This window comes from Phyllobates terribilis, unplaced genomic scaffold, assembly GCF_046119375.1.
Source record: "Phyllobates terribilis strain yellow unplaced genomic scaffold, ASM4611937v1 Scaffold_5__5_contigs__length_657084704, whole genome shotgun sequence".
Taxonomy (NCBI): Eukaryota; Metazoa; Chordata; class Amphibia; order Anura; family Dendrobatidae; genus Phyllobates; species Phyllobates terribilis.
The window spans coordinates 239,415,188-239,487,276 of NW_027362765.1; positions in this window are offsets into that span (position 1 = coordinate 239,415,188).

A 72,089-nucleotide genomic window follows, 5' to 3' on the forward strand; every position below is an offset into this window, starting at 1 on the left:
GGAAATCTCCAGACAGTATTGTGGAAGCTGCAGAGCTTTTCACATGGACTTTAGCAGTGCAGTTTATGCTACCGAGAGCAGGCGGAACCCGCTCATCTATGGACTGAGTTATACTTTGTTTTGTTTTTTTTTCGTTTAACCCAGAGGGGTCATGTTTGTTTTTCCTGTGAAACCTGCATGAGTTTATGGCTGATAATAAACCAGCAGAAAGGAAACCTGAGAACGTGTGTCCTGAGTCTGCCTCCAGGAGAGCCGAGCGAGTCGTCTTGCCACAGTATATTTGAGATGGGTTTTTTTCTACCATTCGCACCAACCTTTGAAGACATCTATTGTCAATTTTTCTCTTTCCCCCATGTCCAGGGAGGTTCTTGACTGTTCCATGCTTGGCAAACTTCTTAATAACATTGCGCACTGTTGAAACTGGGATACCAAGGTCTTTGGAGATGGCCTTATACCCTGTGGAAGTTTCATGTTTGCTAATAATAGCAGTTCTGATGTCCTCAGATGGCTTCTTTGTCTTCACCATTGTGACAAAGGAACACGGCCTACCATGTGGCTTTTTAAAACACTAAAGTCATCATTCATTGGCTAATTCATGTCACATGGGCACCTACAATTAATCACAGATGAACCTATTTTGTGATCTACTACAATTGAATCAAAATGTGTTTCCATACTAAATTAATGTAAAGGGTGCTCATACCAGTGTCTCAGCTATCTTTAGGTTTTTATATTTTTCCCTCCCATTGTTTTTTTTGTTTTAAATAATTGTTTATCATTTGCTTTTTTGTATTTAACACGAGTGCTCTATACAAAAAAAATGTTTCACTTGATTCATTTTTTCAGGAGATATTCCACATTATGTACTTAAGCTTCATGGGTGCCAATAACAATGAGCAGGACTGTAAATGATTAGTAGTTAGTAAATTGTAGAACAACTTACAATGTGATTGGATAAAAATCGGCACATTACATGTAATATGGGGGTATCACACAGATATTTGTTTAGCAGCAGGAAATAGCTTTTGTACTCATAACTTCTCTACAAAACAGTTTTTGTTAGTAGTAATAATAATAATAAAAAAAATAAAAAGAGGTAAATCATAGTATTGTGGCTTCAGCCATTTTAGATTTAGCAAAATAATTTACTCATTTTGTATGTATTTTAAGATACAGAATACAGAGGCTAGGAGGCAAAATGTACATTGAGCAGTAATTTTCATTTTGTCATGCCCATTTCACCACTAATTGCGAGGCCAAGGCATAATCTGGTGATAATCAGGTAATCTGGTCTGTCTGAGGAGGCCCAAAAAGTTTAAGACTCTCTGATGTAAATCCTAGGTCATCAATCTGTAGTACTTTTACCCCAGGGGATTTTTATTATACATTGCTTATATAACACTATCATATTCCACATATCCCCATTGGGATCACAATCTAGATTCCCTATCAGTATGTCTTTGGAGTGTGAGAGGAAACCAGGGAACCCAGAGGAAACCCACACGAACACGAGAAGAACATACAAACTGCTTGCTGATGTTATCTTTGATGGGATTTGAACCCAGGACCCCAGGGCTGCAGTGATAACCACTGAGCCACCATTCCACACTGTCCTAATGCTGTACTTTCTATTACAGGGGTGGGGAATCTCCTTTCTGCCAAGGGCCATTTGGATATTTATACCATCCTTCGTGGGTCATACAAATCGCACGCCATCTCTGCCCACAAAGTACGTCCTGACGATAGCATTGGTGTCAGGACGTAATCTTTCATTGCACACGCCTCGGTGCTGAGTAGTGAGCACTGCGCGCATGTGCTCACAGAGCAAGATTATTATTTATTTATATAGCACCATTGATTCCATGGTGCTGTACATGAGAAGGGGTTAACGTACAAAATACAGATATCACTTACAGTATCAAACTAACAATGATAGAGTAGTGCAGAGGGGAGGGGACCCTGCCCTTGAGGTCTTACATTCTACATCTCATGATGGGGAAAGAGACAGTAGGTTGGGGGGGTTGCAGTAGCTCCAGTGGTGTTGAATTGGCAGTGTGGTTATTGCAGGTTGTAAGCTTTCTTGAAGAGATGGGTTTTCAGGTTTCGTCTGAAGGATCCGAATTACGTGAGGGAAGATATCGGGATATTAGTTTGGAGATGTATGGAGGAGAAAGGTTATGGATGGCTTTGTAAGTCAGTGTAAGTAGTTTGAACTGGATATGCTGGGCAATTGGGAGCCAGTAAAGGGATTTGCAAATGGGGGAAGCAGAGGAGTAGCGAGGAGGGAGACTAACTAGCCTGGCAGCAGAGCTAAGGATGGACTGGAGAGGTGCGAGAGTGTTAGCAGATAGGCCACAGAGGAGGATGTTGCCGTAGTCGTGGCGGGAGATCATGAGGGCATGCACTAACATTTTAGTAGATTGAGGGTTTAGGAAGGGACAGATTCTGAAAATATTTTTAAGCTGTAAGCGACAGGAAGTGGCGAGAGCTTGGATGTGCGGTTTAAAGGTGACGTCTAGGCCAGAGAGGTAGATATGACTGTCATCAGCGTACAGATGGTACTGGAAGCCATGGGAATTTATGAGTTGTCAAGGGTATAGGTGGAGAAGAGCAGGGGTCCTAGGACAGAGCATTGAGGGACTCCAGCAGAGAAAGGGCGGGATAAGGAGGTAGTGTGGGAGTGGGAGACGCTAAATGTGCGGTTGGAAATTTATGAGGCGATCCAGGATAGGGTAAGGTCTTTGATGCCAAAGGAAGAGAGGACCTGTAGAGGGCAGTGGTCAATTGTGTCGAAGGCAGAGGACAGGTCAAGAAGGAGGAGTATAGAGAATTGTCTGTTAGCTTTGGCTGTTAGTAAGTCGTTAGTAGTTTTGGTCAGGGCAGTTTCAGTGGAATGGTGGGGACAGAAGCCAGATTGTAGATTGTCGAAGAGTGAGTTAGAAAAGAGGTGAGATGAAAGTTTAGCATGAATATGCTGTTCAAAGACTTTGGAGGTGGATGGGAGCAGCAATATTGGGCGATAGCTGGACATAGCCATTGGGTCGAGGGATGGCTTTTTGAGGGTAGGCGTGATTGTGCCATGTTTAAAAGCAGAGGGGAAGGTACCAGAAGTTAGTGATAGGTGCTAGAGGTGGGTTAGGGATGGGATAAGTGTGGTGATGTGGTTGGGGAGGAGGTGGGATGGGATGAGGCCAAGTGCACAAGTGGTGAGGTGTGATTTGGAGAGAAGATGAGTAAGCTCTCCTTCAGTGATGTTGGAGAGGGAGGTTATGGGATAAGGGCATTGGTCTGGTATACAAAGGGGTTGTGGTGGTCGAACAATAAAGACTTGCCATGTGTGATCGATCTTATTTTTGAAGTGTGTGGCAAAGTCCTCAGCAGAAATTAGGGAGGTCAGAAGGGGCAGTGGTGGGTGTTGGAGGGAGTTAAAAGTGTTGAATAACTGTTTGTAGTTGTAGAATAAAAAAGATATGAGGAATGTAAAGTAGTCCTGTGTAGCAGAGGTGAGGGCTGATTTGAATGCAAGTGTTGCTTGTTTGAATGCAGTGAAGTCATCTTGTGAATGTGTTTTCTTCCAACACCGCTCCGCAACCCTGTATACTTGCCAAAGTTTTTTAGTGAGGTTACTGTGCCAGGGTTCTGCCAAGATAAAATTAATGTGCCAGCTGCAGTCAAAATACAGCTGCCAGCCCAAGCACTACGGTCCCTAGGAATCTGCCCAGGGGCCAGATTAAGGCTATGTGCCCACGATGCAGAAATGCTCAGGATTTTTTCCTGAGCGTTTCTGCATCTCCCTGGCAGAAAAAAACGCATGCGGATTGTACATACGTTTTCCTGCCAGGGACATTCAAAAGTGAAGCGTTCTTCACTTGCATTTCCGCATGCGGGTTGACAAGCGCTTTCCAAGCGATTTTAGCATCACTTGAAAAGTTCTTGTCAACTTGGTCACACTATATAAATCCATGCAAACAGCATGGATTTATATAGTGTGACCCGAGAGAATGGTAAAAAATAAAAAAATAAATATATACTTATCCTCTGATGGCCCCCGGAGTCTTGCTTCGCTCCGTTCTCCCTTGCCGGCAGCGGTACACTGAAGGACCTGCCGATGTCAGTGTCGCGTGACCCGTCACATGACTATGATGTCAGCGCAGGTCCTTCAGTCCATCGCGAACTGCCGGCATGCAAGGAGGAGCGCATCGGGGGCCGCCAGAAGGTAAGTATATATTTATTTTATTCTCTTTTTCACAGTTTTCTATGGTACCCAGGTCTGGAGGAGAGTCTCCTCTCCTCCACACCTGGGTACCATCCGCACATTAGAACACATGGAATGCGCATCTACATATACTTTGATGCGTAATCCATGCGATCTAATGCAAGTCAATGGCGGCGAAAACGCAGCACTTCCGCAAAATAATTGGTAGTGCTGTGTTTTTTTGCGCAATAATAATCCGCAGCGGAAATTTCCGCAGCATGTGCACAGCACATGCGGATTATCATTGGGGAACATGGCTGGCCTTCTACCATGCGTTTTTTAAGCGTTTCTGCAGCGTCTTTGCCGCTGCGGAAACGCTTAAAAAACACATCGTGGGCACACAGCCTAAAGGTCATCGAGGGCCATAAACGGCCCGCAGGCCTGAGATTCCCCACCTCTCTTCTATAAGAAGCACAGTATATGAGCACAGCCTGGGAGGTACTTGGAGGGCCCTATGTAACAATTTTTTGTAGTGACAGATTTTACTGTGCATACAGTGTCGGTTTAAACAGGGACATCTACTAAATGTGCATAAAAAGATAAATAGTCTCCAAAATACCAATGTAGACAGGGGCCATTATACAGTTGTACTGGTTCAGAGGGCTAAACTCTGTTTCTATATACCTTAATTGGTTGAGGGATTAAAGAGTAAGTAAACCTTTGATACATTTTTTATATATTTTGATCTCTTCATTGCAAGCAGATTATTGGTGTAGGGGTCCTTAGATCCCCACTGATCGCTCAAAAAAAATCCTGTAAAGTGCTCAGCTTTAAGATTCAATATAAATTATAAGCTTCATATTGTATGCTTTCAAGGGCTACCACCAGGATTTACAGGGTTCCATAATGGCAAAATTTTCGGGCCCCCCTTGATTCTCTGCTCCACCCCACCTCCGCCTCCACCCCTCGAACCTTCCACAGTCCCACTGCCCACTATTGGAAAAACTCCACGTCTGCACCACGTCCAGCCACTCCGTTCATTTCAGGGAACTATGAGAGTTACAGGGCCCCTGTTCTCGGGATCAGTGGGGGATTCTACTTCTGGGACCCCAAACTGATAACAAGAACCGGGCCCTCGTAAATCTCATCACTACCTGAAATGAGTGGAACAGCTGCTTGGGCATGCGTGCAGCCGCTCGATTGTAAAGGCCAGCTCACACGGCAGATTTTCAAGCAGAATTTTGGTGCGGACAAGTCCTTCCTCGGCATGGCTGCCACTAAAATCCGCCGTTCCCCATTCCCAATCGCTGTCTTCCATAGAGATAAATGTGAGTCATGAAGGAAGAGGCCGCCATGGACATTCATCAGAATATCGGCATGGCTGTCCGCACCAAACTTCTGCTTGAAGATCTACCATGTGAACTGGCCCTAATAATTATCCCATATGTTGTGTATAGGGTATAAGTATTATGTTACTAGAATATCCCCTTTAAGTCTACGGCCCCACTATCAGTATTTTGTCAGTATTCGGTCAGTATTTTTTCTCAGGAGTGGGAGCCAAAACCAGGTGAGGAACAATCGGAGAAAAGGTGTAATAGAAACAAGTGCACCAATTCTGCATTTTTGACCCACTCCTGGTTTTGGCTTACAAATACTGAGGAAAAGTACTGACCAAATACTAATAGTGGGGCCATGGCCTTAGACAGACAACTGTACCCATAGGTGAATTATAATGAGGGCAATCTTGGCTACCGCCCGGGGCCCCGAGCCTCCAGGGGGGCCGGGGCTCCGGGGTGTCTATGGCAAGATCGCCCTCATTATATGTGCGGCGCCGTGGCACATACCGGCAGACAATGGCGGGGGGCCCCCCGGGCCGCTCCCCCAGCAGCGGCGCATGGCTGCTACTTCTTCTTCGGCCGTGCCAGCACTGCAGCTGTTAACTTCCCTGTGCTGGCCCGGCCGCGTCACTGCTAGGAGACAGGGCCCTGTGCGCGGCCGTGTCTACTAGCTGTGATGTCACGCAGTGCGCGCCCGGCCTGCACTGCTGCACCGAAGAGGAGCAGGACGACTGGAGCCGAGCCTGGGGATGGTGAGAGTGTGTGTGAGTGTGTGTGTGTGTGTGTGTGTGTGTGTGATTGAGTGAGTGAGTGTGTGACGGCAGATATCATTGTGTGATGTCTGTTTTCATGTATTTTTGTGTTTCAAATGTGTTTATGCGTTTATGTATATGTCTGTTTATGTTTGTGTGTGCGTGACTGCGTGTGGCCTCCCGCTGTATCTGGGGAGCGCCATGCGGCCTCCCGCTGTGTATAGATGGCGCCGTGCGGCCCCACACTGTGTATAGATGGCGCCGTGCGGCCTCCTGCTGTGTATAGATGGCTACGTGTGGCCTCCTGCTGTGTATAGATGGCTACGTGTGGCCTCCTGCTGTGTATAGATGGCGCCGTGTGGCCCCCTGCTGTGTATAGATGGCACCGTGCGGCCCCCTGCTGTGTATAGATGGCTACGTGCGGCCTCCTGCTGTGTATAGATGGCACCGCACGGCCTCCTGCTGTCTAGTGTGTGAGTGTGTGTGTGACGGCAGATATCATTGTGTGATGTCTGTTTATATGTATTTTTGTGTTTCAAATGTGTTTATGCATTTATGTATATGTCTGTATATGTTTGTGTGTGCTTGACTGCGTGCAGCCTCCCGCTGTCTCTGGGGGGGCGCCGTGCGGCCTCCCTCTGTGTATAGATGGCGCCGTGCGGCCTCCCGCTGTGTATAGATGGCGCCGTGCGGCCTCCTGCTGTGTATAGATGGCTACGTGTGGCCTCCTGCTGTGTATAGATGGCGCCGTGCAGCCTCCCGCTGTGTATAGATGGCGCCGTGCAGCCTCCCGCTGTGTATAGATGGCGCCGTGTTGCCTCCCCCTGTGTATAGATGGCGCCGTGGAGCCTCCCGCTGTGTATAGATGGCGCCGTGCGGCCTCCTGCTGTGTATAGATGGCGCCATGCCGCCTCCCGTTGTGTATAGATGGCGCCGTGCGGCCTCCTACTGTGTATAGATGGCTACGTGTGGCCTCCTGCTGTTTATAGATGGCGCAGTGCAGCCTCCCGCTGTGTATAGATGGCGCCGTGCAGCCTCCCGCTGTGTATAGATGGCACCGTGGAGCCTCCCGCAGTGTATAGATGGCGCCTTGCGGCCTCCCGCTGTGTATAGATGGTGCCGTGCAGCCTCCTGTTGTGTATAGATGGCTACGTGCGGCCTCCTGCTGTGTATAGATGGCTACGTGCAGCCTCCCGCTGTGTATAGATGGCTATGTGCGGCCTCCCGCTGTGTGTAGATGGCTACGTGTGGCCTCCTGCTGTGTATAGATGGCTATGTGTGGCCTCCTGCTGTGTATACATGGTGCCGTGTGGCCTCCCGCTGTGTATAGATGGCTAAGTGCGGCCCCCTGCTGTGTATAGATGGCTACGTGTGGCCTCCCGCTGTGTATAGATGGCTACGTGTGGCCTCCTGCTGTGTATAGATGGCGCCGTGCAGCCTCCCGCTGTGTATAGATGGCGCCGTGCAGCCTCCCGCTGTTTATAGATGGCGCCATGGAGCCTCCCGCTGTATATAGATGGCGCCGTGCTGCCTTCTGCTGTGTATAGATGGCGCCGTGCAGCCTCCCGTTGTGTATAGATGGCGCCGTGCGGCCTCCTGCTGAGTATAGATGGCTACGTGCAGCCTCCCGCTGTGTATAGATGGCTAAGTGCGGCCCCCTGCTGTGTATAGATGGCTACGTGTGGCCTCCTGCTGTGTATAGATGGCTACGTGTGGCCTCCTGCTGTGTATAGATGGCGTCGTGTGGCCTCCCGCTGTGTATAGATGGCTAAGTGCGCCCCCCTGCTGTGTATAGATGGCTACGTGTGGCCTCCCGCTGTGTATAGATGGCTAAGTGCGCCCCCCTGCTGTGTATAGATGGCTACGTGTGGCCTCCTGCTGTGTATAGATGGCACCGTGCGGCCTCCTGCTGTGTATAGATGGCTACGTGCGACCTCCCCCTGTGTATAGATGACTACGTGTGGCCTCCTGCTGTCTATAGATGGCTACGTGTGGACTCCTGCTGTGTATAGATGGCTACGTGCGACCTCCCCCTGTGTATAGATGACTACGTGCGGCCTCCTGCTGTCTATAGATGGCTACGTGCGGCCTCCTGCTGTGTATTGATGGCGCCGTGCGGCCTCCCGCTGTGTATTGATGGCGCCATGCGGCCTCCCGCTGTGCATAGATGGCGCCGTGCGGCCTCCCGCTGTGTATAGATGGCGCCGTGCAGCCTCCTGCTGTGTATAGATGGCGCCGTGCGGCCTTCCGCCATGTATAGATGGCTACGTGTGCTCAATATTGAGTCATACAATTAATGTAAGGCTATGTGCCCACGATGCAGAAATGCTCCGGATTTTTTTTGAGCGTTTCTGCATCTCCCTGGCAGAAAAAACGCATGCGGATTGTACATGCGTTTTTCCTGCCAGGGACATGCGGATGTGAAGCGTTCTTCACTTGCATTTCTTTTAGGTTGACAAGCGCTTTCCAAGCGATTTTAGCATCACTTGGAAAGTGCTTGACAACTTGGTCACACTATATACATCCATGCAACCAGCATGGATTTATATAGTGTGACCGTAAAAGAATGGTAAAAAATAAATATATAATTACTTTCTGATGGCCTGCCGACGTCAGCGGTTGTATGACCCGTCACATGACTAAATGATGTCACGGCAGGTCTTTTTCAGACCATCGCGAGCTGCCGGCAAGCCAGGACGCATCGGATAAAGACACCGGGGCCATCAGAATGTAAGTATAATATTTATTTTTTATTTTATTCTTTTTTTACAGGTTCTATGGTACCCGGGTCCGGAGGAGAGTCTCCTGTCCTCCACACCCGGGTACCATCCGCACATTGAAACGCATGTAATCCGCATGTACAGATGCAGTGATGCGGATTCCATGCGTTCCAATGCAAGTCAATGGCGGCAAAAGCGCCGCGCTTCCGCAAAATAATTGGTAGTGCTGTGTATTTTTCCGCAGTGATAATCTGCAGCGGAAATTTCCGCAGCATGTGCACAGCACATGCGGATTATCATCGGGGAACATGGCAGGCCTTCTACCAAGCGTTTTTTAAGTGTTTCTACAGCGGAATTGCCGCTGCGGAAACGCTTAAAAAACGCATAGTGGGCACACAGCCTAAAAAAAATGATTATAATTAATATTGTGCCAAATTAATTTCACGTGAACTATCACATGATCTATCACAGGGGATCATGTGACATGTGATACTTCAGGTGTGTGTGTATGTGTGGGGGGGGGCGCCTTCTAAACTGCCTGGGGCCCTTGCTACTCTTAATCCACCCCTGACTGTACCTTATTTCAGTCAGAAAGCCATTAGTCATTAGGGTTAAACTTAGTAGTAGTGATGAGCGAGTATGTTCTGTTAACCCTTTTGGCGAGCATGCTCGGGTGCTCGCCGAGTATCTTCAGCGGTGCTCGGTGTTATATTTTTCGTCACTCAGTGCTCATGATTTGGGACTGTTTGACAGCTTTAATACATGTGAGGAATGCCTAAGAAACAGGCATTCCTCACATGTATTAAAGCTGTCAAACAGTTGCAAATCATGAGCACAAGTGAAGAAAACATAACACCCGAGCTCGCTGAAGATATTCGGAAAACACCCGAGGATGCTCGTAAATCTCGAGTAATGAGCATGCTCGCTCATCACTACTTAGTAGTACTGAGTAGTTTGCATTGAGGCAGCAGACAGACGGCCTCCAACTTTACACTGCATGAACAGGGAGGGGGGCACAAGAAGAGTAGCGGGTGGTTGGGCGAATGGGATGTCGTATGGGGGAATGGGAGGTTAGGCAGGCAAATGGACAGGCAAGTGGGCGGGCACACGCACCTCATCACTTACGGGCCCTCAACTCCTGCGTATAATGTGCCGCAAGGAGCTGGTGCGCGTTGACAGCTTTGGAACAGAGGGAGAGCCGGCAGCAACTGATGTCACTGATGTCAGACGCAGCCAGCCCCCTCTATTGCGGCCATACAATGTAAGTAACTGCTGCTGTGAGTAACAAATATCACGCAGTCTGCCAGTCCGTTTATACAGTGGATCGGCTGTGCTGCCCCAGCGCAGGCTACGCAGTGTGTCTCACCCAGTCTGGGCCCCCCTCTTTGCTTCTGCTCACCGGGCCCCATACACCAGTAATGGTAGCAATGCCCTGATGGTGGCCCTGAGGCTTTCTGCTGTATCCATACTCCACTTTGTGTGTGCGCTGAACCTGTAGCTGTGCTCTCCTGTCTACTGAGCTGCACACTTTACCTGGGTTTTTTGAGTTGTTGTTAGGAGTCTCAGGGCCCAGACTCTACTGATCTTCTTGCAATTAAGAAGAGAAAAAAATCTAAAAAAAGGTTTAGTGACTATTTAAAATGTGCATACACTCTAGGTAAATGTCGGCCAATAGTTAATCATTTTTCCTGATTCCTCCATACACATGAACATGAACACGTTTTGAACTCGTTTTGAACAAGCGTTCAAGTCTTTTTAATAGAGAGAGCGGGGTGAGTGGTTGCCAGAAAGCTCCAGTGGCGGCCTATCTCCCCTGAGAACAAAAGGATAGGGCATTTCAATTCCAACTGCCCAACTCTTCTCTTTCCCAACATCATCTGTCAGGGAGAATCTGGAGGCCCCCATACATCCATCTAATCCTGCCGAAAGTGCAGGGTAGCCTTTAGGCCACATTCACACGTTCAGTATTTGGTCAGTATTTTACTTCAGTATTTGTAAGCCAAAACCAGGAGTGGTGATAAATACAGAAGTGGTGACGTGTTTCTATTATACTTTTCCTCTGATTGTTCCACTCCTGATTTTAGCTTACAAATACTGATGTAAAAAACTGGCCAAATACTCAACGTGTGAATGTGGCCTTAATGGGAGAGTCCAGCTCCAAGTGCACGCAGGTTTAATTTTGGATGTGTTTAAGATCTGTCTCATGACAAATGCTTTTAAAGATGTTTTCCAACTGGAGACATTGATGACATATCCACAGGATCTATCACAAGATTGGTGCATATGTTGTATGTGTTTAAAATGAGAAAATCCTTTTAAGAGAAATGAACTTTTATCATCATCTCACAACCTGTTGAATGGTATTGAACATGTTAATGTTCAGGTGGCAAGACTTCCCGCAGCTGCCCCACACCTCTCTACAAGCTCCCGCTGACCGCATTGTTTGTCGTGGACCTCAGCCAAGGGATAGGTGTGGGCGTAACCACGCGTGTATACGTATTTAGTCTGCCCAGTCCCACTGCCCAGACATGTCTGCCTATCACTCACACTGTACATAGCAAATGTCAGAGACGGTGATATATGAACGTGCTAATTTTTCATTTACCTTATCACTGTTCTGTGAATCGGGCACATGTTGTTATTCTGTCAGGCATTGTCTTTTCCTGGAGGAAGTATACCATTATAAATATTGCAGGCTCTGGTTATGCAGAGAATACCTAGGGTGGATATAGGTATCATGACTGCATTTGCTTTGGACTGATTGATATTTAATCAAGAAAAAATAATATTTTTTCTATTTTTCCATAGTCTTGATCAGGCCCAGGAATTGTCGTGTACTGGTTAGTAAGGCGCCGGGATAAAAAAAAAATCTTGAGATGCCCTACTATACGTGACCCTTAAAAATCACTTTTTACAATTTTTGAGTTAATTTTTTTTTTATTCTTAAACCTAAGAATATTCTGAAACATTAAAATCAATTAAAAGATATATATTCCAATTTGACAACCATTTTACAAATGGATAGATTCAAATTCTCAATCAGTGAGTCATTATTGAAAACAGACTGGTTTCATTGTTAAAGGGGTTATCCAGGATTTTTTTTTTTCTCATGGGACTAAGAACTGACAGGCAGGTAGATGTTAACTACCTGCCTGGTGCTGCAATGATTTGGAAATCTCTTATAACCATAGTTTATTCACAGCAGAACATAGAATACAGATCAGAAGGTGAAAGTTAGACATATATCCATTTCATTTGAAAAAAATAGCTCATTTAGAAATTGATGGTAAAAACACATCTCAAAAGGGTTGGTACAGATCATGTCTACTATTGTGTAGATCCCCTCTCCTTTTTACAACAGTCCATCTGGGAAGCGAAGAGACCAATTGCTGGAGTTCTGGGTTCTTGCTGCCCAACAGTCCTAGGTCTTTGTTACCAGATTTTTAATTTCAGAATTTGCCAAATGTTTTCTATTGGTGAAAGGTTTGGACTGCAGGCTGCCAGTTCATCACCTGAACTCTTCTTTTGAGAAGCCATGCTGTTGTGATGGGTACTGTATGTTGTTTTGGTTTATCATTGTCTTTCTGAAATATGCAAGGCCTTCCCTGAAATAGACATTGTCTGGATGGAAGCAAATGTTGTTCTAAAACCTCTATATATTGCTCAGCATCGATAATGTGTGAGCTGCCCATGTCATAGGCACTAATGCACCCCATACTATCAGAGATGCAGGCATTTGAACTGTGAGCTGATAACAAGTTGAATGGTCCGTCTCTTCTTAGGTCCAATGGACTAGACGTCAATGATTTTCATAAAGAGTTTCAAAGTTTTGCTCATCTGTCCACAAACTAGTTTTCCATTCTGCCTCTGTTCATTTTAAATGAGCTTTCTCCCTGAAAAGACAGCAGCGCTTCCGGATTGTCATAATATATGGCTTCTTCTTTACCTAATAGAGCTTTAACTTGCATTTGTTGATTGCACGGAAGACTGTGTTCACAGGCATTGATTTCTGCAAGTATTCCTGAGCCCATGCAGTGATTTACATGACTTTTTAATACAGTGCTGCATGAAATCCCATAGATCACGAGCATCCAATATTGACTGTCGACTTTGTCTCTTGTGCACATGGATTTCTCCAGAATCTCTAAATCTTTTCATGATATTATGTACTGTAGATGGTGGGATATTCAAAGTATTTGCACATTTTCTTTGAGGAACATTTCTCTGAAATTGTTCCACAATTTTTAGATGCAGTTGTTCATAGATTGGTGACCCTCTGAACAGCTGTGCCTCTAAGAGTCTCCGTCTCTCTAACATGCTCTTTTTATACTCAGTCATGGGACCTAGTAGAAAATCGACCCTCCAGCTGTTTTTCATTTGTTTCATGCATGCAGCTAGCGTTAATTTCTCACCGAGTTAATTTTATGAAATGAAATGGAATATCGAATGTTCAACTTCTGATCTGTGTTCTGTGGTGAATAAAATATAAGTGATTTCCAAACCATTCCATTCTTGTTTTCTTTATATTTTACACAGTGTCCCAACTTTTTTGGAGTTGAGGTTATATAATACTAATGTGCTGATACTGAAAAAACAAAAACCTCAGAAGCAGAATACCCCATATAGGTTGTTATCGCTATCACCCCTAATATCTTAGCCAAACACACACACGGGACGTAATTCTGGGGCAGATAATCATAAGAAGAGCTGATGCTCGCAGGTAGGAGGCGGTTCGCTGGTCTTCTGTCCGGCAGCCACAGATTACTGATGTAACCAGGGCTGGACTGGCCATCTGGCAATTCTGGCAAATGCCAGAAGGGCCTGTCCAGTAGTGGGCCACCTTGTCGGCTATTCTGTTAACAGTATCGACATCCTCAAGATGCCGATACTGTTAACAGATGTAGCTGTGCACAAAGCCGCCGGCTCCATCACTTACCCTGACAGGTCGCGGGCTTCATCTCTGTTAGCGGGCCTGCCAGAGGCCGGCACCAAGCAGGGGATGTTGGCTGTGCAATGACGTCACATCGCACCGCCAGCGTTTACTGCAAGAATAGATACAAGAGGAGACAGACATTGAGGAGGAGGATGAGGCTGGATTTGGTGAGTATAAGGATTTTTTTTTTAGTTTTGGGTGGCTGTGGGGGACCATCATAGTGTATAAGGGGCTGTTGGGTAGACCATATTGATTTCCTCCAGACAGGGTAATATTAGCAATATATCCCCATCTGGTGCATGGGAACTGAAACTGCATGGGCCTGTGTGCTTTCAAATACCAGAGCTAAATTTCAGTCCCAGTCCGTTCCTGGATGTAACCACTGGACCAGGAGGTCGTTCGAGTCGATTCACACCATCTCTACTAATAATGCATTTTATAAGTACAAGTTGCATGAATTATGAGGTTGCAGTCACACGCAACTTGCATTTTAGTCTTTAGGGACTAAGTCTACAGGGGCAAAATTCTGTTAGTTCATGAGTCACAACACAACCCTATTGACAATCCATACATGTGATGCAGTCGTAGTGTATAGTTTGATTATTTATAGCAGAGAGATTCTTACAATAATTATCTGCCAACTTCTTTTGCATTTGTTGTATAACAGTTATTGGTACATTTACTATTTGCTTTTGTGGTTGTCGAAACACATTTTATATGCCGTAAAATAAGTGTGGTGTATGCAAAGCGTTAATGAAGGTTTGCTCATAGCACAGTTGTAGTTTCCATTCGCCTGCACGCATTGTCACACTGCATGTCACTTGTTTGTACCCTGTAGTGACGCAGGAGCTGTCCCCCCTCTCCCCGCCTTTTCTGTCCCATTACATTAGCCTCTTGCCAGTCTGCATTCCTGAAAGGCCAAGGAGCCTCCTCCCCAGGACAGCGTCCAGCCCCCCTCACGCACACTTGCAACGGGCAGGTCTGGGCCTGCCATCCCCATTGTGTCCCTTTCAGATCAGACACAGATGAAGGAGCAAAATATGCCAGCAAATAACAGTGGACTGTAATACTACGAAGGTTGTTTATACCTGTTTACGTCCCTCGTCTCCCAGCAAGAGTCTAATTAATAGGTTGGATTGTCATCTCACAGTGCACCTTTAATGCTAAGCTGAGATTGTATCGGACGTTGTAAGGTGTTATCATTCTTATACCTGATGGAGTGTGATATTCTGGGGCGGCCTATTCAGTTCATCTTGTAATTTAAAGCCTGAATTGTACAAATTTCAATTGAAAGATTTTGTATATGACTCGCCCCCAGGGCCGTGGGGGTACTCAGCAGCCGGGGCTTATGGCTGCTTTTGGGGGAGATCACGGTGGCTTGCCCGGTCCGTGACCCAGGGCGGTCAGTGCAAAAAGGAGATATTTATAGGGGATTTGTCGTGGCGCCACCTGTGGTGTCTGGTGAGGATCACCAGCGCTGCGACAGTCCTCTGAGGCAGGTGTTAGGGCAGCTTGAGATAGAAAGGCTCCCCACAGGTGGAGCAGGCCTCAGGGCAGTGTAGATAAATGGAGGTGCGCTGGGCGTTGTAGTGCAGGGAGGGAAATGGCGCCAACGAAAGAAAGGAAATGAGGCAGCACAGTGCAGTCATCCAAGATTTACTCACAGTTCTTAGACAGTCCACAAGTGCACTGTACTGGTGCAAGCCTCCCGCGTCGCACTACATTCACCGGGCAGGGGTTCAGTCCTTCCTCAGGCAGCTCGGGTGTACCTGGCAGAACCCCCTTCCTTATGTGCCTCTCTAGACCGACTTCACACTGGGTCTTACTCCCTCCTGCCCTGCGCTTCCAACTGTGAATCCTGTTCGGGTGCTGCGAGGTCCCCCCTGTCCGTCGGAGTTGGAAAGACCTGCTTGACCTTACTTGGATTGAAGTGGGGGGGTTTGGCTTCTGGCTATAGAAGACAGAAGCCTCCGGTTTTTCCAGCCGAGGCCTGAAGATGCACGACTGGGCCAGGGGCCGGTCCCCTTCTTGCAGCCTAGATCCTCCTGACACTTGGCAGGTTCGGGGTGTACGTGTGCCGCCTGCACTCGCTGTACCCCCCTAGGATCCCTTCTGCAGAATGGAGCTTACGCCCTGCTCCCCTCCTGGGCCTCTGTCCTAGGCCCTTGTAGTGGAGCAGAGCTCCTACAGAGACTCTGCTCCCAGACTGTTCCTCTGAACTGTCCCTGCTCCAACCACCCTGGTTTTAAGATGTCTACCTTTTATATATTTACTGTATTAGTGCTCCCCTAAACTACTTTCTCCACCCACACCCACTACTGGTTCCCCCCTACCTTTGGGTTCCCCCCACCCCAGCCAGGGTCAGGGCTCAGCAGAAAACTACATTGCGTCTTGCCCCTCCTGCTGGCTTGGGGTAGTGTAGTGTTGGATGTAGGTGTTGGGGTCCCGTGTAGCACTCCCTCCTTACCTGAGAGAAGGGAGACACCACACCTCTGGGTGAGGGGCAGTACCTCTGTGGCGACCGAACCCTCAGGGGCGCCACATCCCCCCCCCCCGGTAAAACACAGCATGTCCGCGGGCTGGAACAAAGCAAAACATGGATATATGACATGGAAAAATTTTAGGATGCATCCGCATATAAGATTATAAAACACTTTTCCCTTTATGGGGGCACATCACTTTAAACGTTACATTATGAAATATTTTAAGAGCACTTATTCCTATAAAACACTTTTCAAGAGAGTTCCTGCACCAGGGTGCAACAGTAGCAGAATGCGGGACCTGTCCGCAAACCCTCAACGTAGGCCCTGGGCGTAGCTGCAGGGCATAGACGATCCAGACACTGGACCTCGTCTTCCGCCACGCCAAACGGGTTTTTGTTCTGAGGTACTACGTTTCAAGTATAAAACCAATAGGAGGCACCTGAAGAAGTGCAACTTATTTACATGGGAAAGTTTTTAGGGAGATCAACGTCCTCTTCCTTACTGTCTTTTTACCCTGACGGGTACTTAATTAAACATATACTAAAACAACTGCAATGCTCAGCGCAGCACCCTGACGGGTGATTATATACATTTATGTTCAGTCCCAATACTACGCCTAGTACTGGGGACCCCTCCTGGGGTATTCCTCATTTTTCCCTGACCCAGCCGGGTCACGAGGGACTTCCTGCAGCGGTGCGTCCTTATTGGCATGGTACACTTGCAGGGCATACCAGCCACGCTCACCATGGTGCCGGGAGAACATTTCACGATCTCCCGGATACAGGTTCCGGTCGGGATGTCCTTCCTCCAACTCGGGCTCCACATCCCCCTGGTTGACGACTATGTTCCTGTCAAATTCGGGACTGCGGATGAAGCCCCACCCAGACTTTAAATTAAACTTAACGATGAGGCCCTCTTTGCGGGGGCTGGGGTGGGCTGTTTCCGCCTGGCGGACTTGCGCCTTGGCGGCCTTGTCACGGGCCTCCAGGCGCTCACTGCGTGCTTGCCGGGCACGCCGCTCTTTTTCTAATTGCTTGAGCTCCCGCTTGCAGAACTCCTTCCTCTGCCAGGCGGCGGACTCGATTTCCTGGGAGAACCCCATCAGGTCTCCCCCCCAGTTGTCCCAGCATAACTCTTCCCCGCCGGGGCTGGCAACCGGGGGAGCTGGTATTGAAAGGAGTGGGCACGGCTGCTGGTCCTCAAAGCGGGCGGACCAGTCAAAGACCGGGGCGCCGTAGAGCCACTCTAGTTCCGGAGGCGGAGGTGGTGGGAGGGCTCCTAGTAGTAGGCCCGCAGCTTCAACGCCCGGGATCAGAGGTTCCAGAAGGACACTATATAGGTGATCCTCCGGTGCAGCGCTCGGAGGTGGAGGTTCTGGGAAGGCTCTTGGTGTGGGGTTCTCTGGTTCTGCGTCCGGGGGTGGAGGTTCCGGGCTACACAACTGTTCCAGCCAGGGCACGGCGGCATATGGCGAGGGCTGGGGAAGGAGGCCCAGGAGCAGGTCGGCGCCGGCAGCACCCGGGACTGGGGATTATCTCCTACCTGCTCCTGTACTCCATACGGCCTCCTGGTTCTCCGCGAGCTCCGCCGGGGCTGGTGGGTGGCTGCTGACATCCAGTTTCACTTTTCGTCGTGCCGCTAACTTTTCAAGCAGCTCGCTTTTCCATCTATTCCTTCCTCTTATCTCGTTTCTTTCACTATCTTCGCTGTTTCACTCTACTTCACCACAACCCAGCTCAGTACTACAGTCCAGTTAGCAAGAGTCCCATTCACAACACGTGGTTCCGTGTCATCTTTCCCTTCAAGGGAACTACTCTATGTTGCCAGTATGGACAGTACTTATCTTCACTAGTACTGACGCCTTGGAACTCCCGCCCGGGGCACTCTCTTCATCTCACTTACTCTTTTCCCTCTTTGCCCATTACCGCTCTGAGTTATAAACTCTATATCGTACTGCTAGGTGTCATCTCCCAGGACCCGTCTCCAATCGATGACTTTCAATCACTTCTCTCCTTCTTTCCACTAGAATCTCACTATATTCTGTCACAATCTCCTTTCACATTAGGGACACCCATGTCATGTGGCACTGCTCACTGACCAGACCTTGGGTCTGCTTTCTATGCACACTGGGCTCTACCTGACAGGAAATTGTCTCTGTCCCTTCACTTTAGCCCCTCCCACTCCGGGCTAGTCCCAAACTTTAACTCTAACGCTCCCTTCCGTCAGGCAAACCACAATACAGACTCTACTAACATATGTCACAGTTCATATTACACATCAAAATACTTTTGCAATAATACACATTTTCTTCAAGGGGGAAACGTGGGCAGTATGTCCATCTCCTTTCACTAGGTCAATTGGCAGTATGAAAGGTTGAACACTATGGATGTATGGCTGTATTTCAAACTACTTAGGCTACATTCTCGTACATCTGTTGTTTCTGGCAGTTTTTAGAACCTCATGCAACTCTTCCTGGATTAAACTCCTTTCAAAACTGATGCTGGAATCGGTGCACCCACTGCTGGATCAAGGTTATCACCACTATGTAGATAACTTTTATACCAGCATCCCACTCTTCAAGTCCCTCTCTGCCAGAGCTACCCAGTATGCGGTGCTGTGCCCAAAAACCAGAGAAGACTCCTTAGGTCACTAATTGGGCAGCTGCTCAGAAAGGGTGAGAGCAGAGCCCAATGTAGCGACAACACGCTGGCGGTCAAATACAAGGACAAGAGGGATGCCCTTTTCTTGACCACCATGCGTGGTGATGGCAGCACTCCCACCACTGTACGAGGTACCTCTACACAGGTCCACAAACCAGACTGTGTCCTTGGGTACAATGAAAATATGGGGGGGAGTTGATCTCTTTGATCAAGTCCTCCAGCCCTACAGTGCCATGCGGAAAGCTAAAGTGTGGTACAAAAAGCTGGGTGTAAACATTTTACAGATGGCAATGTATAACTCTTACATGCTATCATCACTATCTGCAAGCCAGACCGGCCCATTCCTTCCATTCCAGGAGGTAGAAATCAAGGCCCTAATATTTTTAAGTCAGGAAGGAGCGGGCCCTAGTACTTCTAGAACTGAAGGTGTCCGCATCGTACCAGGGCAATATTTCTCAGGTGAGGTCTCTCAAACTTCTAAGAAAGGAAGGTCGCAAAAAAAGTTGCAAGAGTGTTACAGAAAGGACACCACTTGTCAAGGCGACACCTGTCCCATCAAACCTGGCCTGTGTATAAAAGAATGCTTCAAACTGTACCACTCATCCATGGACTGCTAAATTTATTTCTGACTTACACAACTTACATATGCTAACCTGATGCACTCTACACAACTCACATATGCCAACCTAATGTACTTTATACCACTCACATATGCCAACCTGATGCACTCTACACAACTCAAGTATGCCAACCTGATACACTCTCACTCTACATAACTCACTTATGGCAACCTGATGCACAATACACAACTTACATATGCCACCACATTATAAAATTCACATACCAGGAAAACACTAGATCAATTCCAATATAGGGTCACTTGTGGGGGGTTTCCACTGTATAGGCACATCAGGGGCTCTCCAAACGCGACATGATGTCCGCAGACCATTCCATCAAAGTCAGCATTCCAAAACGTCACTCCTTCCTTTCCGAGCCCTGTCATGGTCCAAACAGTAGTTTCCCCCACATATGGGGTATCGGTGTACTCAGGAGAAATGGCACAACAAATACTGTGGTCCATTTTCTCCTATCTTTGTGAAAATGAAAAAATGGGGCTAAAACAACACTGTTGAGGAAAAAATTTTTTTTTTTCATTTTCAAAGTTTAACGTTTTCAAATTCTGTGAAGTGTTCAAGGTACTCACCACACATCTAGATACATTCTTTGACGGGTCTAGTTTCAAAATGGGGTCACCTGTGGGGGGTTTCCACTGCTTAGGCACATCAGGGGCTCTCCAAATGCAACATGGCATCCGCTCTCGATTCCAGACCATTTTGGGTTCAAAAAGTAAAACGGTGCTCCTTCCCTTCTGAGCCTTGCCGTGCGCCAAACAGTAGTTTTCCCCCACATATGGGGCATCGGCATACTCAGGATAAATTGCACAACAAATTTTGGGGGTCCATATTCTCAGATTACCCTGGTGAAAATAAAAAATTGGAGCTAAAGTAGCAGTTTTGTGGAAAAAAAAAAGTAAAATGTAAATTTTTTCCCTCGAACTTGCTTTAATTCCTTTGAATCTCTTGAATGTGGTTCTGAGCACTTTGAGGGGTTCACTTTTTATAATGATGTCACTTTTGGGTATTCTCTGTCATACAAGCCCCTCAGAGTCACTTGAAATGTGAGCTGGTCCCTAAAAAATGGTTTTGTAAATTTTGTTGGAAAAATGAGAAATCGCTGGTCAATTTTTAACCCTTCTAACTTCCTAACAAAAAAATAAATTAAATTCTGCTGATGTAAAGTAGACATGAGGGAAATGTTATTCAATAACTATTTTGTGAAAATTGCGAAACTTTCAAAATTTTCACCAAATTTGCGATATTTTCACAAATAAACGCTAGTGATATCGAACAAATTTTACCATCATTATTTACAATATGTCACGAAAAAAACAGTCTCAGAATCAGTGGGATCCATTGAAGCATTCCAGAGTAATTACCTCATAAAGTGACACTGGTCAGAATTGAAAAATTGGTCTGGTCAGGAAGGTGAAATCATGCTGTGGGGGGGGGGGGTGAAGGCGTACCAGGGATATTGTTAGCCTGTCAAAATGGCCAGTTTTTGCTCTTATTTAATTCCTGCTGCTCATTTTGAGTATTTAATTGTTTGTTTTTAATTTACTATTGGGTTCTGGAAATATAAGCTTTTTTTATTTTGTGTTACTTTTTCTAATTCTTACAAGGGACCCTACTTTTTCTAATTCTTACAATGAACCCCCAGAGAATCCCGTGAGCACCGCCCCTTTTAAAGATCATAAGTATCAACACTAAGTAAAAGAGTCCATATCTCTGGAACCGTATGACTGATTTAAAAAGAAAAAGCAAAATAACATAAAAAAATAAAAAACAGACCACTGGGGGAAGCAATGGGAATAAAATAAGAGCAAAAATCACCCAGTTTTGATCTGGTGACAGGTTCTCTTTGAATCTGAACAATTGTTCCACGAACCCCAATCAGAAAGGATGGGGGAATTTAGCAAATTTGACGGCATTTAGATACATTTTTGCAAGATGATCGTGTAAAAAAGTTGCTAGTCTCTATAAATTGTATACAAAAACATTTATAACAAGGTCAGGTAACCGATATAACGTGTAATACAGATAATTATCGCTTTCTACTGTACAAAATTATAGGCTTGAAAACAATGGAGATCACAAAGCAAAAATAAGAACAATTTTAGTGCCTATAGTAAAATAGGTCAAATCGTTTTGATAAATTTGCTGGGGTTCACAGCATTTTTTGAGCAATCATAAATTCATGCACTCTTTGACTGCACACACTAATCTCCCTCATTACGTGAACTCACAATATTAACATGCAAACACTCTGTTAGCTGTTTCGTAACAATTTACGGGCAATATTACTACTTTGATAGCAAAAAAAGGCAGATGATGGCCACATGACTGTATACTTGCAACCCGATGTGAAGAAAAGTTGAATTTTAGAGTAGTTATAAATCATAGTGTGGTTTGCTAGGCCTTTACCAGTGAAGTAGATGAGATTTTTACACGTTGCAGAAATTTATCATGAAGAAATTGACATGACGTTTAAGATTCTGAAATTTGAAATTAGTTCAACACAAAGAATTGACATTTTGCAGTTTTCTTGCTTTGCAATCCATCTGGTGAAATCTGTAAAATCCAGGTTCTGCATGTAAAACATGAAGATCTGTAGCAGATTGGCCATGGTATTGCAGTGTGCTCCACAGCAGATATGCTTACATTACAAAAAAAAACCTTTAACATGTTAGCTGCGACGCAACCACATAAGGGCTCTTTCACACAACCGTATTTTCAGTCTGAGTGCTGTCTGTAAAAAAAATAGATTGCACTTGGGCCAATGTTATTCAATGAGGCAATGCGGATAAGCATTTTTTTTCACTGACCAAATGTGGGTGTGAAAACAATTGCAGCATTCACTAGTCTGCGTAAATCGGATGAGACTCGCCCATCCAAGCTTATGTGTCATGGACAGTGTGGGAAAGACTAAGTGCAATACGAAGGGATGAGGGGAAGGAAGCCGTACTAGGAAAAGGGGGAATAGAGACCCCTAGGCTGATCTAATAACACCCTGCCTACCCTACCGTCCCTATATTGGTTCTACACCAATCACCGAGCAGGAAACCTAAGCCCTGTATATCCCTAGACCTAGGCCCTAGATAGGGAGGAGGGGGTGAGCACTAGTCAGTCGCCACCATAAACTAAAAGCAACAAGGGAGACAAACAAAGGGGGAAAACTTAGCTTGAGCATACACCTGTCACAGGTGTGTCAGAAGTGACTCGCCCTGCAGTTGGTTGCAGGAGATCTCTTTGTTTGGCATTACAGACACCTTCTTAGAAGCTGTCTCTCTAGGACCCAGTGGCTACCTTCCTCTTGCTAATTAACACCCTAGCCTGGGTGTATAAATACCTGCTGTTTGGTAGGAGGAAGGTGCCGGCAATATTCACATGACCCCTTGTGAAAGCTTGAGCAAGAGCACTACTTCTTCTTTTCTGGAGCTAAGAGGACGGGTGTTCATCTTTCTGAAGTCGACTAAAGCTAAGCTATCTTCCCTTGTTTGTTCCCCCTTGTTGTCTTTAGTTGTCAGTGGGGATCGACTAGCGGTCATCCCCTCCCTTCCCTAGCCAGGGCCAAACGTCAGGAAAAGACAGGGCAAAGTTCCTGTGTGGCGATTGGTGTGGAACCAATATAGGGATGTTAGGGAAGACGGGATGATATAAGGTCAGCCTAGGAGGTCTCCACTACCCCCTTTCCCTAGAGTCTGGGCCCCCTTCCTTTCATATTGCACTTTTCTACACCTTGTGTGACATTATCGCCGGCCGTGCACATTTTGAAAAGAAAAAAAAAAACTGACATTTTTGGCATTTTTTTTGTGTGTTTTTTGGGCGTGGACTTTTTTTTCTGTTCTCCCTTGGTATGGGTTCAGTTGCCGAGCTCGCACAGCGGCTGCACAGTCTGTCTCTGGAGGTGAATGACCTCCGCTGTGAGGTTCAGCAACAGCATCAGTGGCTACAGGTCACTAATTTGGGGGTCTCTGCAGGTAGGCCTGCCCAGCCTGAACCCAAGGTTGCCCCCCCGGACAGGTTTTCATGAGGTAGGGACAAGTTTTTCATATTCTAGGAGGCCTGCAAACTTTATTTTAAACTTCGTTCTTACTCCTCCGGAAATGAGGAGTAAAAGGTTGAAATTGAGATCTCCCTACTGAAGGGAGATCCTCAATCCTGGACGTTTTGTTTACCGCAGGATTCGGTTTGTCTCCAGTCTGTGGAATGGTTTTTCGGGGCTCTGGCACTCATCTATGATGACCCTGACCGAGTCACCTTGGCTGAGTCTAGGCTGCGTCGTCTTCAGCAGGAGAATCGGTCAGTGGAGAAGTACAGTTCTGAATTCCGTAGATGGGCAACAGATTCTAAATGGAATGACTCAGCCCTTAGAAGCCAATTTTGTGAGGGTCTTTCTGAAAAGTTGAAAAATGCCTTGGCAGTATATGAAACCACTCAGTCCTTGGAGGCTGCCAAGTCATTGGCCATACGTCTTTGTAGACGCCTTTGGGATAGACGGGTGAGACCACCTTCCCTGGGGCATTCTTGTTGGGGTTATGTACCTCTGCCGGGGGAGCGGTCTGGCGTTGAACCAGTATGGGGGGAGGCTGAGGAACCTATGCAGTTAAGGGGTCTTTACATCATACATTTCCCCTGAGATTCGTAAGAAAAAAGGTGTGGTTTTTTTGTGGGAAAAAGGGACATTTTTGTTGAGACCTGTCCTTCAATTCCTAAACAAAAAGGAGACTCGATTAACTCTTGGTAGGTTTGTCCTGACAGCAGAGGTGGTGCTAGAGAGCAAAACTGAGAAGATTTCTGTGTTTGATGACAGTGGAGCCGGAGTCAACATGGTTGATGCTGAGTTTGTGAAAACTCATGGTCTTGCTTGCTGTACTTTAGCTAAACCTATTTCCATCTATGCCATTGACTCAGCGCCACTTGCACAGAAAGCATTTACTCAGGATGTACATAATGTAAAACTGAGGGTGGGGTCGGTTCATTGTGAAATAATCCCTTGCCATGTCCTGGACAGTCTTCCCACCCCAACTGTTCTGGGTCTCCCTTGGCTGATGAAACATAATCCGTTGATGGATTGGCAAGCCATGGAGATCATTGAATGGGGAGATTACTACCATGAGAACTGTTTACATATTTCCCTTGCTACTGTCTCTACGGAAATATTACCTGCTTTTTTGTCTGGTTTTGAGGACTTTTTTTCTGAGAGGGGGTGTCAGGAATTGCCTCCTCATCGTGCATATGACTGTCCTATTAACCTGACCCCCAGAGCTAAACTATCAAAGTCCAGACTGTATAATTTTTCTGGCCCTGAGAGACAAACCATGAAGGATTTAATTGCGGAAAGTCTGGAGAAGGGACACATCAGGCCCTCATCTTCGCCTGTGGTGGCAAGGTTCTTTTTGTGAAGAAAAAAGATGGTGGTCTACGTCCTTGTTTAGATTTCCAGCAATTAAATCAAATTACCATCTGAGATCCATACCCTCTTCCCCTGATTCCTTATTTGTTCAGCCAGGTGGTAGGAGCTAAGGTATTCTCCAAGTTGGATTTAAGGGGAGCCTACAATCTGGTTAGAATCAGAGAACGGGAAGAATGAAAAACAGCATTCAATAACCCTGAAGGGCATTTCGAGAGTCTGGTTATGCCTTTCGGTTTGACCAACGCACCTGCAGTATTCCAGCATTTCATAAATTATATTTTCCATCATTTGTTGGGGAGGTTTGTGGTGGTCTATCTGGACAATATTTTCATTTACTCACCTGATTTTGAGACACATCTGGGGCATGTTAAACAGGTGCTCCAGATATTAAGGGATAACAAACTCTATGCCAAACTGGAAAAATGTGTTTGCGCCGTTCAGGAACTGCAGTTTTTGGGGTACTTGTCATCTTCGAGTTTTTACCGGAAATTCATCCAAAATTAGTAATTGTGAAACCCCTTACTGACATGACTAAGAAGAGGTCTGATTTTTTCCAAATGGTCAGAGGCCTCCCTCCAGGCTTTTTCTTCCTTAAATAATTATTTTGCCAATGCACTTATACTCAGTCAACCCGATGTTTCCCAGCCCATTATTGTGGAAGTTGATGCGTCGGATGTGGGGGTTGAGGCTGTGTTGTCTCAGGGTCCGTCCCCTGGTAAATGGTGTCCATGCGCCTTCTTTTCCCCCAAAATTTTTCAGCTGAGAGAAATTATGACATGGGAAATAGGGAACTCTTGGCGATGAAATTGGCGTTCGAAGAATGGCGACATTGGTTGGAGGGCGCTGTCCATCCTATTACTGTTATTATTGACCATAAGAACCTGTCATATCTCCAGTCAGCTGAAGGCTCAACCCTAGGTAAGCCAGATGGTCCCTGTTTTTTACTAGGTTCAATTTTGTTGTGACTTTTTGTCCAGGGGTCAAAAATGTCAAGGCTGATGCTTTGTCCCGGAGCTTCCCTGGTGGTGGTGACCATGAGAACCCTGCCACAATATTATAGAAGGGGGTAGTCATTTCGGCATTATATCCTGAACTGGAGGGTGAGGTGTTGGAGGCTCAGGGGGACGCCGCTGCCTCCTGCCCTCCAGGAAGGTTATTTGTACCATCCAATATGCGCTGGAAGGTTATTTAAAAACATCATAACTCTGTGCTTGCTGGTCATCCAGGTGGTAAGGCAACCGCGGACCCCCTCTCTTGTCATTTTTGGTGTCCGGGGTTGCATCGGGATGTGCTTGAAGACATATCTGCTTGTAGTATTTGTGCGCATTCTAAGGTTTCACATACCCATCCTTCTGGTACTCTTCTTCCGATACCTATCCCTAGTAGGCCATGGATATGTGGCACCCCAGGGGTCTGGTTTCCACAGTAACGGCAATGTTATGTCTGAGAGCAGGTGGGAGGTCTCTTGGTCAGGAATCCTATGCATGCCACACCTCCTGCCCAGTCCTGGGAGGGGAGGAACTTCCCCTATATAAACCTGGGGCTGAGGCAGGGTTGGAGAGTTGAGAGGGAGAGTTGAGCCAGGAGGGCTGACAGGGAGCTGTGGATCCGGCTGGGCCCAGCTCCTGGGCCATGCCAGAAGTAGAGAAGAGAAGCAGCATAGGAAGAAACAACAGGAGCTCTGTGGGAGCAGTGTTACAAGGAGTCAGGGGCTGGCAGCTGCAGAGCTCGCCCTGACTGAGAAGATTTCTTACCGGACCCGGAGTCCGAGGCTGTGGGGACTAACTCCTACCCAGCAGCAGAATCCGTCAGGCAGGGGATTTCAGGTCCTCTGGCCAAGAAACCCGAAGGCACGGTCACACGCATGGGACCAGCACCGCCGTCGTGAAGCGGAAGCTACTAGAAGGCCCCGAGTCACCGGCCATACGGGTGAGCACCACACGGTACACTCAGGGACGTGGGCTACTTATACCCGCCTCTAGCAAGGTAGCCAGAAGAGTATCGTTAGTTTGGGAGGCCTACAACTCCGCCTGGCCAGGGGAGATCCCATCTGCTCAAGGACTGACCAGGCCCCAATCGCTAGCCAGTACTCCGGGAGGGTCTATCGTTGTCACCAGTAAAGACCCTGAACTACACCGTACCGTCTCCGAGTGGTTCCTGCTACCCCCATCATCCACATCTGCTGCCCTGAGGCCATACCCCTCCCGTTGGGGGTTATACCATCTACGCTGCACCATCCATCCACCGGCCTCAGCGGACTGTCCTGCAGCGGCAGCTCCATAGCTGCATTCAACGGGTGGCGTAGTCGTACAACATCTACCGCTAATACAGCGCCACTTAGTCTGACTCCCTGGGCACGGACCGGGTCACCGCCACGAGACTACAACCCTCAACAGATCCGGCTCCGGGTAAGCTCCCGCGTGCGCAACGCTGCGCGACACAGGCCCAGGGGTGCGTCAGATACACTTGTCTATGGATTTTATTACTGACCTACCAGTTTCTGCAGGCAATACGGTGGTTTTGGTGGCTGTAGATAGGTTCAGTAAAATGGTTCACTTCGTCGCATTACCTTCACTTCCAAATGCCAAGACACTTGCTCAGGTGTTCATAAATGAGATCGTGAAGCTTCACGGGGTTCCCTCCAATGTGGTGTCAGATTGGTGGACCCAGTTTGTTTCTAGAAGGCATTCTGTTCTCGACTGGAGATGCAGCTATCCTTTTTCTTGGCCTTCCACTCTTAGTCGAAAGGACAGACCGAGCGTGTCAATCAGAATTTGGAGACCTACCTCAGGTGTTTCGTCTCCGAAAATCAGTAGTATTGGGCATCCTACTTACTACTGCAGAATTTGCCATTAATAATCATTGCCAAAAATCCACTGTCAGGTCACCGTTCTTCGGTGCATATGGTTACCACCCACAGTTTGGTACCTTTAGTGGGGGAGGAGCTTCGGGAGTTCCTGAGGATGAACGGTTTGCTTCATCGCTCTCCTCGGTATGGCAGGGTTTTCTGAGTAATTTAAAGATCATTGGAGACAGGTATAAACGTATGACTAACAGAAAACGCTTGTCAGGTCCGGACCTGAATGTGAATGACTTTGTGTAGTTGTCTACCAAGAATATAACATTGAAAGTTCCTTCTTGGAAGCTGGGATCTAGGTTTATTGGTCCCTATAAAATAATTTCAGTCATTAACCCAGAGGTGTTCTGTCTTGAACTTCCTCAGGCCCTTAAGGTCCACAACATGTTCCACAGGTCCTTACTCAAGAACTATGTGGAACCTCTTGAGCCCTCACCTTTACCACCGCCCCCAGTAATGGTTAATGGTAATCTGGAGCTCCAAATTTAGATGATTGTAGATTCCCGTCTCCATCGTCATTCTCTACAATAGCTGGTGTACTGGAAGGGTTATGGCCCAAAAGAGAGGATGTGTGTTTCAGCATCAGAGGTGAATGCTCCCAGGTTGGTTTGGTCATTCCACACCTCTTATCCTGAGAAACCCGGTCCTGAGTGTCCGGATGCCACTCGTAGAGGGGGGGTACTGTCACGGGTGTATCAGAAGTGACAGACCGTCGCCCTGCAGTTGGTTGCAGTAGATCTCTTTGTTTGGCATTACAGACACCTTCTTAGAAGTTATCTCTCTAGGACCCAGCGGCTACCTTCCTCTTGCTAATTAACACCCTAGCCTGGGTGTATAAATGCCTGCTGTTTGCTAGAGGAAGGTGCTGGCGATATTCACATGTTCCTTGTGAAAGCTTGAGCAAGAGCAGTACTTCTTCCTCTCTGGAGCTAAGAGGACGTGTGTTCATCTCTCTGAAGTCGACTAAAACTAAGCTATCTTCCCTTGTTTGTTCCTCCTTGTTGTCTTTAGTTGTCAGTGGGATCGACTAGCGCTCATCCTCTCCCTTCACTAGCCAGGGCCAAATGTCAGGGAAAGACAGGGCGAGGTTCCTGTTCGGCGATTGGTTTGGAATCAATATAGGGACTACTCCCTTTCGCTAGAGTCTGGGCCCCCTTTCACCCATTCCCTTCGTGTTGCACTTAGTCTTCCCTACACCTTGCGTGACAACACCAGAGAGATAACACCAAATGTCCTCCAAGGGCACCAGAGAGGAAGCTAGCTGACAGCTATAGCTCCAAGTCTTCACAAGGGAAAATATGAATATCACGAGCGACTCCCTGAAGCAGACTGAGAGTTTATAAGCACCCAGACCAGGGTGTGTCAATCAGAGCAGGAGGGAGGTTGCTGCTGGGTCCAAAAGTGAGAAGGATTAAGAAGGCGTCTGCAATGCCAAACACAGTGACCTTCTGCAGCCAAATGCAGAGTGACTGTCTGTTACATCTGACACACCCGTGACACTATGGATGCGCAAAAAAATCAGATGCCATACGGAATATATGATTTTTCCAGATGCATTGCAATTCTGTAACATAGGCAATTGTAAATGGTCATCTTTTCATTATTATTATTATGCTTTGCTTATAAAGCTCCACCATATTCCACAGCATTTTACAGACATTATCATCGCTGTCCCCATTGAGGCTCACAATCTAGATTCTCTATCACTATGTCTTTGGAGGGAATCCAGAGTACCCAAAGAAAACCCACACAAACACAGGGAGAACATTTAAACTCCTTGCTGTTGTTGTCTTTGGTGGGATTGAACCAAGGACCCCAGGACTGCAAAGCAACATTGCTAACTACTGAGCCACCGTGCTGTTGCTGTAAAAAAAAAACAACGGATTGCTTATAAACTGCACATTGTCCCACGTTCCTGGATGAAAAAGAATGATTTTTAGATGCTCATGTGAACCTACCCTAGTTATAAAATACTTTTTTTGTGGACCACCATCATGTTACAGTCATTTTTTAGTTAACCATTCTCTTCACTATTTGTTAACTTTTATCCTAAACTCTATTTCTCTGTGTGATTACACTTCGCTTATCTTAACATTCATGGGTCCCATCGGGGCTTGTGTCTGAACCCCCCCGCAAAATGGGATTGTGATTTATGCTTCAATGGAGCCATAGATTACAATTGTGCAGGCAAAATGAACGTACTCTCTGCTGTACATCATTTTCGGTCGCAGTCTACTACGTCTGAGTGTCTGCCTCCAGTAGGCGCACATGTTCGCTCTGTCGGCACCGCTATAGCCCGTCGGCGCATACGCCTGGATCCCATTTTGCAGGGGGTTCGGACATAAGGCCCGATGGGACCAACGAATGGGTGGCAAAAAACTATGTGAAAGCACCGTATCATTGCACATCTACGTCATAGAAATAGTACACTGTACTACATTTAAAGGCAGTCTGTCAGCAGAAAATGACTGTTCAAACCAAGCACAGGCACTCGGTGCACTCTTTGCATAATCAAATAGTTCAGTGCACCTTCCTACCTACTTGTTTTGCATCTGTCAGAGATAGAGGCGACATAAGTAAGTGGGAAGGTACACCTAACTGTTTGGCCCCACTGTGAATAAACCTGTGCTTAGTTTGAACAGTCATTTTATGCTGACTCACTCCCGTTAATAAATTCCATATGAATTGTCACAACAAAATTGGCAGCTGTTTCTAATTGGATTGTCTAGTACTGTTGGAGCCCATTGATGTTTTAGAACTTAAGGTCCTTCTTCCGTTAGTGGCAAAGACCAGCACCATAATGGGGCCCTATTGTTTCTATATATGCCATTGCAGCTAGTACATGACTATGTGCAAAGGAACCTTTTTGACTTGTTACTAAGATTACTTCATGCAAGAAAAGTAATGATGGCTTTTATACTGGCAGCCACACTGAGCTGCAGTACCTCACACAGCCCATGCACAATAGTAGCGCTGTTTTTGAAAGATAGCATACTTTTTTACCTTTAAGAGGTTCATGATGTAAAAGTTTCAGTGTGTATTAACCTGCTAAAATGACTTTTAATCATTAACAATAGCGTTTTTGATGCCTAAAATCATTTTTGCATGCAAACGATGTACTATATTTTCAGAAATCAAGCATGAATGCTGTTTTAGACAATGCTGTTTATTTTATAGAAGAATGTTTTGATCCTCCCTGCGCGGCAAACGGAATATGAAGAAGTTCTGGTTATTCTACATGAGAGACTGTACATCAAATGCACAGTTAAATGTTAGGGTCATTGTATGCAAAATAGAATTATTAGGAACGTGCCAGACTTCATGTCCTGGGCCCTTCCTCACTTCTTGCCTCTAAGGCTTTGAGCTCATATGTCTTTGACTTGTCATCTGTTTTATCCCCAAGCCTTATATGTTCACTAATGGCTAGACAAACCAGTCTAGAAGCGGCATAAATTTAAGGGCCCATTTAGATAGGCTGTACGAACACTCATTTCCTAATTAACAGCTTGTCTAAACAGGCTAGCAATTACCTAATGAACAAGCAAAATGCATGTTCCTTGGGTGAGATTATTTTTAAGAAAACTTAAAAATCATCATTCTCAGCAGAATTTAAAGAGGTTGTCCACTACTTTGGCACTGATGACCTATCCTTAAGATAGGTCATCAATGTCTGATCGGTCTGGGTCAGACACCCAGCACCCCTGCCGATCAGGTGTTATCGGTGTCAGCGGCGGCCGCTCGCCGGAAATACTCACTTGTAAAGCTGGCCATCTTCTGACAGTAGCCAAGGAAGTGTACTACGTGTCTGCCTCCTATTCAAATCAATAGGAGACGGATGTGTAGTACCCCGCAGCGGCCATTATCAGAAGACGGAGCAGCTCCGCAAGTGACTAATTCCGGCCAGCAGCCACCATCACCGATAACAGCTGATTGGCAGGGGTGCCGGGTGTCAGACCCAGACCGATCACACATTGATGACCTAACCTAAGCATAGGTCATCAATGATAAAGTAATGGACAACATCTTTAATCCTGTGATCATATGAACAGTTGGTTTGTGCGCATATGCAAGTGTGGTCAGCCTGTCTGAACAGACCACTAAATGACTACTGATTGGTTTGTATGTAGCAGATTGTCAGTCGTTTAACGGTAACAGTTGGCCTGTCTAAATGGGCCCTAACATATGTACATGAATCTATTACGATTATAGCATTAATTACATTTAGTTGTGTATCCAAAGAAATATAAAACCTATAAATGTGACATACAACAATTTTTGAAAATGTATCATTTTATTACATTCAATTAAATCAAAGATAAAAAAAAGGTTTAAGGGAAAGGGATTACACTAAAAGAATAAAATGCATGGTGTGGGGATTGCCATAAATGTACAGTTTAATAGGATGCTGTAGAATAAATGATATTACTGATTGTATATGTCCAAATATAAACAGATGACAATAAGTGACTAGTTGAATACATTTTTCCCAATAAAATGTTGCTTTAGCCCCAAATACTTCATTTTTACAAGGGTAACAGGAGAAAATGGACCATATAATTTGTTGTGCAATTTCTCCTCAGTTAACCAATTCCAAATATATGGTGGAAAACTACTGTTTGGGTGCATGGCAGGGCTCCGAAGGGAAGGAGCACCAATTGATTTTTGGAATGCAAAATTGGCTGGATTAGATAGTGGACGCCATGTCACGTTTGCAGAGCCCATCATGTGCCTGAACAGTGGAAAACCCCCACATATGACTCCATTTTGGAAACTACACCCCTAAAGGAATTTATTTAGAGGTGTAGCGAGCACCTTGAACCCACAGGTGCTTCACAGAATTTTATATTGTTGAGCCATGAAAATATGAAAATACATTTTTCCCACAAAAATGTTGCTTTAGCCCCAAATATTTCAGTTCACAAGGGTAACAGGAGAAAATGGACCATACAATGTGTTGTGCAATTTTTCCTGAGTACACCGATACTACATACAGGTGCATCTCAAAAAATTAGAATATCATCAATGGGGTTAAGGTCAGGCGAGTTTGCTGGCCAATCAAGCACAGTGATACTGTTGTTTTTAAACCAGGTATTGGTGCTTTTGGCAGTGTGGACAGGTGCCAAGTCCTGCTGGAGAATGAAATTTCCATCTCAAAAAAGCTTATCAGCAGAGGGAAGCATGAAGTGCTCTAAAATGTCCTGGTAGACCGCTGCGCTGACTTTGGTCTTGATAAAACACAGTGTACCTACACCAGTAGATGACATAGCTCCCCAAACCATCACTGATTGTGGAAACTTCACAGTAGACCTTCAATCAGCTTGGATTGTGTGCCTCTCCCCTCTTCCTCCAGACTCTGGGACCTTGATTTCCAAATGAAAATTGGAACTCTGGGACCTTGTGTAGTGTGTCAATGACTGCCTTCTGGACATCTGTCAAGTCAACATTCTTCCACATGATTGTGGAGCCTACTGAAACAGACTAAGGGACCTTTTTAAATGCATTGGAAGCCTTTACAGGTGTTTTTTTTGTTAATTATTTTAATTTGCTGAGATAATGACTTTTGTGTTTTCATTGGCTGTAAGCCATAATCATCAACATTAACAGAAATAAACACTTGAAGCCATCATTCTGTTTGTAATGACTCTATATAATATATGAGTTTCACTTTTTGTATTGAAGAACTGAAATAAATTAACTTTTTGATGATATTCTAATTTTGTGAGATGCACCTGTATATGGTGGGAAAACTACTGTTTGGGCGCACGCCAGGGCTCCGAAGGGAAGGAGTGCCGATTTGAATTTTGGAGCGAAATTTTGTCTGGAACAGATTGCAAATGCCCCTGACATGCCAAAACAGCAGGAACCCACACACTTGACCCCATTATGGAAACTACGTGTCTTGAGGAATTCAACTAGTGGTGTAGTGAGTAGTTTTAAGCCTCAAATGATTCACAGAATTGTATAACATTGGGCTGAGGCAATGGAAAATTACCATTTTTTCCACTAAAATTTTATTTTGGCCTCAAGTTTCCAATTTTCAAAAGGGATAATAAGAGAAAATGGACAACAAAATATATTACGCAATTTCTCCTGAGTGCGCCACCAATACCTCATATGTGGTCGAAAACTACTTTTGAGGCACAGTACAAAGCTCCAAAGGGATGGATCACCATACAATAGTACACATTTTGCTGGAATGATTTGAGGGTGCCATGTCACATTTGCAGAGCCCCTGAGGTGCCAGTGTAAGGTGCCTCAGTGAGGTAGTCGTGGGCGAGCTGTGGCGCTCTGGCATCCTACAGACAATACGTGTCCTCTCTCTGATGTGTGGCTGTGTATGTGGTGTTCTCCACTTACTTCAAACCATCCGATTGCGGCTGTCTCCAGGCATTTCTCTTCTGGGACCAGGGCAGCAATAAATTCAGAGGACACGAGGTTCTTAACCATAACTTGGACTTTACTTGGGGAAGAGGAGTATGTACAATATTTACAGGCAGATATAATGGATAAGGCCCGACAGGTTATTATCTCCCTTACAGGCGCTGGCAACATCTTCATCCCTGGTTCCTTCTTTAAGTGAAGCATCTCTGTGACTCTAATCTCTAGCCCAAGAGACTCTTCTGCAATACCAACAGTGTTCCGGATTCAATATCTCCCCCACGTCTTAGCCTGGAGTCCTATTTATCTTCCTCTGCTACCTGCAGACTAGAAGTGCCCCGGGTCCTCAATACTTCCATTGAGTTTCTCCGGCTGGCTAACAGGACTCTTGCGTAGGGTGACTTTTACACTGGTGATCCCACTGTCTGAGGGTATGGAGCTCCCGTCTACCCTAGCAGCCACCTTATAGTCAGGCTGCCCGTACGGTTCACTGTCCTAACTCTTACTACTCATCACTTCCTGCTTCTGGAAACTAAGCAGAGATTTTCCTAATGTGCCCACCCTCTGTGGGCTGTCATCACACAGCATTAACCCCATCACTGTCTGTACCACTGCTGGCAGACTCATCCTGACATCTGCACCTGGGACAGTGGCATCTTGTGGCTGGTTACAAGTACTGCAGCCCACAAGGAATTATGTCAGGAACAAGCTCTATAAACACTCAAGGCTTGATCAGGGCACTAAGTTCCCCCTCTACTCTACTGACTGGACCACTGAAGCTAACCCCTTAGCTTGGCCTTCCGACAGTCCAGAGAGGTTTAACTACGGGAACACTTTCTTTAACTGCTTCAGTGCCAAAGGAAGGCTACGTCCTTCCCCACTATTACATTCCCCCACACTTTAATGTTGGTCATCCCCGACCACACTAAACAATCCATACAGATCAGCGTTTATGGCATCATATCACATTACTACATTACTAAAACATTTTAGTACAAGACTGGTCCTGAAGTCTTCTTCTTGGGTAGGAGACCGGCCCTTTTCGGTTAAGGGCCCCGGAACTGCTATTCAGGACAGTCCATTGCCATAACATTGGACTCTGCTCAACAATACCGGTCCTTCTTTGTAAGGACCCTGGAAACACAATGTCCATGTCCATATTTTTAAGACAGGTCACACACCAATAGCCCTCAATAACCTTTGAAGGCTGCATTCTGAGGCACACGGTCACAAACAACACCCCGTGAGTCTCTTTCTTCTTGGCCCTAGCGGGGGTCACCGGTTCTTCCCGCAAGGCCGCAAGTCTCTTAGGTTTGGAGGATATCCATCCTCAAGGTGTGCCTCAGCGCTGCAAATTCCAGCAGTAAAAGGTGCAAACCAACCTTCAGCTGTCTGCTGCTACTACAGGCCCACCTGGCCTCGAGGGTATCTCAAACAGTCCCTCTGATTCCTTTTCAGGAAGAGAAAAACACACAGGCCTTCTGGCCATGAAGGTATCAACAGTCCTTCCTAGAATAACAAAGGCGAGGCGCCTTAAACTTTGTTTCCTGAGACTCGACTGGTCTTCAGTTTTTAAATAGGGATTCCTCAGAACTCAACCCCTCAAAATAGCCTGCTGGAGGAATCGAGTAACTGCAATTGCCCAGAGGGCACCTTGGTCACTGCTCAGGTGTCTCCTGGAATTTCTCCATCTGCTTCCAGACTCCTCTCAGGCAGAACCAAGCCACTTCCAGCTGAAGTTATCACTGGAACTACCTGCACATCTGCATCAGGCTCCCAGAGTGAAGTCAAGGCCCAAAGTCCTTCCTTAAGCTCCTCCACCATCTTCCTCCCCTCGGCATACCACAGCTCTATGCTTCTAAGGAATTCACCGCAGCTTCTTTGGGTTGGCAACTGAGCAGCATGCAATAATTGCTGGCCTGCATCTGGCCTTACTGAATGGGATGGAGCTGAGGCTTGCATAACTTCTGCAGTGGGCTCCACCTCTTCTTGGTATTCTAGAGCGGTCACGGACTCTCCAGTCCCCGGTGAAGTGTACACTGAGTGCCTCCCTTCAGGCTGAGCCACAATAACTGGGGATGGTAGTATCTCTGGAACTACTTGATCGTGCTGATCAGGTCCCCAGGGCAGACAAAAGACTCCAAGTCCCCGCCAGTACTCGTCCACTGCATACGGGTCCCCATATTGACCCTCACCGCTCATGTCTTCCATCTCTTCATCATCACCGCCAGTGCTCATTCTCAATACAGGCTGGGCTCTTGCCTCGTGATCACGGTGTGTCATCACAACTGATATCTTCCCCAGCTCCTTACCTCTCATGTGCTGGGACGAAAATGGCGTGGTCGCTCTCTGACTACGTGCTTCCTGCACGTCTGGCTCTGCCTCTTCCTAGGCCGAGTTTCTGACACGACCACCGCGTCACGCATCACTCTCAGCGGCTCCGCCTTCTGCCGCGTCTCCTTCCTTGGTGCACTGATACTCACTGGACCGGACTTCACTCTGCGCCGCGCCCTCTTCTTCACCGTACCTCCCATCCTGGGACGAATCTTCACCGCTGGGCCCATCTTCCTCTGGGCCGGAACTCGTAGGGGCTGGACATCTTTTCACGCTCTCCGGCACCGTCCACTCCCACGATAGGCAGTTCTTCTCCTAGACTTTACCGCCACTGTCACCATCTTGGAATCCATGCTTCGGGCCACCATCTTGGGCCGCATGTCTTCCAACACTTTCTCCTCAGTATTCTGCGTCGGATCTTCCCTGTTTTCTTCATGGGAGGAGCTCGCATCCTGCCGACTACGCCAAATGTAAGGTGCCTCAGCGAGGTAGTCGTGGGCGAGATGTAGCCCCTGCTCGCCCTGGCACCCTACAGACAATACGTGTCCTCTCTCTGATGTGTGGCTGTGTATGTGGTGTTCTCCACTTACATCAAACCATCCGATCGCGGCTGTCTCCAGGCATTTCTCTTCTGGGGCCAGGGCAGCAATAAATTCAGAGGACACGAGGTTCTTAACCATAACTTGGACTTTACTTGGGGAAGAGGAGTATGTACAATATTTACAGGCAGATATAATGGATAAGGCCCGACAGGTTATTATCTCCCTCACAGGCGCTGGCAACATCTTCATCCCTGGTTCCCTCTTTAAGTGAAGCATCTCTGTGACTCTAATCTCTAGCCCAAGAGACTCTTCTGCAATACCAACAGTGTTCCGGATCCAATATCTCCCCCACGTCTTAGCCTGGAGTCCTATTTATCTTCCTTTGCTACCTGCAGACTGGAAGTGCCCCGGGTCCTCAATACCTCCATTGAGTTTCTCCAGCCGGCTAACAGGACTCTTGCGTAGGGAGACTTTTACACTGGTGATCCCACTGTCTGAGGGTATGGAGCTCCCATCTACCCTAGCAGCCACCATATAGTCAGGCTGCCCATACAGTTCACTGTCCTAACTCTTACTACTCATCACTTCCTGCTTCTGGAAACTAAGCAGAGATTTTCCTAATGTGCCCACCCTCTGTGGGCTGTCATCACACAGCATTAACCCCATCACTGTCTGTACCATTGCTGGCAGACTCAACCTGACATTTGCACCCAGGACAGTGGCATCTTGTGGCTGGTTACAAGTACTGCAGCCCACAAGGAATTATGTCAGGAATTATGTCAGGAATTATGAGACTCTGGAACTCTCTGGGAGAGGAAGTGGTGATGTCCAACTCACTTAATGAGTTCAAGAGAGGCCTGGACGCCTTTCTTGACAACAATAAAATTACATCTTATGCTTAGTGATAGTTAATTAATCCAGGGATTTAATCTGACTGCCAGATTGGAGTCGGGAAGTGAATTTTTCCTAAGTGATGTAAATTGGCCTATACCGCATGTTTTTTTTTGCCTTCCCCTGGATCAACGCTGCGGAATAGCTGCAGTGCACAAGAAATAGGCTGAACTGGATGGACGCTTGTCTTTTTTCGGCCTTATAAACTATGTAACTATGTAACAAGCTCTATAAACACTCAAGGCTTGATCAGGGCACTAAGTTCCCCCTCTACTCTACTGACTGGACCACTGAAGCTAACCCCTTAGCTTTGCCTTCTGACAGTCCAGAGAGGTTTAACTACGGGAACACTTTCTTTAACTACTTCAGTGCCAAAGGAAGGCTACGTCCTTCCCCACTATTACATTCCCCCACACTTTAATGTTGGTCGTCCTCGACCACACTAAACAATCAATACAGATCAGCGTTTATGACATCATATCACATTACTACATTACTAAAACATTTAAGTACAAGACTGGTCCTGAAGTCTTCTTCTTGGTAGGAGACCGGACCTTTTCAGTTAAGGGCCCCGGAACTGCAATTCCGGACAGTCCATTGCCATAACATTGGACTCTGCTCAACAATACCGGTCCTTCTTGGTAAGGACCCTGGAAACACAATGTCCATGTCCATATTTTTAAGACAGGTCACACAGCAATAGCCCTCAATCTCCTTTGAATGCTGCATTCTGAGGCACACGGTCACAGGGAACACCCCGTGAGTCTCTTTCTTCTTGGCCCTAGCGGGGGTCACCGGTTCTTCCCGCTAGGCCGCAAGTCTCTTAGGTTTGGAGGATATCCATCCTCAAGGTGTGCCTCAGCACTGCAAATTCCAGCAGTAAAAGGTGCAAACCAACTTCAGCTGTCTGCTGCTACTACAGGCCCACCTGGCCTCGAGGGTATCTCAAACAGTCCCTCTGATTCCTTTTCAGGAAGAGAAAAACACACAGGCCTTCTGGCCATGAAGGTATCAACAATCCTTCCTATAATAACAAAGGCGAGGCGCCTTAAACTTTGTTTCCAGAGACTTGACTGGTCTTCAGCCTTTAAATAGGGGTTCCTCGGAACTTGACCCCTCAAAATAGCCTGCTGGAGGAATCGAGTAACTGCAATTGCCCAGAGGGCACCTTGGTCACTGCTCAGGTGTCTCCTGGAATTTCTCCATCTGCTTCCAGACTCCTCTCAGGCAGAACCAAGCCACTTCCAGCTGAAGTTATCACTGGAACTACCTGCACATCTGCAGCAGGCTCCCAGAGTGAAGTCAAGGCCCAAAGTCCTTCCTTAAGCTCCTCCACCATCTTCCTCCTCTCGGCATACCACAGCTCTATGCTTCTAAGGAATTCACCGCAGCTTCTTTGGGTTGGCAACTGAGCAGCATGCAATAGTTGCTGGCCTGCGTCCGGCCTTACTGAATGGGATGGAGCTGAGGCTTGCATAACTTCTGCAGTGGGCTCCACCTCTTCTTGGTATTCTAGAGCGCTCACGGACTCTCCAGTCCCTGGAGCGGTGTACACTGAGTGCCTCCCTTCAGGCTGAGCCACAATAACTGGGGATGGTAGTATCTCTGGAACTACTTGATCGTGGTGATCAGGTCAAGGCTTTATCAGGGCACTAAGTTCCCCCTCTACTCTGCTGACTGGACCACTGAAGCTAACCCCTTAGCTTGGCCTTCCGACAGTCCAGATAGGTTTAACTACTTTCTTTAACTACTTCAGTGCCAAAGGAAGGCTACGTCCTTCCCCACTATTACACCAGAACAGCAGAAACCCCCCATAAGTGACACCTCATTTTACAGACTACACCTCTCAATGAATTCATCTAGGTGTGCAGTGATCATATTGACACCACGGGTGTGTCACAGAACCTTACACCAATGGGCGGTGAAGAAAAAATAATTATATTTTTACCACAAAAATGTTGTTTTAGCCTCAGATTTTACATTGTCATAAGGGAAAATGGATAAAAATGGCACCAAAATTTGTCACACTATTTCTGCTGAAAGTAACAATACTCCATTTGTGGCTGTACTGCACTGCTTAGCCACATGGCGAGACTCGGGAAGTAAGGAGCGCTATTTGACTCTTGGAGAACAAATTATCATAGAATAGTTTACGGCTCCATATACTGAGCCCCTAAGTGCCAGAAGCGCAAATTATCCCATTTTGGATACTACACCCTATAGGAATTTATCTACAGGTGCAGTGATGATTTTGACTCGATGGGTGTTTACCAAAAACAAGCAGCAGTAAATGTTGCTGAGTGAAAATTTAAAATCTGCCAGTATAGTGCACGTACATTGTGGTGCCTGTACATTGTAGGGTCCAGTACATTGGAGTGCCCATGCACTGTGCCCAGCACGTGCTTTTGGAGACATTCACCTGTAAATTAAGCCTACTCTCATCACTACAGAAATGCCAAACGTGGATGCTAACTGCAGTTTAGGCACACTGGGGCTCATAAGAGAGGGAGGACATTTGGATTTGGGAGTGCAGAATTTGCTGGATTTCTTTAAGGGGGTGAGGAGCAATAGCGCTTTTCCAGAGCCATTGTACTACCAGTAATGTGGAAGCCCCCTATATTTCCATTGACAGATGACGGACCTGAGTGGGGACTTGCTTTTTTGTGGCTTGAGTTGAAGCTTTTGTTGGGAACATTTTACATTGACTCACGTATTTCACAGATTTAGACAGAAACCCCGGTGTAAGCACCTGCAAAGCGCAGGATAAATGTGAGCCGTGCCTTACTGCGATCTTTGGGAGGCAGAATGAATCAACAGCAGGTTAAGAATTGGTTTTATTTATTTTTTACGCCGTTCCTCATGCGGTATAAGTGATTACATGACTTTATTTTTCTGGTCTGTGTGATTACAGCGATACCAGATTTATATTGTTTTTTTCTGTTTATCTGCTGTCAGACACTGTCACATTTTTTGGCTTTTTTATGCAAATTTTTAGCTGTGTTTTACACTACCAGCAAACTCTATGAGAGTTCAGAAATCTCATGCACACACCTTGTTTTTTTTTCCTGATTGTTTTGTCAAAGAGCTGCGTTTTTGCAAAATGCATCATGTCACTTCTTTCAGCATTTTTTCAGCGTTTTTTGCTGCGTTTTTCACCCATAGAAAGCAATAGGTAGTGCAAAAACACAGGTATCAGGTTTTTCTGCATTGTGGTGCCAAAACCTGAGGAATTTGAATCATGTTATTTTTTATGAACTAAACTTTATTAGCATGCACAAGAGACAAATGTACCCCGACAAAAACGTAGTTTAAAAACACTGCAAAAAACGCAGAAAAAACTCCTGCTTTTTTTAACATTGCCTCTTTACTGCAAAAAGAGCAGGTTTTGCCTGCGGGAAAAAACACAACAAAAGCACAAGTGACCATAGCCTTAAAGACGCTTTTTTTATGCAAAACAAATTTTTTGCATCTCTATATTTTGAGAGCTATAATTTTTCAATATTTCTGCCGAATGAGTCATGTGAGGACTTGTTTTTTGCAGGACGAGTTGACGTTTTTATTGGTAACATTTTTGGGCACATAATGTTTTTTGATCCCTTTCTATTTAGATTTTTGTGAGACAGAATGAACAAAAACCAGCAATTCAGAAATTGTTTTTTTTGTGATTTTTTTATGAAGTTTCGTATGTGGTAAAATTGATGAGGCTGCTTTTGTTCTTTGGGTCAGTGCAATTACAGCAATATCACATTTATATAATTTCTTTATGTTTTGGCGCTTTTACACAATAAAAACTATTTTATAGAAAACATAATTATTTTTGCATTGCTTTATTCTGAGAGCTATAACTTTTTTATTTCTCCACTGATTGAGCTGTATGGCAGTGTTTTCAGTGGTACCATTTTTATTTGCATTCGACTTTTTGATCGCGTTTTGTTCCACTTTCTGTTCAGCGGTATAATGAAAAAACATTGTTTTTTGCCACTTTTTTTTTTTTTTTTTACTGTGTTCACTGATGGGATTAAAGGGAATCTGTCAACCCCCTGTGACTTATCAGACCTCTAATATGGGCAAACAGGTGATAGAAATGTGAATCTATACGTACCTGTATGGCCCATATTAGAAATCTGATTCCCCCCCCTCCCCTGCACGTCACAGGGCCTTGTGATGTTCAGTTCCCGTGCCTGCACAATTTACCTGGTACGCAAGGCGCAGTAATTCCGACAGTCTGTGTATCCTTGTGGAGCAGGGATCTTCTGCGCAGGCGCCGGCGAGTCACTCTGCCTTCCTCGACGTGCAGTGGAGTGGGGAATATTGAAATTAATTTAGTAGGAGGGGATTTCTTGGCGTCCCCCAGATGCCAAGCATAGGTAAAATGATTTTATAAAAAACATTTTCAAAGCAATCAGATCTCTAATATGGGACATACAGGTAAGTATAGATTCACATTTCTATCACCTGTATGCCCATATTAGAGGTCTGATAGGTCCCAGGGGGGTAACAGATTCCCTTTAACTAGTGTGATAGTTTTATAGATCAGGTCGTTCCAGACGCGGGGATACCAAATACGTGTACTTTATTTGATTTTTTTTTTTTTTTACATAAATAACTGTATTTATTGGATTAATATTTTTCATTTTGTTCTTTATTTGTGATTTATTTTTTTTATATTTTTACAATTTTTAAAAACTGTTTTTTTTACTTTCCCTGCCCTGATCACTGATCTAATACTCTGCAATGCTCTTGCATTCCAGGGCATTACATCAGCGTATCGCAGGCAGAGGAGAAGTGTGTCAGCTTACAGGCCACCATCCCTGGGTGACCCTGTGACCATCTTTCGGCCCAGGGTCACTATTGAGACCATCGGCACAACATGATCGCATTTGTGCTGTGCCAGAGGGAGCTCCCTCCCTCTGCTATACTGATCGATGTTGCTGTCACTATTGCCAGTGGCATCAGAGCGGTTAAACGCCAGCGACAGGCGCTAACACCGATCTTGGGCTTTGCTGCTGGACGTCAGCTCGCATATAGAGCTGACACGCACATTTGATCGCAGCAGTGCTTGATGTGAGCCTGCGCGACCATCACGCAGTATGTGACACACCCCCTGGGGCCGTGGGGTACTCGGTAGCCGGGCCGGTCCTTTTTGGGGTAGTCACAGTGGCTGTGACCCGGTCCGTGGCCCAGGGCGGTCAATAAGAAAAGTCAATTGGGGAAATAATGTTTCGTGACGCCACCCTTGGTATGCGGCTATACAGTTAGGTCCATATATATTTGGACAGAGACAACATTTTTCTAATTTTGATGTCTCAATTTGATGTCTAATTTTGATGCATCAAAAAGGAGGAAACACAGCGTCTGGTGATGTCCATGAGTTCAAGACTTCAGGCAGTCATTGCCAACAAAGGGGTTTCAACCAAGTACTAGAAATTAGCATATTATTTACAATTATTTAATCTGTCCAATTACTTTTGGTCCCTTTAAAAACAGGGTGGCACATGTTAAGGAGCTGAAACTCCTAAACCCTACATCCAATTTTAATGTGGATACCCTCAAATGAAAGCTGAAAGTCTGAACTTCAACTGCATGTGAATTGTTTTGTTTAAAATTCATTGTGGTAATGTCTACAACCAAAATTAGAAAAATGTTGTCTCTGTCCAAATATATATGGACCTAACTGTAGGTGGCCGCTGCAGCTGGTCAGATCCACTGGAGCTGTTGGTGACGCAGCAGAGATGGGTTAGCTCTCCACGGGTAGAGCTAGGCCCCAGGGCAGTTAAATAGGAGATTTTGGATGTTGGTGTTGTAGTGCTAGGCAGGTGATGCAGCAATTAAATCAAGGACATAGCGGGTACAGTCTTCAAGTGTTATAGGTTATAGTTTTGCAGGTTATAACAGCCCACTGAGTCCTGTGTCCTCCAGGGAAGTGATCCAGCCAACTCTCAGATAACTTGGGTGCACTTGATCGTGACCCCTTTCTTATGTACCTTCCCAGGTCGTCTCTCTGCGCTTGCTCTCGCCCTCCTGCCCTGCGCCTCACACACAGTGTCCCGAGCCAGTGGCCACGGGCCTTGTCATGCGATGTCCTCTCTGTCCCCTTGGTCCTATATTGCCACCTTTTCAGCGAATGTGTGTGTTTTCTGGCTACGTTACTTGAAGATACCGCAACCTCCAGTTTGCTAGCTGAGTCTTGCAGCCCTCCACTAGTCTGGGGCCGGTCCCCTACTACGACCTGATCTCTTCACGGTTGGCGTGAACTCAGGCGCGCGAGTGGATTCCGCACTTCCCGTGCCCCTAAGATCCTTTCTCACTCTGGAGCCTCACTGCTCCGGTCTTCTCTCCTACTGGGCCCCTCTGACTGGGCCCTCACTCCGCCTGGACCCTACTCCTCAACGGTCCTCACTTACTGACCTCTTCTAGATGTTTCTACCTGTCGTTTATATGCTCTGTCATGTGACCCACGTCACCAACTGTCACTCTACGTGGTCCCTTCTACCTTCAGTCCTTCCTTTAGTGCTCCCCTAAACTACTTCCTCCACCCACCTCCTTTACTTGGTTCCATCCTCCAGACAGGGACCGGGTCTGTGCTCTCCCTTAGGATCAAACTTGCCCTTCCCTGATGGAGTGGTGTAGTGTTGGATGTGAGTGTGTGGGTCCCGGGTAGTGCTCCCTCCTTACCTGAGAGTGGGGTACCACACCTCTGGCCGAGATGCAGTACCTCTGTGGCAACTGGACAGGGACGCCACATATGCATACGGCGGTTTGCGGGAACGCACCTCCCTCAGCACCGTACATATACAGCGCATGTCGTGAAGGGGTTAGTGAGTATGTTGTTTTCATTTTTATTTCATAAATCAATAATATACATGAAAATCAGCAATTTTGTAATATATTTTATCAGAAAAATCTGCTTCTTTATCCTCTTGGACAGATATTCATTTTCAAAATTGTCAATTAATGGGTAAAATCTGTATTCAGTGAAGACGGATTTCAGCATGACTTGGATAGGAGATTATAGTTGCCTCTGATGAGATTATATGGGGAAGGGGGAGGAGAAAGGAGCTAGAGACAGAGGTAAGGTTTCCAGCAAAAGTACAGTGTAGCTAAAGAACAGAATGGACAGACAGGAAATGTGTGACTGTCCATCAGAAGGGATAACGGCTGCAGCCGCATAATGTAGAGTATGATGGGACAGGCAAGAAGACGTCCGGTTATCTAGGTTAACACTGGCAGTAGCAATATCATATAACTGGGGAACAAAATGGACAGGCAGGAAATATGTTGCTGTCTATGTGGCAGTGGCAACAACAGTAGTCGCACAGTATAGAATGTGAATATAGATATACCATGATGTACATGCAGTCTCCTGGTCAACTGTGCGGCTATGGTTAGTCATCATGTCCAGCATTGTCATCGTCATCATCAATTTCACATTGACTGTCAGACTCTGCCTTGGATACCGCAATGTCCCTCACCACATCCACCTGCTACTGCTACTTCTCCCACATCTTGCTACATGTAACATTGACCTTGAGAGTCCCCAAAAGCTAGCATATCGATGAACATGTAAAGGTTATTATTCTTCCTCTATCCCTACATCAAAGGAAGCCAAGCTCCAGTTTGACCTCGGCCAGATATTATCAGTCGTCGCTCTATTTTGCTCATACAGATGCTCCAAAATACAGTACAGACCAAAAGTTTGGACACACCTTCTCATTTAAAGATTTTTCTGTATTTTCATGACTATGAAAATTGTACATTCACACTGAAGGCATCAAAACTATGAATTAACACATGTGGAATTATATACTTAACAAAAATGTTTGAAACAACTGAAAATATGTCTTATATTCTAGGTTCTTCAAAGTAGCCACCTTTTGCTTTGATGACTGCTTTGCACACTCTTGCCATTCTCTTGATGAGCTTCAAGAGGTAGTCACCGGAAATGGTTTTCACTTCACAGGTGTGCCCTGTCAGGTTTATTAAGTGGGGTTTCTTGCCTTATAAATGGGGTTGGGACCATCAGTTGTGTTGTGCAAAAGTCTGGTGGATACACAGCTGATAGTCCTACTGAATAGACTGTTAGAATTTGTATTATGGCAAGAAAAAAGCAGCTAAGTAAAGAAAAACGAGTGGCCATCATTACTTTAAGAAATGAAGGTCAGTCAGTGCGAAAAATTGGGAAAGCTCTGAAAGTGTCCCCAAGTGCAGTTGCAAAAACCATCAATCGCTACAAAGAAACTGGCTCACATGAGGACCGTTCCAGGAAAGGAAGACCAAGAGTCACCTCTGCTTCTGAGGATAAGTTTATCCAAGTCACCAGCCTCAGAAATCGCAGGTTAACAGCAGCTCAGATAAGAGACCAGGTCAATGCTACACAGAGTTCTAGCAGCAGACACATCTCTTCAACAACTTTTAAGAGGAGACTTTGTGCAGCAGGCCTTCATGGTAAAACAGCTGCTAGGAAAGCACTGCTAAGGACAGGCAACAAGCAGAAGAGACTTGTTTGGGCTAAAGAACGCAATGAATGGACATTAGACCAGTGGAAATCTGTGCTTTGGTCTGATGAGTCCAAATTTGAGATCTTTGATTCCAACCACCGTGTCTTTGTGAAAAGGTGAACTGATGGACTCTACATGCCTGGTTCCCACCGTGAAGCATGGAGGAGGAGGTGTTATGGTGTGGGGGTGCTTTGCTGGTGACACTGCTGGGGATTTATTCAAAATTGAAGGCATACTGAACCAGCATGGCTACCACAGCATCTTGCAGCGGCATTCTATTCCATCCGGTTTGCGTTTAGTTGGACCATCATTTATTTTTCAACAGGACAATGACCCCAAACACACCTCCAGGCTGTGTAAGGGATATTTGACCAAGAAGGAGAGTGATGGGATGCTACGCCAGATGACCTGGCCTCCACAGTCACCAGACCTGAATCCAATCGAGATGGTTTGGGGTGAGCTGGACCGCAGAGTGAAGGCAAAAGGGCCAACAAGTGCTAAGCATCTCTGGGAACTCCTTCAAGATTGTTGGAAGACAATTTCCAGTGACTACCTCTTGAAGCTCATCAAGAGAATACCAAGAGTGTGCAAAGAAGTCATCAAAGCAAAAGGTGGCTACTTTGAAGAACCTAGAATATAAGACATATTTTCAGTTGTTTCAAACTTTTTTGTTAAGTATATAATTCCACATGTGTTAATTCATAGTTTTGATGCCTTCAGTGTGAATGTACAATTTTCATAGTCATGAAAATACAGAAAAATCTTTAAATGAGAAGGTGTGTCCAAACTTTTGGTCTGTACTGTATACGGCATTGAATTCCAGCATGTTGTGATGCTGCAAATCATATGATGCTCAGGCAGATTGTTCTATTTTTTTTTTAATTTTTCAAATCCTGGAGGATGTTCTTCGTCATCTAAGAATGCGTTAAATGGCCAGTCACTCTCCGGGCCATGTCTTCCACCTTCCTCAAGCAGGTATATTTATTTAAGAAATTTAGGACGTGCACCATGTAGTCAGCATGAGTTATAGTACTTTTCCCAAACATAAGGTAGCCACAATGTTTTGGGTGTTAGAAGAACTGAGGATTTCAATATGTGCAAACCTTTTTCTCTCTGGCAGCAGCTTATTTGCTTCTCTGTTGAAATAAACATGCACTCTTTGAGAAAGAGAAATCTGTCATGGGCACCTGTTACTTGTTCTTCAGACTTGGTTGTTATTTATTAATCCCTCCCCCCACTGTCAGTATTTTTTTAGAACAAAAGATTGCTGCTGCAAGATGTCATGGTCAAATCTTAATGCTCTTATAAAGATTTTCATATGTCACCTGCTATGTAGATGAAAAAATCATGTGCTTCGAAGGAGAACAATGGCCTCCAGGGCTGGTGGAGGTGGCAGGTTAATTTATGTGTGTTATTGAGACTATGCTTCAGCTTTACTTCAGAATATCTATGACATGTAGCAAGGAAAGTGGATATATATGACATGCATTTCCACTGTACATTTCCTCAAATATATCATTTTGACTTAGTTTAAAACATGAAATGAAACATTTAATACACATACGGGGCAAACTTTAATATTGACAGGCCAGGGAGCCTCAGCAATTTGCATGGCTGTTCAGTAAATTAGTATGGCTGAAATAGCCAAATGCTCTAATAACAAGCGATGTATTGTATTTTCATCTGTTTTCAAATTAGCTGACTCTAATGTGACGGTCTTTTAAGAGCGGAGTCTTTATCCGTTTTTTGTACCTTACTTCTAAGATTCCAACTTTTTAAACCTAATAGTTCAATTCCCCTGTGGGAAGAAGTGGAAGCTTCACTCCCTGCCAATATTAACTGAATATCTTTGCACTTTCTAGGACAGACTATTCCAACCAGGAAAGCACGGCCTGGAATTGTATTGCTCTGCGGGTGGTGCACATTTTTCACTCTAGTAAGTGACCTGTACTGCCCATACAAAAAAAATGAAGGTGACCTGTGAGAGGGAAAGAGAGGGCAAGAGAGGGAAAATGGTGTTTCAGAGAGAGACATAGAGGGAGCCTTTTCCACAGACAGCAGTGGAAGACAAAAGGTTGGATTAGCATTCTCAAACAGGGACAGATTAGCCAAACTGTTTATTCTGCTTGTTGATTTTAAATATTTAGTGTAATTAGCAAGTGAAAGGCAAGTCATTGTGTGCTGTGAGTGAGGGAGCTGAGACAGCCATGCAGGGGCAATTTCATGTAGGAGAGCCACCCCTGTGAATGTATTAACGAGAAAGGGAAGGACCGGCATGTCAACCTCACTTGGTACATCTGAAAACCCTAGTGGAATGTGTTATATCCTATACTTTAGGGCTAGTATTCACATCTCTTTTCTTTTACACATTGCAGAGAAAAATCCTATAAATATATGTAATAAATAGCTAATCTGATTATCTGATAATATTCAGATTAAATATTAGATTACGTACAGTACATATCAGAGCCACAGCCTTGCGTCTTTTAGTCCTAGGTTCTATACATGACTTATACAACACGTATTCACTAAATTCTATTCTGCAATTCACGAATCCATGTTTTTTTGTGGACAGTGTGTCTGAAAAAAACATCTATGCATATAGCATTTATGCATACTTTATCAAAGTGCCTCGGCAGTTAGATATGGCAATTCTAATATTCATCTTTCTTCTCTTCTTACAGGTATATATATTTCACTTCTCTGCTGTGTGTTAAACCTTGTGAAATCTGCATTGTTCCTCCATGTTATTTGCAATGCTCTGCAACTAATCACTGGTATATATATCTCATTCAGCTACGTTGTTTAATCCATGATACTTTTAGGTCATTACTCTTACTTTAACAGTTTATGATCTCCCGGCTTTACTCAGTACATGACTTTACTAGCGCTCTTCTTCCACTCTCTGACCATAATCTTCTTTCATTCTCTGTTAAGAACTGTGACTCTACTCAAGAAACCCCCACTTTCCACACTTATAGAAATATACGCGACATTAACACCCAGAAATTTATGAAAAAGTTGCAATCATCATTAGCCCCAATCTCCTCCCTCTCATGTCCGACTCTGCATTGAAGCATAATAACAAAATATTGCTATGCTCCCTGGATGAAGCCGCACTTCCTACACAAAGAACAATTTGGCATAGACGGCGACAACCCTGGCACACGCCCCAAACACGTTTTCTCCAGCGGTGCTCCAGGTGCGCTGAACGGCTGTGGAGAAAATCTAAGCTGCCCGAAGATTTCCTCCATTATAAATTTATGCTGAAAACATATAACTCTGTCCTTCACCTCTCCAAACAAACCTACTTTAACAACCTCATCATCTCACTTTCCAATAATCCTAAACACCTCTTTGACACGTTTCACTCTCTCCTCAATCAAACAGCACAGGCCCGACCACTGACCTCTGCGCTGACGATCTGGCCAATTATTTCAAAGAAAAAATTGACCATATCCGACAGGAAATTTTCTCCCAATCCCCAAATGTTGTGCATGCTCTCTCTCCCCCCCCCCACATTGTATGTTGCTCACTTTCTGACTTTGAACCAGTCACGGAAGATGAAGTGATCAGGCTCCTTGCATCTTCTCGCCCTACCACCTGCAACAGTGACCCTTTCCCTCACATCTCCTTCAGTCCCTTTCTCCAACTGTCACCACTCACCTACCTAAAATTTTCAACCTCTCCCTCTCATCTGGTATCTTTCCCTCTTCTTTTAAACATGCCAGCATACATCCATTACTTAAAAAAACATCCCTTGACCAGAACTGCACGGCCAACTACAGACCTGTTTACAATTTTCCCTTTATCTCTAAACTCTTGGAACGCCTGGTCCATTCCCGTCTAATCTGCTATCTCTCAGACAGCTCTCTTCTTGACCCTTTACAATCTGATTTCCGCTCTTTACGTTCTACTGAAACTGCCCTCACTAAAGTCTCTAATGATCTACTAACAGCTAAATCTAATGGTCACTACTCCCTGCTGATTCTCCTGGATCTCTCTGCAGCATTCGACACTGTGGATCACCAGCTCCTCCTCACTATGCTCTGCTCTATTGGCCTCAAGGACTTTTCTCCCTGGTTCTCCTCCTATCTCTCTAACCGCTCCTTCTTTGTGTCTTTTGCCGGCTCCTCCTCCTTTTTCCTTCCCCTTACTGTCGGAGTTCCTCAAGGATCAGTCCTAGGCCTTCTTCTTTTCTCCTTATACACCTCTCCTATTGGACAAACAATCAGCAGATTCGGTTTTCAGTACCATCTGTATTCTGATGACACCCAATTGTACACCTCTGTTCCGGACATCATCCCTGCATTACTACAAAAGACTAGTGATTGTCTTTCTGCTGTGTCTAACATCATGTCCTCCCTCTATCTAAAACTGAATCTGTCAAAAACTGAACTACTCCTATTTCCTCCTTCCACTAACCTACCTGTGCCCGATATTGCCATTTCCGTTTGTGGCTCAACCATTACTCCCCAGCAACAAGCCCGCTGTCTTGGGGTCATTTTTGATTCAGATCTTTCCTTCACTCCTCACATCAAATCACTCGCTCGTTCATGTCATCTACACCTCAAAAATATCTCAAGAATCAGGACTTTTCTCACCTTTGACTCGGCAAAAACTCTTACTGTAGCTCTTATTCATTCTCGTCTCGATTATTGCAACTCTCTACTAATCTGTCTCCCTCTTACTAAACTCTCCCCTCTCCAATCCGTCCTTAACGCAGCAGCAAGGATCATATTCCTCGCCAACCGCTACACCGATGCCTCTTCCCTGTGCCATTCATTGCATTGGTTGCCCATCCAATATAGAGTTCAATATAAACTTATCATGCTTACCCACAAAGCACTTCATGCTTCAGCACCTCCCTACATCTCCTCCCTTGTCTCAGTCTACCACCCTACACATGCCCTCCATTCTGCCGATGACTTAAAACTAAAATCCTCTATAATCCGAACTTCCCACTCCCGTCTTCAAGATTTCTTGTGAGCTGCGCCAATTCTTTGGAATGCACTACCCAGGACAGTTCGATTAATTCCCAATACCCACAGTTTCAAGCAGACCCTAAAAACACATTTCTTTAGACTGGCGTATCGCCTCAACACACTATCTATCTATCCCAGTTTTGGCCCATATTAAAATCTTCTTCATTTCAGGTTCGTACCATCCATGCACTTAATAGCCTCAGTCAGGACTGTACACATACTGGCTGGTGACCAGTGCATGTATTATTATTTATCCTATTTAGTATATCAAGGCTGCATTATACAATATATGTACATTTTACCTTTTGTGTCTCCCCCATTTCCTCATAGACTGTAAGCTTGCGAGCAGGGCCCTCACTCCTTTCGATATGAGATATGCTTATTCTGTATTGTCTGTATAAGTCTCCCCTAAAATTGTAAAGTGCCGCGGAATATCTTGGCGCTATAAAAATAAAATTATTATTATTATCTGTTTTTGAGCCAGGTCATGGATCAAAATCTCCCATACAAGTCTATGGCGCTCTGAAAATAATGGCATTTTAGTGCAAGCAGTGTGCTGTCCTGATTCACAATTTCATGGATAGGAGAAGCTTTGCATTGTTTTTCAAAAATGAAAAATCACTGATTGAACAATAATGGTAAAAAAACAGTGGTGGACACAGATAGAAAAAGGCCCCTGTGCAAGAATAAAGCTCTTTGCTTTACAATAGCTCTGTCTACGAGAGAGGCTGCTTACTTATTTGGAGGTGGTAGGAGGGCCCCTTATCTCTTGGGCCCCTGTTCGGCTGCACTAATTATATGTCCGCCCCTGGTAAATAACGACACACTGACCAAGTACTGATGAAAATCCGATCCAAACCACTGACGACACTAAGGTCATAATAACACGTTCAGTATTTGGTCAGTATTTTACATCAGTATTTGTAATCCAAAACCAGGAGTGAAACAATCAGAGGAAAAGTATAATAGAAACACGTCACCACTTCTGTATTTATCACCCACTCCTGGTTTTGGCTTAAAAATACTGATGTAAAATACTGACCAAATACAGAAGGTGTGAACGTGGCCTTAGACTCTTTTATTGCCTACCAGAAAAATCACTGGCATCTGAATGAGACCTTAGGCCATGGCCCCACTATCAGTATTTGGTCAGTATTTGGTCAGTATTTTTTCTCAGGTGTGGGAGCCAAAACCAGGAGTGGGTGATAAATGCAGAATTGGTGACTTGTTTCTATTATACCTTTTCTCTGATTGTTCCTCAACTGGTTTTGGTTTCCACTCCTGAGAAAAAATACTGATCAGATACTGACCAAATACTGATAGTGGGGCCGTGGCCTTAGGGTTAGAATTAGGACCTAGGCCACATTCACAGATATGTATGTCACGGTCTGAGTATAGATAGTGCTTCACAGACCGGCCGTTGCTTTCCTGACCCGAACTTGACAGTCTCATATATGCCGTTCTTGGACTGTGACACACGGATGTGTGAATGCAGCCGAAGACTGCTCTGATATACGTAATAAAACTGTAATCCGTTCTGCATGTATTTGTCATGACCACAGTCAGATTGTTGTCCAATGGAAATAAACAATGAAGGTTTCTATTGAATAATAACAAGGAGGGATCTGAAAAATAAGGACAGATGGATACAGAAAGTATATTGGAAAAAAATGAGATCCAGCATTGTTGGCCAACAGGCATTTGCCTCAAACTCCCCATAAAAATGCCTCCTCAGTTTGGTACATGTTTATTCAGTAGGGGAGAGGGAGTCCGGCTGATGAGAATGGTGAATCTACTTGCATAATAAAGAATTGGCATGTTGAATGCTGAAATGCCCAATCCTTATGTTGCCCAGCGTCTGTCATTGAGTGTCATGAGGTACGCATTTCCAGAATATGGTCTTCAATGACTTCATTACATAGCATACGATATACCAGCAAGAATTTGACTCTGAAAAAATATTGTCACCCTTTGCATGACCATTTTAGGTGTAGAGGCTCACAGGAGGTGACTTATTGATGTAGGATATTGTAGTAGAAATAATGGTTCTCATGACCCCAATAAAGGTTACAGACGCACTTAGCAGTCAGGTTCACCCAATAGACAATAAAAGCAAAGTTAAGAGTAGTTTCTCCAATAAAATTTACAGGGGCAATAAGGCTGGTGATTATGCAGTGGTGGGAAGCCTAAAACCTTAATATGGAAATGACTAAGCGCCATATACTTGAAATGAGACCAAAAAATATGTCCACATTTTAGTGATATTTTCGTATAGTTTTGTGTACGATCCCAAAGAGCAAGTATGTACAAGACCTGGTACAGTAGATGATTGGACTGCCATGCAAACAAGTTGGAGAGTTAACACCCACCATTGGGTGACAGGCAGGAGTCCCCCACACACCCTATAGACTCCAGCAAAAATATCAGGAATTTCCAAACTTTTTCAGTTTGTTTGGTTTTTCTTGCCAGCTGTCCAAGTAAATTACAGTCAGCTCCACATCACTGTTATGGGGCCCCAGAAATGAGTAAACTTATCCCATATAACTCCTCCTTATACACCATTTTTCTATTTGATTGCACCAGAAACCACTAAATTCAAGTTGAACCTGTATATGTATACCGTCAACCACAGGTTTCTATAAGATGGGGTGGCTTTCTGAAGGCATTATACCCTGATTGGGAATTCTTAGTTAGTCTCTTGACCACAATATAGAGCAGTTACAAGAAATGTATTTTGCTCTGTAGAACCTGTCCTGCATTATCTTGTCACTTTAACAAACACTGTAATACCTCATTTGCCCTGTGGTGGAGTTACAGGTAAACTGAACACATTTTACTTGCTTATATAGCGCCAGTAATTGCACGGCACTTTACAGACATTATCATCACTGTCCCCATTGGGGCTCACAAACTAAATTCCCTTTGGAGTATGGCTTTGGAGTGTGGGAGGAAATCAAGACTACGAGGAGGAAACCCACGCAAACACGGAGAAAACATAGAAACTCCTTGCTGGTGTTGTGTCTGGTAGGATTTGAAATCAGGACCCCAGTGCTGCACTTACCCACAGATCTGAGATGTTTGTTTGGGGTCCCTGCAGGGGATACTCTGTGGTTTGCTGCTTGTCAACTAATCTCTCCAATAATTTGGAATTCTGCAAAGAGAACTACTCTATTAAGCTCAAACATACAACCAATGTCATTAAGAACTATCTTCAGTGTAAAGAAGAACAAGAAGCCCTGGAAGTGATGATATGATCCCACAGAGTCATGATCTCAACATCATCGAGTCTGTCTGGGATTACAGGAAAAAAATAAAAGGATTTGTGTAAATCTACAGCCACAGAAGATCTGTGGTTCGTTCTCCAAGATGTTTGGAACAACCTCATTGCCGAGTTCCTTCTAAAACCGGGTGCAAGTGTATCTAGAAGAATTGATACTGCTTTGAATGAAAAGGGCAGTCACACCAAATTTTGATTTCTGTTTTATTCATTCACTTCGTATTTTAATTGATAAGAATAAACTACTAATACTTAAATTTTTAAAAGCATACTTAATTTGAAACATTTTGTTCACACCTGCCTACAACATTTGCGCAGCACTGAATATGTCTTCTGGCTTATGTCTTATTTATAGGGACCATCAAAATTACTCCCCCAAGAGGTCTACAAGTGAGCAGAATTGTGTCATACAAGTGCTTCTCACTAAATTAGAATATCATCAAAAAGTTAATTTATTTCAGTTCTTCAATACAAAAAGTGAAACCCATATATTATATAGAGTCATTACAAATAGAGTGATCTATTTCCAGTGTTTATTTCTGTTAATGTTGCTGATTATGGCTTACATTCAATGAAAACACAATTAGAATAATTTACAAAAAACACCTGCAGTGGCTTCCAATGCATTTAAAAAGGTCCCTTAGTCTGTTTCAGTAGGCTCCAAAATCATGGGGAAGACTGCTGACTTGACAGATGTCCGGAAGGCAGTCATTGACACTCCACAAGGAGGGTAAGCCACAAAAGGTCATTGCTAAAGAAGCTGGATGTTCACAGAGTGCTGTTTCCAAGCATATTAATGGAAAGTTGAGTGGAAGGAAAAAGTGTGGTAGAAAAAGGTGCACAAGCAATCGGGATAACCGCAGCCTTGAAAGGATTGCTAAGAAAAGGCCATTCAAAAATTTGGGGGAGATTCACAAGGAGCGGACTGCTGCTGGAGTCAGTGCTTCAAGAGCCACCACACACAGACGTATCCAGGACATGGGCTTCAAGTGTCGCATTCCTTGTGTCAAGCCACTCATGGCCAATAGACAACGCCAGAAGCGTCTTACTTGGGCCAAGAAGAAAAAGACCTGGACTGTTGCTCAGTGGTCCAAGGTGTTGTTTTCAGATGAAAGTAAATTTTGCATTTCATTTGGAAATCAAGTTCCCAGAGTCTGGAGGAAGAGTGGAGAGGCCACAATCCAAGCTGCTTGAGGTCTAGTGTGAAGTTTCCACAATCAGTGATGGTTTGCTGAGCCATGTCTTCTGCTGGTGTAGGTCCACTGTCTTTTATCAAGACCAAAGTCAGCACAGCCGTCTACCAGGACATTTTAGAGCACTTCATGCTTCCCTTTGCCGACAAGCTTTTTGGAGATGGAAATTTCATTCTCCAGCAGGACTTGGCACCTGTCCACACTGCCAAAAGAACCAATACCTGGTTTACACACAACAGTATCACTGTGCTTGATTGGCCAGCAAACTCACCTGACCTTAACCCCATAGAGAATCTATGGGGTATTGTCAAGAGGAAGATGAGAGACCCCAGACCCAACAATGCAGACGAGCTGAAGGCTGCTTTGAAAGCAACCTGGGCTTCCATAACCCCTCAGCAGTGCCACAGGCTGATCGCCTCCATGCCACGCCGCATTGATGCAGTAATTGATGTAAAAGGAGCCCCGACCAAGTATTGAGTGCATTTACTGAACATACATTTCAGTAGGCCAACATTTCGGATTTTAAAATCATTTTTCAAGCTGTTGTTATAAAGTATTCTAATTTACTGAGATTATGACTTCTGTGTTTTCATTGGCTGTAAGCCATAATCATCAGCATTAATAAAAATAAACACTTGAAATAGATCACTCTGTTTGTAATGACTCTATATAATATATGAGTTTCACTTTTTGTATTGAAGAACTGAAATAAATTAACTTTTTGATGATATTCTAATTTAATGAGAAGCACTTGAAGTAACAGAACATAGCTGACTATTTTATTTCTAGAAATGTAGCATTAGCATTACTACATTAATACACATGAGAAAATGAAAGGACTGTTCATATCTTTATAAAATTCACTAGGACCTACTGAAAGAACGCCTACGTGCAGACATTGGTTTTGTGATAAATATTCTGCTGTGCCCTTAAAGAAGAATAGCGGCTGGGGAATGTGCACTTTTTTTTTACTAAAGGCAATTAAATTGAGCTTGTTTTTTTATGGGAGTAGTTCCTCTTTTATTTTGGGCATCTGTGGTTGAACAATAGCTTGCGGTCCAGCACTGGAGAATCTACAATCACTGAAAGAGAACGCAGGCAAGTCCAGGCAGGCAGAGCTGGACCCGCTGGTGGTGTGACCAGGGTGCAGCAAGCTCCCTGTAACCCTTTCACAACCAGTCGCCACTGTCACAATGACTGCAAAGAAATCCACTGAAACTGTGACTCCCATTACTACCCATCTGTAGAGGGGCTGTTACCCATTCTAATAAATCGTAATCTCTTCTAATTTTCTGTGCTGAGTTAGTATTCCCCTGACTATCCCTCTGTGTGGATGATCATATCTCGCTACCTCTTTTCATTCAACAGTGAATGCACATTTCTATAGATTTTTTTTTCGTCTCTATTTTTTTTATCTTTCCACCTTTTTTCTTCTCTCTCTTTTGCTAACCCCGTTCAGCCTCTGACCTGTCCTTCCCCATCTACTCTCAGTACACAGAGTTCTCTCTGAATAGCTTCTCATTCCTTGTAGACTGCAGTCTCAGAACACAGTTAACAAGGGAAGGAGAAGTTCTCATTGTCTGGGACCTCCCCCCCCCCCTGAAATAACTCCTCTGGTTCTGCGAGGCTTATGCAATGGAGTCTTCCCCCCTCCTTTGCGGTCAGGATGCGCTACAATCACACTCACAAATACATTTTTGAATCTAATCCAACATTGTAATAATAAAAGGATAACACATTAAGGAGTTCTTCTTGACCTCCCTGGTAAGAATGGAAATAAGCCATAGACTACAGGCCACTTTAAATGCTGGCATACCTGCTGCAAATATTCCATGTACATACATTAAGCCGCTTCTGGCCTTTGACCTTTATTTGTATCTAGTAAAGTTGTTAATCATTTACGCACAGGTCTTTTATCTGCCTCCTACAAGGAAAACTTTCGGTCTTGCTTGGAATGAATGGTTTCTGCAATGTCTGGTTTAATATTTCAATAGTTTTTAATAGAACAAGTAAAAAAATTTCTGCATCCAATGTTCAAATATTTATTATCAGTTTAATAGAAAACAATGGCACATTGGGGTATGCTAAGACCTTGAAATGTCTGGTTTTAATGCAGTGAACATATGGCAAAAAATATATATGTGATCTTAAAGGAAAGCTGTCGTGTCAAAAAAAGTGATTAACCTGCAGATTTGGGGTTAATCTGCAGGTTAATAGCATTCTGACACCTTGCGGCCACCGTCCTGAAAGCCCAGCTACCAGGAGGAAATTAGCTTTATTCCTCATGGCAGCCTCGGGCTTTCAGTCACAAAAATGTGGCCGGCACGGGTTTGGTCATCACTCTACATAGTGAGTGGCGACTGTAATCAGGCCCCAGCACTGACTGGCAGCCGGCTCGCCAGTGTATCAGTACAGAACTGGCTGTCAGTCAGTGCCGACATGTGGTTACAGTCACCACTCTTTGTGTACTAGGAGTTGTTTAAAGTCGCACTGGCTGTACCTCTATGACTGAAAGCCCGAGGCTGCCATGAGGAATAAAGTTAATTTCCTCCCAACAGCCAGGCTTTCAGTGCGAGGGCTGCATGACTTTAGAAAGCTAATAACCTGCATATCTGCATATTAATAGTGTTTTGGGATATAACAGGATCCCTTTAAAGTTTTTAGGTCTCCTGTGCAACCTAAACACTGTATAGGAATAGGGGGTGCAAAGGTAGCTGTGGTACCTAGGTATTGGAGTCTGTGGGAGCCCAATGCCTCTATCACATTAGAAGACCATAGTATTATAAATGGCACATTGTAGTTAAGGGGTACTCACAACAGATTTTTCATTGGGGTCCCAAATGTTTAAGCCAAAGTGCAGTTATTTTCAAATGCTTTTTACATTAGGTCTCCAGAAGTGACTTATTAAAAATTGTGTTAAGATGAATCTAATAAGGATTTTCCTAGACATGGCAGAGATTGTGCAAAGTTTTAGGCTGGACCTACTACATGTTTTTGGGAGCCAATATAAAGCTTGCGACATTAACTAAGAAATAGATGTGATGTTGAGACAGCATCAAGCTTCAATACCATGTGGATCCACAGCCACCAAAATGGATAATCCCTTTTCCAAGCTAATTTCAAAGAAAAGGATATGGCTTCAACATATATGATCAACTTGCTTTATTATGGCATCATTTATGTATTTGACTCACTTTATTATGGAAATACAATCATTATTTGATGATGAAGTCATCTTCTTTTACTATGAAATATATATGGCTGAGCTCTTCCCCAGTACAGTGAGTTATCACATAGAATCACAGACCCAGAACCACTATTCGTTATACAGTGGCTTGCAAACGTATTCACCCTTTTGGCTTTTTACCTACAGTGGGTACGGAAAGTATTCAGACCCCTTTAAATTTTTCACTCTTTGTTTCATTGCAGCCATTTGGTAAATTCTAAAAAGTTCATTTTTTTTCTCATTAATGTACACACTGCACCCCATCTTGACTGAAAAAAAAACAGAAATGTAGACATTTTTACAAATTTATTAAAAAAGAAAAACTGAAATATCACATGGTCATAAGTATTCAGACCCTTTGCTCAGTATTGAGTAGAAGCACCATTTTGAGCTAGTACAGCCATGAGTCTTCTTGGGAATGATGCAACAAGTTTTCACACCTGGATTTGGGGATCCTCTGCCATTCTTCCTTCTTCCTTTTCTGAAAGGCCAAAGAGGCTGGAACACCTTTAAGCAAGAGGCTCCACTAACATTACACACCATGAAGATTAAGGAGATCTCCGAACAAGTCAGGGACAAAGTTGTTGAAAAGTAAAAGTCAAAGTTGGGTTATAAAAAATATCCCAATCTCTGATGATCCCCCAGAGCACCATCAAATCCATTATCATCAAATGGAAAGAACATGGTACCGCAATAAACCTGCCAAGAGAGTGCCGCCCACCAAAACTCTCAGCTTGAGCAAGGAAGGCAATAATCAGAGAGGCAGCACAGAGACCAAAAGGTCACAATAAGCCATACACTCCATAGAGGTGGCCTTTTTGGAAGAGTGGCCAGAAAAAGCCTTTACGTACACACAAAAACTGTAAGGCTCTTTTTGAGTTTACTAAAAGACATGTGGGAGACTCCCCAAATGTATGGAGGAAGGTACTGTGGTCAGATGAGACAAAAATGGAACTTTTTGGCCATCAAGGTAAATGCTATGTCTGGCGCCAAACCAACAAGGTGTTTTTCGGCAGCTTGGACAGGGAAAATAGTTGAGGGGAAGAAGGATGGTGCAAAATACAGGGATATTCTAAAGCAAAACCTGTTTCAGTCTGTCAGTGATTTGCGACTGGGATGGAGGTTCACCTTCCAATAAGACAATGACCCAAAGCATACTGCTAAAGCAACACTCGAGTGGTTTAAAAGGAAATGTGTAAATGTTTTGGAGTGGCCTAGTCAAAGCCCAGATCTTAATCCAATTGAGAATCTGTGGTCAGTCTTGAAGATTTCTGTTCACCAGAGGAAGCCATCTAACTTGAAGGAGCTGGAGCAGTTTTGCCTAGAGGAATGGACACAAATCCCACTAGCAAGTTGTGGAAAGCTCATAGAGTATTATCTAATGCGACTTGCAGCTGTAATTGCCACAAAAGGAGGCTGTACAAAGTACTAACTTTAGGGGGTGAATAGTTATCCACACTGAAATTTTCAGTTATTTTGTCCTATTTGTTGTTTGCTTCACAATAAAAAGAAAACCAAAAGTTCACAGTTGTAGGTATGTTCTTTATATAAACTGATGCAAACCCTAAAAAAATAGTGGAATTCCAGATTGTAAGGATGCAAAGCACGAAAAATGCAGAGGGGCGTGAATACTTTTGCAAGCCACTGTATGTGTTCAATAGCTTATAGGTCAAACTTTACCTCAATCCCACCTATGTAATGCTTTTGGGTATATCTTGCCAGGGCAGACCACTTTAAGTTAAAGTGTTTTTCATATATTTAAAAAAATAAATTACAAATAAATATCCTAAAATTTCTCCCAGTGTACATACACATCATGCAGAACAAAAGGGGAACATCTGCACAAAAATAGACCTCCTCTGAGTTTAGTATTATGGCCTCTGTGATGGCAGAACAGAGTCATTAGATGAATTAAATAACCCAGCAGGGAATAAGATGGCACCTGCCCACCATGGCATAAGTAGGGAAAATATATACTATACTAGATGGAGGCCCGATGCTATCGCAACGGGAGGGCGGTAATGTCACGCCGCGCTGCTGGGCTCAACCTGCTCACTCCGCGCTTCTGCGCTCTGCCTGCTCACCCCACGCTGATGCCCTGCCTGCTGACGTCGCTTGACACCGCTTTACCCTGCCCCTTTTCCATGTTCCTGTATCACGCCTTCTCACACCAATCATTCAGTATAATGAGGCTATGTTGTATCAGGATCTAGTGTGGTAGTAAGCTCTGAATTGTACAGGTGCAGAGCTGAGTTTGTCATTTGGATCTGTGACGTCACTGCATAAGACTACAGGGAATGCTACTGTCTCATAGATCTTATAGTACAAAGGTTGTCTGCTGCAATTCTGCCTGAGGAATCCCTGACATTAGATACGGCGGTCAGTGAATCATTCGGTTGATCCCGGCGGTGGCGTGTTCGCGATGGTGTTCTGCTGGTGGTACCGCGCAAGAGGCTGGTACCACCAGCGGTTTCCATATTGAGACACCCATCACTTGGGTGTCCCAATATGGCGGTCGATGAACTTTCGCAACATGGAATTCTGGGATCCGGACACATCTGGACAGAACAGGATGTGAAGACATTACAAGGTAAGTATATATTAAGATATTGTAGGTGCTTTGTTACTGGTCTTTTGGGATTTTCAATCAACGGTTACAGTTTTTAAGCATGGTGTGCAAGAAGCAACCGAGGACGGGCAGTTCTTTTAGGAAAAAAATGCTTGGCTAACAAGAGATAGCCGAGTGATAAAATTGAAAAAGTAACTTGATTATTAATTCCACCCAAAATATAAAAATAGCCGTATATTTATTCACAGGGGCAAATATACAGTCTAGTGATTTGCTGCTGACAAAGTCCAACTATCTTCTAATGGCTACTTATCGTAGGATAATGCATCAAGCCACAAAGCCCATGTCATCTTACATTGGTCCATGAACATAGCAGTCACCAGACCTTATTGAACTAGTAAATTACAACCAAAACTTGCAACATTCTATCTGATTCTCAAAATACATAAGAACCCCATTGATCCCCCCGGTAGACCCATAGTAGCCGGGAATGGAGGCTTTTGTGAGATCATTTCTCAATTCATAGACCACTACCTAAAACCACTGGTGCCCTCTCTGCCCTCTTACATACAAGACACTACAGCAGCCCTGCAGAGACTTAATCACCTCTACCTAGACACTAGTATGATCATGGTCACAGCAGATGTAGAGACCCTATACACGTCCATCAGACATGAAGATGGATTAAGAGCAGCTGCCTTTTAGTTGAAATCCAGTAATCTGCGTCCGGCCCTGGTGGATTTGATCCTCACTCTCTTGGAGTATGTCCTCAAACACAATATCTTCACATTCAACAATAATACATATCTCCAAATACAGGGGACCGCGATGGGGGCTTGCTGTGCCCCTTCGTATGCTAACCTGTTTTTGGGGGCGTGGGAGAGGGACATATTCCAGGGGGACGACATTGTGGGGATTGATCTCATACAGGGCTGGATGCGATATATTGATGACATTTGGTTTGTATGGGAGGGTTCAGTTGCAGATTTAGAAAAACGTATGGCGAGGCTAAACAATAATCAGCTGAACATCAAACTGACTTACAAATTCGGAAGGGGTTTGGATTTTTTGGATCTGAAGATTGGGGTTTCTGAAGATGGTAGGATCATAACAGATGTCTATAGGAAACCGACATCCACAAACTCCTTTCTTCATGCAACATTGTCCCACCCTCCATCCACCATCAGGGGAATACCCATAGGTCAATTTCTGAGAGCTAAAAGAATATGCTCAGAGGGCACTGATTTTGAGAACCATGTGGTAGATCTTAGAAATCGCTTCTTAGACAGGGGATATAGTCGACGTTCCATTAACAAAGGTTACAAAAGAGCTAGATATATCCCCAGAGAAAAATTGATTTATGGTAAAAATGAAGACCAACTCAGGAAACCAGGTACGCTTCATCTCCACCTATAGTGATCGATGGGATGACTTAAGAGAGGTGTTGTCTAGACACTGGAAAGTCCTTCATACGGACCCGATTCTTCAAATAATTATTCCCCCGGTTCCATCCATGGTAGCCAGGAGAAGTCAAAATCTAAAAGACCTTCTGGTGCATAGTCATTATGCCCCTATGAAGAATCCTAAAAAATATGACCTTAAAATGGGATTCTTTCTGTGCGGCTTGTGTAAAGCCTGCTTAAACTTAAATAAATCAGTTAGTTTTGAAAATTTTGTTGGAACCAAGCACTTTCAGATCAGAAAACATCTGACATGCTCTTCTAAAGGGGTTATCTATTATGCCTGATGTCCATGCAATCTGATTTACGTAGGTCCCACCACTCGAGAGCTCAAAGTGAGGGTCCGAGAACATGTTAGAGACATCGAAAAGGCTAATAGTATAGACGATTGGAAACTGTTAAAAACATTACCACGTCACTTCAAAATGTATCACAATTGCAACCCTGTTGGCCTTAAGATCAAATGTATTGATCAGGTCACGATGGGAGTAAGAGGGGGAGATCTAGGCAAACTTCTAGCCCAATATGAAAGCTGATGGATCTATCGTCTTGGCACCCTTACCCCACAAGGTCTTAATGAGAACCTTGGTTTTGGGTCATTCCTGTAGCTGCCCTGAGGGGTTTTTAACTATGGTATGTATATACTTTTTAATATGTTTTGTGAGTCTGATCTTTTATTCTTAGTACGCATACCGGTGGGTATAAATGAAGCAGTTATCGTATACCCGGGAGCCTGACTTGCCTTGTCTGGGGGTGACTTTCCGTCCGAATTCCAGAAACGGAAGAAATATTCAGGGTGGAGATATTTACTACCGGATGGATGATTGGCCTTCTATTTTTTCTGGTGGAAGACAACAGTTGAACGGATCTGCTATGGACTATTGTTCCTCCCCTCTCCTGATTCCCCCCGGTTTTTTATCCGGCTTTACCTTCTCCCTTCCCCCTCACCCCCTCCCCTTTTTTTCATTGTCCCATGGGCCTCTATTAGCATAATTGCACTTTTTATCAATTTTTTATCAACTGTTCATTATCATGCACCTGGTGTATTAACACCTTTTTTACATCCACAGTCCACTTCCTTTCGGATTGTTTTTCCTTCCCTGTTTTTATGTGAACCCTGCAGGATCCTCCTCATTTTTTGGAGGCTTAATGAAGCACTACATTGATGCACTTGGCACTTTCGATGTTAATAATATTCCCTTGAATAAATATATTTTACCTGCACTTCCTTTCATGTATTTTCCCTCCCAGTAGACACTTCAGCACTTTAGTAGCTCTCACTGTATTCACGCTTCATTTGCTACACCTTACGAACGGTGTATATCGTTCAGTATCTCTCCTTTGGGACCCCCTTCTTCCCCTTTTTTTTTTTTTGTTGGTTTTGTTATTAGTCACAGCCCTCAACTATTCATTTAGTGATTATATGGTTTCATATATTTATTTTTCCTTAATATCTCGGTTTGCACTTTCCTTCCTGCCTTTCCTCTCCAATAGGCACATTAGCACTTTAGTAATTCTCACTGGTTTTACACTCCTTTTTTACACTCATTAACGATTTGTATTTTTAAATATTTCCCTTATAGGATACATTATTGTGTTTCATTGTTTTATCATAGTACAACTTGGGTCCGTGTTAATATATGTTTTAATTTAGTTACAGCCCTCCATCATTTATTCATGACTATCCCTCATGGTTGTCATATACATAATTCTTTATCATTTCAATATCACTACTCTGTTTCAGGATGTGGGCATCATCCACACTGCTTAAATAGGTACAGCATATCCTTAGCACACGCAGGCTAATCTTGCTTCCTACTATTCGTGGTTTTCAGCATTCATCCCCGTCACTCCCCTCCTCTCGTTGCACAGCGTTAGTACGCATGCGCTTGGTCCGCATCCTCCCTGACTTCCGGAAGTGCTCAATCACGTGATCGCTGTGCGTTCCACTTGCGGTTCACTGAGCGCGATTCCGGAAGTCCCCTTAGTCAAGAGGAGGGACCCGGCCGCATGACGTCACGCATGACGCTGGTCAATGCTATTGCGCTCCCGCCCCCTGTATGATTCCATAGGTTTGATAGTTTGGCTTCCCCTGTTTCTATTGGCAAGACTTGGTATTTATACCCCCTTCAGACCCTCCCCTGGTATGATATGCCCCGGAAGAAGCGACTGAGCGAAACGGCGTCCGTCGGGTGTGGGGAGGACACCTCTGGTCTCCAGCACTTCAGGATCCACCTCTGTACCAGGTATTAGCTTTCCCTTTTCATAGGCATTTCCCATATTAGTACACACTGCACTAGGGCTTCAGTCTACAGCCATTACAGCTGCCTTTGCTTTTCTGTAATCCCTATTTACCGAGAGATGCTACTGCACATGCGCGGATTGGGGGGGCCATTTTGCTACATGTCAATTTCTTGATTTCTTGCACGATTATGACGCGCCCCTGGGCCTGCTGTGTCGCGCAGCGTCTCGCGCACGGGGGCTTACCCGGAACCGGATCAGATGAGGGTTGTAGTCTCCGAGTAGCGGGGACCCGGTCCGTGCCCAGGGAGTCAGACTCAGTGTGTGGCAGTCTTGATAGATGTTATTTGAGTGTCGACTACGCCACCCGTTGATTTGCAGCTATGGAGCTGCCGCTGCAGGGCAGACCGCTGAGGCCGGTGTAGAATTGTGCAGCGTGATAGTATAACCCCCAACGGGAGGGGTATGGCCTCAGGGCAGCCGACGTGGAAGATGGGGGTAGCAGGAACCACTCAGAGACGGTGCGGTGTAATTCAGGGTCTTTACTGGTAACAACGATAGACCCTCCCGGAGTACTTGCTAGCGAACGGGGCCTGGTCAGTCCTTGAGCAGATGGGATCTCCCCTGGCCAGGCGGAGTTGTAGGCCTCCCAAACTGACTGTACTCTTCTGGCTACCTTGCTAGAAGCGGATATAAGTAGCCCACGTCCCTGAGTGTACCGTGTGGTGCTCACCCGTATGGCCGGTGACTCAGGGCCTTCTATTGGCTTCCGCTCCACGATGGCGGTGCTGGTCCCACACGTGTGACCGTGCCTTCGGGTTTCTGGGCCTGAGGACCTGAAATCCCCTGCCGGTCGGCTTCTGCTGCTGGGTAAGAGTTAGTCCCCACAGCCTCGGACGCCGGGTCCGGTAAGAAAGCTTCTCAGTCAGGGCGAGCTCTGCAGCTGCCAGCCCCTGACTCGTAGTAGTATTGCTCCCACTGAGCTCCTGCTGTTTCTTCCTATGACTGTTTCTTGTCTCTACTCTCCTTGACTCCTCACTCTGCTTCAGCCCCGGGTTTATATAGGGGAAGTTCTTCCCCTCCCAAGACTGGGCAGGAGGTGTGGCATGCACAGGATCCCTGACCAAAGGACCTCCCACCTGCTCTCAGACGTAATATCTCTATCACTGTGGCAACCAGACCCCTGGGGTGTCACATTCCCCCCTAGTGAAATTTAGTACTCCGGGACTAAACATATTTTTAGAAAAACATAACAAGGTATAACAATAACAATACAATAAGAAAAACACATAAGATGGTTATGGCGTGTCCGCAACCGGGTGCAGTCTTTGAAGAAAAGCAAGGTGTCCATTTCACCAAAACAGGGAGACGTAACCAGGTAGGGGGTCTGTCCTACCCTGAGTCCTTAACAGTCTTTAGTCCGTCCTGGGTTACGCTCCAACTATGTACACAGGATTCCCGGTAAATCCACCAAGGACTCCTACAAATAACTGGAAACACAAAATTATACACAAGCAACAATACACAGGTAAACATAAATAAAACAATTTATACACTTCAAATCCTCCACCGTGCGGGTAACTGGCCTCTAGTGGCCCTAGTGGACCTACGGAGCTGACTGCCTAGCCCTGAACTACAGGGTGTAGGAGCTGTCAAGGGTAAACTGGGCAGCTGTCTACCGGCTCTTTGGCTCACTAGGGATATGGCAGGCTCACTGCAAGCAGAGGGTTGATCCTCCTGGTCTGCGGGTGTGGGGTCTTCTGCCTCCTGGACCGGCTGTTCTTCCAGCTCTACCTGTTGCTCCGTAGGTGCTTGGGATGCTGGTTGGAGGAAGGTGAGTACGGGTACCACAACTGCACCATTGACTTGAGTCCAAGACCGAGGGAAGTCCCCGAGCACAGTACTAACCATATCTTCCTTTTCCTCTACGGGTCGATGGTCTTCTTGTTCCTCTTCAGGGTTCCTCAGTTGTTCGGGACACTTCTTCAGGTGGTCCCGGGATACAATAGCTGTGGTTTGCCCTCCGTCTTTACTGATGGTACAAACCTTCGGGTTCTCGTGGCTTGAGGGCAGTACGGTGTACGGGTCCTTTTCCCACTGGTCGTCCAACTTGTGGAGCCGTCTCTTCCTCTTCAAGACCTGCTCTCCGGGTACCAGGGGAACAGCGGGAGCATACTGGTTGTAAGTTTTCTCTTGTCTTTCCCTAGCCTGACAGAGACTTCGCTCCACGCTCTCCTGTATTCTCCGGTACTGCTGCTGCCTCTCTGTGTCCCAGTCTGTTTCTGGTGAAGTGTCCTCGGGTGTCAGGACTCCCATTTCCAGGTCAACAGGTAACTTACCAGGTCTTGCCCTCATTAGGTAAGCCGGGGTACAGTTGGTGGAACCTACCGGGATGTGGTTGTATAGGTCCACCAGATCGGGCAACTTCTCAGGCCACAGACTGCGTTCTTCCAGGGGCAACGTTTTTAAAAGATCCATTACCACCTGGTTCATTTTCTCACAAAGTCCATTAGTTTGCGGATGGTAGGGTGTCGTCCTTATCTTCCGGCAGCCATACAGATTGCAGAATTCCTGGAAGACCTCCGCTTCAAAGGCAGGTCCCTGGTCCGTCAGCACTTGGTCCGGGTACCCGTGTGGACGGCAAAAGTGCTGCTGGAAGGCTCTAGCTGCTGTTTGAGCCGTTAAGTCCTTGACGGGGACGACAACCAAGAACCGGGAGTAATGATCCACGATGGTTAACGCGTAGACGTAGCCACTTCTGCTTGGGGTCAGTTTTACATGATCCAAGGCTACCAGTTCCAACGGTTGCCGGGTGACGATGGACTGCAGGGGAGTCTTCTGGCTGGCACGGTCCTTCCTTCTCAGGTTGCACGGGCCACAGTCTCTGCACCACTTCTCAATGGTTCCCCTCATGCCTACCCAGTGGAATCGCTCGCGCAGCAGGAACTCCAGCTTCTTCCACCCGAAGTGTCCAGCTCCGTCGTGGTATGCCTCCATCACCATGGCTGCGTCTCTTCGTGGCACCACTACTTGCCAGAGTAGTTCATGCGTCCGGGAGTTAACCATTCTGCGGCACAACTTCCCCTTGTAAAGGAACAGTCGACTCTTCTCTGCCCATAGTTGTTTGGCTTCCTCCGGAGCGTCTGGTTCAAGGCAAGCCTCCGGGCGAGTCAGCATCTCCTTCACCAGTCGGACGGCAGGGTCGCTGTCTTGCGTTTCCGCCCAGTTGTAGTGAGGTAAGGGGTTCAACGTAGCAGCGTGCTTACTCCTTACCCGGTGGGAATACTGGATAGTCCCATGACGGTGGAACGCAGGGAGTTCAACTTCTTCCAGTCCCTCCGGATCTTCTCCTTCGTCCGGCAGGTTGGGCATCCTGGACAGGGCATCTGCGTTGGTATTGGAGCGTCCGGCCCGGTATTTGATTGTGAACTCGTAGTTGGACAGACGGGCCATCCACCTCTGCTCCAGGGCACCGAGTCTTGCCGTGTCCAGGTGTGTCAACGGGTTGTTATCCGTGTACACGGTGAACCGGGAAGAAGCGAGGTAATGCTTAAAGCGCTCGGTGACTGCCCATACTACGGCCAGGAACTCTAGCTTAAATGAGCTGTAATTCTCGGGGTTCCTTTCGGTGGGTCGCAGTTTTCGGCTGGCGTAGGCGATTACTCGTTCCTTCCCCTGCTGGATCTGGGACAGTACGGCTCCTAGCCCGATGTTACTGGCGTCGGTGTAGAGGATAAAGGGCTGGCTATAATCCGGGTACGCCAGGATTTCGTCCCCCGTGAGGGCCATCTTCAGCTGGCGGAAGGACTCTTCTTCCAGCTCCTCCCATTTGAAGGGCGGCTTCTGGTTCTTGGCCTTCCGGGACTGGCCTATCAGGAGGTCCTACATAGGTGCTGCCTTTTTGGTGAAACCGGGAATAAACCTTCGGTAGTAGCCTACCAACCCGAGGAACTGCCGCACTTCTTTTACGCTGGAGGGGCTTGGCCATTCCTTAATTGCGGTGATCTTATCAGGGTCGGGAGCCACTCCGTCAGCGCTCACCACGTGTCCCAGGTACTGCACCTTTGGTTTCAGGAGGTGACACTTGGAGGGTTTCACCTTTAGGCCGTAACTCGCCAGAGCTTCGAACACTTCCGCCAGGTGTTTCAGGTGGTCCTCATACGTCTTGGAATATACGATGACATCGTCCAGGTACAACAAGACCGTCTTGAAGTTTCTGTGGCCCAGACAACACTCCATTAGTCGTTGGAAGGTTCCTGGTGCGTTGCAGAGTCCGAACGGCATGCAGGTGAACTCGCTAAGTCCCATCGGGGTGGTGAATGCGGTCTTCTCCCGGTCCGCCTCTGCTACAGGAACCTGCCAGTACCCGCTAGTGAGATCCAAGGTAGAGAAGAAGTTAGCAGATCTTAAAGCAGCCAATGACTCCTCTATCCTTGGTAAGGGGTACGCATCCTTGTGTGTGATACGGTTGATTTTCCGGTAATCTACACACATCCTCATGGTGTTGTCTTTTTTTCTGACTAAGACTAGTGGAGCTGCCCAGGGGCTACAGCTATCCCTGATCACCCCAGCCTCCTTCATGTCTCTAAGCATCCCCTTGGCGTGTTGGTAGTGGGCAGGGGGTACGGGTCGATACCTCTCTTTTATAGGAGGATGGTCTCCCGTGGGGATGTGGTGTTCTACCCCCTTGACTCGCCCGAAGTCTAACGGGTGTTTACTGAACACTCTCTCGTACTCCTGAACCACCCGATAGACTCCTTGTTTCTGGTGTGAGGGAGTGGAGTCAGTACCCAGATGTAGTTGCTGACACCAGTCCTCCATGTTTTTCTTAGAGCCGTTACCTTCCTCCGGGTGAGATGGAGGCAAGGGTTCCACAGATTGTATAGAATTTTGGTTAATGGTATATAATTTGGCTAGCGTGGCATACCGGGGCAGGTACACTTCCCTCTCCCCGATATTTATTATGCGAACGGGCACCCTCCCATGGCGTACATCAACCACCCCCCGTGCTGTCAAAATGGTGGGCCTACTGTCTGAGTAAACTGGTTCTACCATTGCCTGGTAATCCCTACCTCTCAGACCAATAGCTGCCCGGCACCAAATCATCATTTCACTTTTTGGGGGCATGGCAATAGGAAAAGGGTCACACATTCTTACGCTACCAATCTCACCGCCGGAGAGTTCCACCTGTTGCCGTCGCATCAGTGCCCGGATCTCTTTCTGGAGCACCCGCTGCTCGCCGGAGCTGGCGTTCTTGGCAACCTGCTGTAAAAGGAAAATCACCTCTGCAAGACAATTTTCAATTACATTAGTTCCTAGAGTTATTTTTGGGTGACTCTCATGTTTGTCAATATCTACAATGATCAGTCCCTGTGCTGCCAGTTCGACTCTACCGATTTTGATGGTCACCTCTTTAAATCCGATCTGTGGCACGGGCTGGCCATTGCTGGCGATGATACTCAAGTCGTCGTCAGGGTAGCGGGTAATATCCGAGTCATTCCAGTACTGCTTAAAGAGCACGTACGGGATGGTGGTGACCTGCGACCCGGTGTCCAGTAGGGCACTCATGGGAATGCCATCCAGTACCACCGGCAAGACTGGACGTCCTCCCACATATCTGTCGCGCCAGTTCGATGGGCCTGGTGATCTTTTTCCTGGGGGTTGGCCCTCTACCCCAGGTTGTGCCCGTTTAAAGAACAGTACCTTGCCATATGTCCGGGTTGATTGCAGCGGCGGCAGATGGGTCGTCCGTCCTCGCTGTATCGGTCACTGGGTCTTCCTCTGGCCGGTGGGGTCCTCCTTGGTCGACGCCACGGGATGTCCTCTGGTCCGGATGCCAGCTGGATCTTCCCTGGGGTGGAAACCTGTAAAGACTGCACAGTTCGGGTTAGCGCAGCAACGCTCTTAGCTAGCTCTTGGACCTGATGGTGTAGGTCTGGAGCCGGGTCATTGTCCAAAGCCTGCGCATCAGCTCCCACAGGCCCTGCCGACAAGGGCGCCGCCTCCTGGTGGTAAGTAATAGCTGGGCGCCTGTGGGTCATAACGCCACCCGGTGCCGGTTCTCGGAGCACCCGGATGGCTCTGTCCTTGAACTGTGCAAAGCCCAGATGGGGATCCTGTAAGGCCATCGCCCGCAACTGGGTTCGGTGGGCATTACAATACAGTCCCTCTATAAATTGTTCAGTCAACAGCCTGTCCTCGTTTCCCACTCCATCAGGGTCGGTCTGCTTAATGGCCCTCAGGGCCTCTTGTAGGTTTAGTGCATAGTCCCTTATACTCTCATGCGCTCGCTGCTTGCACCCGTAGAATCTAAGCTTAATCTCGGCTGAGGTGCGGGTATCAAAGGTATCCTTCAGCCGGGTTAGTATCCCTGCGACAGTCTTCCTCCCAGGTGGCCAGGATTTTACTTCCCTTTTAGCTGCCCCGGTTAGTTGGGCCACCAGGATGCTCACTTTTTGCTCTTCTGTGAGGGGGTACACCTGGAAGAGGCTATCCAGCTTTTCTCTAAAGTCATGCAGGGTATGT